Consider the following 72,089-nt stretch of genomic DNA (forward strand, 5'->3'; position numbering starts at 1 on the left):
TCACCTACAGATCTGGTTCTGCTGTGGAGCCGCTAGAGGGCAGTAAAATGTTACCGACCGCCGGTTTGGGTGAATTTCTCATCTACAAACAACCGTTTTAGCACCATAGATATCTCTGCTGAGGACTGAGGAGGAGCAGGCCGACCAAAATGAAAATAAATAACATTAAAAATACATGACTTAAGATTAGATATGAATTAGAACGGCAAAGAATAATGACGATCAATCCAAATACATAAATATACATACAAATTAATACATTAATAAATAAAACCTTACATTTACTTATGTCTATTTAGTAATTTCCCCTTCTCACTATTTTTTATATATTTATTTTTTGTTATTTATATGTTTCTTTATATAACATTTTTTCTTCTTTTTTATTTCCATAAGTATTCATTTCTATATTTATTTCTGTATTTGTTTGTCCTTATGCTAATAAAGGGACTGTCAAGCAATGATGTCACACCATCTTAATATTCCCATTGTATCCTAAATATTTATATATTTCTGATCGTCTTCCAGTAAATCACTGTGCAGTTTTGCTTCCAAATTACTTGTGTGCTCACCAACTGTCTATATGCTTGACTTTTAGATTGTGTTTGTGAAGTTTGATCATATTTAGAGTTTATATTTCCATTGAAAATTATACCACTTATCAATATATTTTTCTAAATGTGCTTCTTAATCAATTAGGAACTGAGCAATTATTCCCAGATGACTTTGTGCCTGTGATCCACTGACTCTACATACAGGATCTGTTGTAAACGTGAGCCTTTGCGCCCTCTAGTGGAAGATCAGGAGAGCAGATCAGCTCCCATTTAAAAAAGGCAGATCAAATAGGCCTCATTCTCTCACTCTAGGATCACACGCACTATAACTCTGTCTGTAATAATAAGGAATAATAACCATAGTATAAAGTATAATCCCACCACCAGATGTGTAATCTCCCTCTGAAGGCATGAGGAGCTCCGCCCTGGAGGTGACGATTAGCTCAAAATTAGGTGGAGATTTAGATGCAGACCCAACAAATCACTGTGTAGCACCCAAACCTGTAACTGTAAAGTCCAGAATCTTGAATATTTCTCTTCATTTCATGAGTTATAACTTTAGAACTGTTTCCTAATTTTTCAAAACTCAACATTTGTAGTTTATTTCCAGGTTTAAATGAAAAACATCTCAGATTTTCAAACAACTGAGAAAAAAAATAATGATTTCACTAATTTACAAAGTATAACTAAAGAAAAAAGGAGGGAACAAATCAGTAAATTGGACTGTGAGTGGAAAATGAGCGATTAAAGTGGAATTTTTTCTCATACTCTGCTTAACCACCGGTGGGCCGCCCGGAAGACTCTGACCAAAACGCCAGTGGAATGCCAGCTTTGCCATCAGCGGGCCAACAGTGGCCCACTATCCGCTTGCTATCAGGAGCTTTGAGTGACTTATGGGCAGAACTTCCAGCAATGCATAAACAAACAATACGTAAAATTCTTATAACATCCCAACATGATAGAAATGTGGGAATAAATAAAAATATATAAATAGTCTTTCTAGTTGGGATGCTGTTCAGATACATGTGTGCTGTCAGTAGAAACCTGAACCTGCATGAGAGCAGTGGGTTAGTCAGAGGATCCTATTTGTATTCTACACAAATTACTCACACTAATAAAGCCATTTTATTATAGTTCACACTGAAAGTCAGGCAGAAAGATCGTAAAGCAGTGACATATCAGTGTCTTAGGTAGATTTCTGTTTTTTTTAAACAAGCCTTTGATAATGCTCCTTGTATGTTTGCCATGGTATTGTTAGCATCAAGCTAGCAGGGCTAGCTCGGCACTGTATTGGGTTTTAATATCAGCTCTAGTTTAAATACAGACATTTTTATCTTAAACAGACATGTAAGCTACATTCTGTACTCTGCATGTCTCAGTTTTTGAGTATCTCCTCCTTTAAAGGCTTGAACTTGAAGTCTGTCCTTTATTAGTGTTAGCCTGTTAGCCAGTTAGCTTTCTGTTGACCTGCTGTAGTGAGGGCCGAACATATCCGGTCATAAAGTGAATATACGTGTAAACCAGTCAAAGTGAGTCTGTTACCAGCAAACAGTGATGTTACACTGGCAGTTTGTCGTCTGGTTGGATTTGATGGGCACAAATTTCAACGCTGGGCCTTTTCCAAGAGTCAGTATGAAGCCACATCCACAAAGCTGCTGAAACTCTGTGCTATTTATGTTTGTAGCGCTGCTGTTCTTGCTGTACTTTCTTCTTTATTACGCAAAATGCATGTTCTGCCAGAACGTCTTAGAGACATTTAATGGGTCAAATGCAAAACTTTGAAAGTTTGTAATTTTGTACAGTTTTTTTTTTTTCTTTTTTACTTTTTTTCTGCTGTAAAGTTTCGTGTTTGGTCATGATTGAGATGATATTATGCAAGTGAAATCTGAAAATATTACTTTGAAATACTTGTTATCGTGTCTTTACCTGCAGGTGTGTGAGGTTGTGAGAAAAGCGGACTATAAGTTTGACAGTCTGGTGCTGGCTGTGTCTCTTCCTGCTCAGCTGTCTGTCAGAGAAGTAAGTCACCCTTCAGTGAAAATTCCACCAAACTATACTCTGCAGCCTTTCAGTCCTCCCTCTGGACTTCCCCTGTGCTGTACAGTTATACACACACACACACACACACATGTGTATATATATATATATATATATATATATATATATATATATATATATATATATATACGCCGATCATTATGACCACCTCCTTGTTTCTACGCTCATTGTCCATTTTATCAGCTCCACTTACTATATACATACCCAGCTGTCACTGTGTCTTAAGATGTCTTGACAGTATTTATAAGATGTCTTGAGACATTTTCTTATGCCAAGACATCTCAAGAACGTCTTAAGACGTATGAGTGAAGACACTGTCTTTGTCTTGAGACATGAAAGGTAACGTCTTAAGACAAAGAAGCAATTATTTTGTGTGTCTTGAAGATGGGGCATGACTTAAGACATCACTTTGTCTTAAGACACAGAGATGTTGTGTCTTAAGACAGTTCAGTTGAGTCCAAAGAGTGGTCCATTACAAAAAGTCCTGTGGTATGAGTGTGGTATTCCTGTGGTACTGCCAAACTTACAATACAAAATTACAATTAAGGATTACCAGGATTTCCACAGCACTGCCTAATGTAAGAAGTATGTCCTCAAGAAACAGCCTGCTGTAATCTTATGGTTTTTGTGTGATATTACTAAAAGAACATTCACTAAGGTTTTACTTGCTGTACTTTCGTTATTCTTCTTTTTGTATGTTTTGTTTTTTGATTACTGCAGAAATGTGTTTACAGTAGCAAAACAGCAAAAGAAAAATTCAATTCTTAAACCATTTACTTTACCTTAAAATATTTAAACTCGTTTCCTTATATAATAGAAGTTCATGGTAGAATAACTTTTAATTTATCTCCACTGGTAAATGTTACAATCACAGTCAGTCACAGCCTTTTTCTCATTTGCAGAAAACATGCTATGATTAAAACAACATTGATCTATTTTCAAATGTACAGTTGTAACCAGAGACAACAAGCTAGGAACCAAGATAAAACAACTTTGAACTAATAGGAAGTAAATGTACTTAACAGCTAACCTGAGTACTTTAGAGATCACATACCACCAAAACTTAATGCAGAAAAAGCACCTGGTTCACTCTCTTCATCATCTACACTTCTGTTTAATTCTTAAGCAGATCAGGGCTGCCCAAAGTTAGACCATTAGGACTTTTAATTTGGCCCAACAGAAAAAGAGAACAAACTTTTTATATACCATGTATAACTTTCAAAATTATTATCTCCAGGTATTTGGAAAACACAAACAATAATAAACAAATGTATTTGAGTAGTAATATATAAAGACCTTTATTGTTTCACCACGTAAAATTACATAATAAACAGACTTTTGTTTAAATGTCCAACTTCATACTTTGACTTTAATATATTAAGACATGGCCTCCAGTGATGCTGTATGATAATCCTGTACTGCTGTCTCATGTATTTCAAGGGTTTGCAGTTTTCTATTCTGTGTCTAGATTAAAACAAACAAACAAACAAAAACAAAACAGCACAGTTCATTCAGTACAGCAGAGGCGCGAACCAGAAAAACGAAAGCTCTATGGGAGGACAAACAAAAGTTCTGAAGCGCGAGCGCTGTCCGCCGTTCCTCCGTTTAAAGCCGAGCGCGACCGTTACAGCCGTTACAGTGAGCGGGTCTCTCAGGTCGCTAACGCGGTCAGTTTTATCGAGTTTGTTTAGCGAGTGTTAAACCTGATAAGACTCTCTTACACTCCTTACTAAGACAGCGCCGCCTGCCGGGTGACGCTTTCAGCTCCCAGAGACGAGGATTTTCAGCTGCGTAGTTAGCTAAGCTAACGAGCTGACCGGACCGAGTGGAGCGGCGACTGGAGTTACGACTGCAACGGTCAGACGCTGCTTTTAAAAGGTGAGTAGTGACAAATGAGATGAGCAGCCTCACTAACAGTCAGCTGGAGTAAACATTTTATTTCTGTATTTCTGGTCGATCTGCCGAGTGAAGACACCAGCGGTAGGGTAGCGTATGTAGTTAGCTAACTAGCGGCTAAGCGGCGTGTCTGTTTACGCCTCGCGGCTGCGTCAGGTGTCGCTTAGCACGCGCTCCAAATGAAAGACTGCCTCAGAGTGAAACCTAAGACTGAACACAGCGCAGCAGGGTCAGCGCACTGATCAACACAACAGTGAGACTGAACACCGTCCGTCAGTCTGTGTAGCTCAGAGAGGGTAGTTACATTTGCATGCTCAGTTACATTTACTCTAGTAACTTCTGGGTGGATTTGTACTTTCTAGAGTATTTTAAATTTTACTCGGCTACATTTATTAGTAATATATAATGACCAGTTTGTTTTGTGTTTTTCATTGTTATGCTTTGCTGTTATTATTGTTTTGCTGCCTTTACCTCATGTGTCTGTTTTGTTTTAGATGTTTCTCATCAGAAATCATCTGAAGCTGAGCAACTGGTGAAACTCAAGTTTTAATTTTTTTAAATAAAACTATATGAATGTCAGATGGATGTTTAGATTTGGTGTTTCAAACAAATATATTTCATGAAGTATTTATGGTAATACAGAAGAGCAGAATGTTTAGGTAAAGCTGGATTAGAGTACTCAAATATCTGCGCTTTATTCATTCAATTATTAATATGTTATTTGCCATTACAGCTGTGTTCAAAATATCAATATGGCAATATCACCAACACTGTATCAATATGTATGATTTTACTTCTTCACAGTGCTTTGATGTGTAATACTGCAAGTCTCAGAGCCCTACAATTTATAGCATAAAGCATGTGGTAAACATGATCTAATAGAGTTCAGCTCTTATTAATAATCATTTCATGTCATAATTCTCTGTGAGAGATTAGAGGCATTGAACTCTTCAAACGTCTGGTTCTTGTCACTGCCACTATGAACAACTCTGACTCTGTAAGTTTTTCCACAGTGGAACATTTTGTATCAAACTATTTTTTTGCATCTTAATGATGAAATTGTGCTTAAAAATCGTGTAATTCTCCTTTAACACAGCTTTTAACAGATACAGATATCAGTACTAAGCTCACACCTGCCTCAACTGCAAATGATCATTTCTGTCACGTGTTGACTTTGGCATGTTAGAGGATGAAAACAATAGAATTGTGAATTATCTAATCAACTTTGTTGTTTTCAATCCTTCCAAAGGAACATCCTCTCTTTGGGCCTCATCCAGTATGGTGCCCAAGTGGCCTCATCCTGATGCTTCTTTCATTACACTGAACATCATTGTCTGAACATCAGCTATGCGTGTGAGCTGGGTGCCACGCTGGAGTTCATGCATAGGTATTATTTAAAGCCTTGTCACATTTCTTTGTGTACTAAATGCCTGAGTTGATTTTAGATGAGTAAACGTATGTATACTGTACATTATGTTCTACTTATAAAGGGAATATATAATGCTTTCCCTTTTAATTACTGTGTTATGTAACTTTTGTGTGTGTAAGATACAAAGCTGAAAGTATAAGAGGGAGAAACTCTTTCCCACAGAAACCACTTTTCTCAGCTGCCTGAGGGCTGGAGTTCCCCAGCCCTTTTCCTTTGTTACAAGATGATGTAATCCCATAACACAATCCTTATTGCCCACCTACCAGCGAGCTTGGCACGCCCCCACACAACGCAACGCATCTACCGGAGGCCGTGTATTGGCGGAACCACTCTGGCACTTGATCAGTCAGAGCCAAGTGAGCGAGCTAACTAATCTGAGCGTACTGGGCTCATCAGGAAGGAGGGGCTTAAAGACACAGGAGCTCTAACAGAGCGTTTCAGACAGAGGGTGGGTAAACAATTACAGTATGAGAAAAATAATGTGTTTCTGGAACACTGAAGCATGTAAATGTATTATAGTCGACCCCAAAAATAAATTTATGAACATTGGAAATTAGCATAATAGGTCCGCTTTAAATTCAGCCTGCTTGTGAACGCAGATCCAAAAGTAATTTCAAATTTATTGTCTTAAAATTGATTTTTTAACAGATGCATTTTCCTCATATCTCTGACAAAGGAGACCAACACTGAGAAAAAACAGAGGAAGAAGCGATGAGCTGTGAATCTGACAGCTCTCTCACTCATCATGGATTTAACTCTGAAAGGAGAGATCAGTAACATTAGCAGTGTGATATCAGTAATGTTAGTGTTCAGGCATTACGGCATGGACATATGCACGCTGAGTTATATGTGTCCTGTTTCCTGTGTCCACATATGTCCACATAAAATGTCCACAGCTTGGCTCTATTCCAGCTCCCAGCACATCTGAGTCTGGTATTAAGTGTTTGACAGCTGATCATTATCTGGCTCAGGTATGTTATGAATGCTGCTGGGGTTCAGACCTCTGTATTACTCTGTTGGTCAGTTTTTCTTTTTAGTCCATATGAATTTGTCTTAAAATTGTTTCCCATCATTTATAATTGTTCATAGTAATAACTTTAGCATAACTTATATACGGAATAACAGCAGACCTTAAAATCAGATTCACTGGTTTGTGGAACTGTGTATTTATTGCAGTATATTTCAAATTTCTACACAAAGTCAGTTAACATGTTTTTCTCCGTCTGTAGAACAAATCAAGTGTGATGACGCTATTGTACTGTGCATATACACAGATGTAAAAACAATAAACAATAACTGTAATTATATTTTTTGAAAGCTATGTGGCTGCTTTTTCATGGGCTGTGCTTTGGATTGCAGAGTAAATTATTTAAATATGTAGAAGTATTCTGAACTTTTAACAGATTAACACGGAAATACAAATCCGTAAAATAGTGATTTTCCATACCCCTCTAAATTACGTTACTGTAATTTATGCATACTTATTATTGTTCTCCTTCTTATTATTATTTTAAAAGTTGATAAAATGATACCTTCATTAAAAAATGAAGCAACTGTAAAATAGGAATTGTAAAAAAATGTATCTTTAACACATTTTAAAAACGTTAAGGTTTAATTACTATAAAAAAGGTATTTAAAAGAACTGAATAGTTACAAAATATTACAAAATAGTTGCATAAGAGTCTTCCCTCATACTACCACCATGTTGAAGGCATGGTCTGAACTCACAAATAGATTTTCACTGATTCCATAAGATTTTCTAATGCAACAGAAACATTTAAAGGCAAATTCCACTTTTTTGTACACTTGATTCTGTCCTTGCGTTGTAAACAAAGTCATTTAGTGGTTTCATATAAAATGGCTTATTGTAGAGAAAATTACAGACTGGGAACCATGTGCCTATTATTATTATTATTATTATTATTATTTATGATTATTATTATTATTACTTTTGTTGTTTAATTTGTTCTGAAATTTATAAATGTAGTATGTACTAATGTATGTAATGTTTGTATGTTTATAAAATAATATACAATATATATATTAAAATAAGTGATACCATTATGCATCCTACATAGAACAAAAAAATTAAATAATGAAAAAAAATTTAATCACTAGATTTTTTTTGCTATAAATAATGTTACGTTTTAAAATTCCCATAAAAATATTTAAAAGTAAAAGATTTATTTAAAAAAAAAAAAAATGTAGGTGAAATTTAAAAATACGTATTATGCATCCTACATCTTGAGACATCTTGGGATGTTATTATTGCCAAGACATCTTAAGATCCGTGTCTATAGACATGTCTTAGGTGCACTTTGTAGTTCTACAGTTACAGACTGGAGTCCATCTGGTTCTCTGCATACTTTGTTAGCCCCCTTTTACCCTGTTCTTCAGTGGTCAGGACCCCCATGGACCCTCACAGAGCAGGTACTATTTGGGTGGTGGATCATTCTCAGCACTGCAGTAACACTGATGTGGTGGTGGTGTGTTAGTGTGTGTTGTGCTGGTATGAGTGGATCAGACACAGCAGTGTTGCTGGAGTTTTTAAACACTGTGTCCACTCACTGTCCACTCTATTAGACACCCCTACCTTGTCAGTCCACCTTGTAGATGTAAAGTCAGAGACGATAGCTCATCTGCTGCTGCACAGTCTGTGTTGGTCATCCTCTAGTCCTTCATCAGTGGTCACAGGACGCTGCCCACAGGACGCTGTTGGCTGGATATTTTTGGTTGGTGGACTATTCTCAGTCCAGCAGCGACACTGAGGTGTTTAAAAAGTCCAGCAGCGTTTATTTGTATGTGTTTTTCTCTCTCCTGTTAGGACATAAACAAAGAGCTGTTAGCTTTCCTCAGTGAGGCTGACGGTGAGCCATCCCAGGATGCCTCGGAGCAAACGCAGACTGAAGATCCGCCCTGTAAGAAGCTGAAGCTGGACTCGGCGCAGGTCGGACAGGACGGCAGCTCAGAGACTTCTGCAGCGCACACTGAGCCTGAAGTCCAGTCGGAGATCTGCGTGGCCTGTTTGGGGGTCCTGCAGGACTTCTGTGATCCGAGTTACACCAAACAGGTGACTAAGAGTGGATAATATGGCAGAAACATAACATCACAATACTTACAGAGCATAATAAAACAAGACGTTTTCACAGTATGATATAAAACATGATATATAGTTTAAATATTAATTAAGGAGGAAAAATTAAACAGTCGGTAAACATAATAATGGGATGGCATACAATCAGCTACTTGTTACTGTGCAGTTTATACAGTTACTATCCATCCTATTCCTGCACCCCATGATGCCCCATATAGCGAGCATACATGGGTCCGCTGGCTTGATAAGGTCGGCACCCCACTGACTGTTTGCCACTGCTCGTCCACTCTTGGACCACCCAGATTACCGTCCTGCATACAAGCTCTGACTAGTTTTTAATCTCCTCAAACAGATTTTAAACGCACACAGACTTTTATTTTAGAAAATAAACTTTGAACAGTAGTTGAACGACGTTTGGACTCCACTGTACATAGAAGAGAGAGAAAACAGACACTCTATCACACTAACAGCTGTTATTTCACATAGGGCACTCTTTTGTACTTCGTATATGAGCGTATTCAGCAGTTTGGTTACTCCCACTCCAGTCACAGTGAAGAGAAAAACATCCCCAGACACAAACACTGCTCATTAATTAATATGTTAATTATATTAATTAATAATATGAACCTCTACATTTGATATCTCACACATTTAGAGCATTAAAATACAACAAGGAGCCGCAGTGACTTTGAAAAACGCCACAGTTGAAGTTAATATCCAGAAATACCCAGCAAACCTTCAAGTGTCCTCTGAGTTTGTGTATGTAATGCTTATAACTGTATTTTTTGGTGGGTGAACAATTCATGTCAAACCACTCTAAATGACTGTTTACATGTTAATGATTTAATAGTGCAGGAACTTTGAAAAATAGCTGGAAATTTCCTTTTTAATGGCTGAACAAAACGATTTACAGTTAAAGTTATTTCATTTCTCCAATTTTAGGACTTCTTTCATCAAATGGAGCTCAAATTTCTGAGACTTATTTCAGAACACAGCATATTCAAAAATGCGAGAGGGAAAAAGGATCATATGTTTATGATTTTTAATGAGGAAAAGGGTGTTTTTCTGAGGACGGGATGAAGAATCAGGACACTAGAGGGGCTCCACACGCCGAGATGGGACGCATCCGAAGCAGAAGACTCTTCTCAGGAAGTTGAAGACACGAGAACGGAGCCGCCGCTTCTTCGTTTTTCTGGATGTGGTGTCGTCCTCAGTACCTACAGACAGAGACAGAAGGAGGAGGATATCAGTTCCAAGCACTGGGAGAATCTGGACCACCTTAAACACAGAACATTATGAGACCTCAACAGAGATTGAGTCACTCACCATCAGGGCAGGCAGGAGTCTCCAAGTCTTCGTTATTCTCCACCTCAGAGTCCTCAGAGACCTCAGTCACCTGGAAATCACATCACAGTTAAATGACATTAAGTGAGGAACCCAACATGAGAGACTGAGCGTTACATTAGGAGGAAACAGAGAACCAGTTCAGTCTGTTTACCTGAACAGCAGGGATGGAGCTGGACAAATCAGGGGAACCTTCCAGGGGGGACTCAGCGCACTCCACCAGGTACGTGCCGGGTCTCTTTACGTGGCCGTACCTTCGGTAGTTCTGATAGCCGGTGAAGATCTCAGAGCACTCATCGCTCAGATCACTCAGGTCAGGAGATCCACCACATTCTCGGATCAGGTCCTCGAATGATGATAGACCCGGTTCACTGAGGACGGTGCTGCAGGACCAGGCGCTCAGATTTCCTGAAGCTGCACTCTCGCTCCTTCTTCTGGACTCGTTGGTTCTTGACTGCTGATCTGAGTCCTCCTGAACTTCAGTCAACTCCAACCCCTGTGAGGCCTCCTCAGCAGCGTCAGTGTCTGGGGAAGAACTAGAGACATGAAAACATCCCAGAGCGTAGTCAACCAACACGGTCAGGATGACATTAGCGACGTAATCGATCGTCCACTGGTCGACACAAGACGCTCCCTTCATCAGGCGCTCGTTCAAAAGGCTTTTGTATGCCTCGTTGACAATCTGAGAAACGGCTCCGTTCTCATCAGGGAAGAGCCGCCCACCGAGGACCTGGTGGGTAATTCTTATCTGGGACAGGGTCTCTAGTTCCTCCACCAGACGACCCACCAGACGCTCATAGAGAGAAATCACAGGGACCCTAAAGTTAAATGAAGACTCCAGCCGCTTGACGAGCTCCTCCACTGTCTTCCTGATGACTGCGGGAGGCACAGTAAGGACCTTAGAGTCTTTAGGACCCCGACTCAGAGCGACTTCCTCGACCGCCGTCGATGACCTGGACCGACGATCCGCAGCAGACGACGCCTCCTCGACTCGGGCCTGGCCCTCCTCACGTTCGTGCTCCGGTGTGTCCAGAAACTCCTTAACTCCATTCAGTTCTGGAGTTTCGTTTCCCAGAAGACGAGCACTGAACAGGGCGTCAAGGGATTCGCTGGGAAGGTCGAACGTCAGTTCAGGGGTTCTGTGAAAGATCAAAGGCTGGCTTTAGTCTTCAGTGTAAACTAATGACTTCAATAATCTATTAAGCGAGTTAAACACACAGAAAACCTGAACAACACTCACTTTTCTGGCTGCACAGGAGGAGGTGGAGATGGATCATCATGAACATCCAGGCCAACTTTCTCTAACCAATCACCTGGAATCATTTGGGGGAGAGTCACACAAAGGAGGAGCCCAGTTAAAGGAGGGAGCACATTGTTATGATTAGAACCTAAAGCTACACAATGGTTTAACAGCTGATTCTGCCCTCCTGGAACTGAAATAAGGAGACAAACTATTCCCAAAATTATAAAACAGTTCCGGTCCTAAAATCTGCTGAACCACGTTTGAAGCCGTTGTAAAATCCATGATATACCACTCCTATGACCGCCTCACAGCAACTGAACTGTGTATTTCTACGCCACGGCACAAAAAACCTTGTCGTGTAAATGGAATAATCTTTGACTCTAATGCTGCTCACATGGACCACCGAGTGTACTGATGAAGTAAGAACCTGTTTTTTGTTTAAACTGAGGGGCTGAAAACTTATTTTCTTTACTAGAACCAGGCTGGTCAGCTAGCTAACAGGCTAAAACAGCCAACAGCTTAAACAACTCCATCATTAATATCACAGGCCTGAATTAAAGCACTTACAGTATGATTAACAGTAAAACTGCAGTATTAAAGTCTAAAAATGTCACTTGAATGTTTATCAGACTTCAAATGTTGGTGTTTCAGTCAGAAGTCACATCAAACCCAGGCTGAATCCCAAACGGCTCTGTACTCCCTAAATAGTGTTCTAGCTATGGAAGTTCAGAAATTCTGGCCTCTACAGTCAAACAGTGCATCATGTATCGAGTGTGGATGTGTCGGAGTCCCAGATGACCATTTCTTAGCTGTATTTTGCTCTGTTGGGCTGCAGGATCCAGTATTTAAACCCCTATGTAGTGCACTATGTAGGGAGCAGGGAGCCGTTTGAGATTCAGCCCCAGCGTGAGAAGAGAGGCGCCGCTGGATTGGTGCTAAATAAGACTTGTGGTGGTGATTTGGTACCAAAAAGTACTTATAAAACAAAAGTTTTGCATCACAAAAAAGTAAAAGAAATCATGAAATGACCGCAAAATACAGCGATGGGCGACCAAACGTTCTCCTCATTCAGCGTCCATGGGAGTTTGGCGATGATACGGTACTCTAAAGGAACTACCTTTCTCTAATATTGTAGATTATTATTAATAATCAATTATTTCCTGAAAAGTCGAGTATTTTATTATATTTTATGTCGGCCGCTGTTTTATAAAAGCAATAAAAGCCACTTGAGGCTGTGTGTTACTGCGATTTTATCAGGGGAAGGGAGTTTTAAGAACGGCCTCTCGTGGCTCATTGCTTTATTATGAGGAACCTGGGCGCCACGAAAACCTCTCAGTTTAAGATCTTACCTTTCATGGCCTGAACTGGTGGTGGACAGCTGCCTCTGATCGGTGGTAGGACACTGTAAGACTGAGCGTGTACAGCCACATTGAGAGCCTAAAAGGAATATAAGATATAAGGATATGAGAGAATTAAGCACTAATGCATTCCTAATCTGTACACATGTACATACAGTGTCAAGAAAAAGTCTGTGAACCCTTTGGAATTTTATGGTTTTCTGCATTAATTTGTCATAAAATGTGATCTGATCCTCATCCAAGTCAAGTGTATTGACAAATATAATGTGCCTCAAATAATAACACAAAAAAATAAGTGAACCCTTGGAATTAATAGCTGGTTGACCCCCCTTTGGCAGCAATAACCTCAACCAGGCGCTTCCTGTAGCTGCAGATCGTTCAGGAGGGATTTTAGCCCATTCTTCCTGGCAGAACTGCTTTAGCTCTGTCGTGTTCCTTGGACGCCTCATGTGTGCGGCTCTCTTCAAGTCAATCCACAGCATTTCTATAAGGCTGAGATCTGGGCTCTGACTCGGCCGCTCCAAAAGGCGGATTTTGTTTTTCATAAGCCGTTCTGTTGTGGACTCGCTCCAGTGTTTTGGGTCGTTGTCCTGTTGCACCACCCAACTTCTACAGAGTTTCAGCTGACGTACAGACACTCTCACATTATCCTGTAGAATGTTTTGATACACTTGGGAATTCATCGTCTCCTCAATGATTGTAAGCTGGCCAGGCCCTGATGCAGCACAGCAGGCCCAAATCATGATGCTCCCTCCACCACACTTTACGGATGGGATGATAGTTTCATGGTGATGTGCAGTGCCTTTTTTACGCCAGATGTAGCGCTGCGTGTTCTTTCCAAATAGTTCAATCTCAGTTTCATCTGTCCACAAAACATTTTGCCAGCACCGCTGTGGAGTGTCGGTGGATGAGGATCAGATCACATTTTAGGACAAATTGATGCAGAAAACCATAAAATTCCAAAGGGTTCACATACTTTTTCTTGCCACTGTATACAGTATATCCACATACCTGAGAGGTCTTTTCTTGCTCTTGCCTGAGAGGTGGCAGCTGGTTGAAGCCACTGTCCTCAGCAGCTTTGAGCTCCCTCTTCTTGGTGGGACCCCGGGAGCCCTCGGCACATCTGTCCTTTCGCTTTCCGCTCTAGAGGCAGATAAATCAGGAGGATAAGCACATTTTCCACAGCGTACTCATCATTCTGATTCTGGTGGTCCGACGTCGCCCACCGAAAAGTCTGTCATCGTCTTTTCTGTGGTCGTAATTCCAGCGATCACTTTGTCCTAATTTGTTTATGTCCTCGCTCTCAGTCTAGAGCTGCTAAAGGGTTTTTCACTGTTTTTGAACAATGACGATGAAGATAACAACTTTGCTGAAAACATATTTTCAAATTAAATTCCAGAAACGTCAGTGTTTGAAACAGAAATGCAGCTTTAGATTATATCCTCTACAACGATAAACCATAAGAACAAAACCTCCCCCAGAAATATCTGGAGCTTCGCAGCATATTTTGAATCCCACAAAGTCAAGAAAATCAGTATGATGTGATTTTTAAATGATTATTCAATTATTATTGATCTTATTTATTTATTTTGTTGTGTTTTGTTTTAGGTTATTTTACTTCTGTTCATTGACTTATTTAGTGTAGCAGTGATGTGTTTTATTATTGATATATATAAATAAATAAATAAATAAATAGATAGATAGATAGATAGATAGATTAATAGATTAATAGATTAATAATCTCTACCCAGAAGGTCGAGGTCGTGTTGGAAACTCTACTCTTACCTTTTTGTCTTTGTGCTCTGCTTCCATTTCCCCGTCTGTATCTCAGATCAGCTCAAACACGAATGAAGAAATTTCACTCAGTGTTCACTTTTATAGCCGGGACACGTCACTGTGCCGTCATCGCCTATGACGTCACAGCCAAGCGAACGGGTCACCATGGCGACGCTTGTAGTCGTAGGACTACATGACCCTTACAGGTCACTGTAGTCGTGTCGTCATTCTGTAGTCCTCGTTATGCCCATATTAGGAGCTCCGGGTCTGAGCTCCGTTTCTCTATGGCCAGAATGAACAGGGAAAGTCGCCTCTAGCGCCCCCTGTGTTCAATAAAAATGTTCAGAACCAGATTCGTTTTGTTCTGAGTACATTTTCTCCTGAAAACCACTGGATCCTCTGAATTACGAGGCCGATGAAGAGCTGTAATACTAATAGTGCTACATGCGAGCTGAAGCTGCTGCGCCTCAGTCTGATGTCACTGAGCTACACTAATCTAAGGCGGGCTGTGGCGGAGCTCTGACGAGCTGAGCTACCTTATCGAAATGTTCTACCGTAGCGCATTTTTACAGGGGTACCCGTAAATAAAACCTCTGGGGGGGATATTTTGATAAAGGCTAAAACTCCTTATCAGAAACTCTACCAGTGTTAAACTACGAGGCTGAATTTAGCTTCATTTTCGCAGCTTCTTGTTTGAATATTTCCGTTCCACCTTAAATGGTGCAGCAGCTGAGACTAGCTATCACAAACATTAGCAAACGAGACAAAATACTGACCTGTCGGTTCTGAGAAACTCAAATTATGCCTTTCAGCCCTCCATGAAGCTCAATCAGCTTCTTTTTCTCCGACTGCTTGTTCGAATCGTCCCGTTCCACCTTAAATGGCGCCTCAGACTGTAACTGCTGCACCGTTTAAGGTGGAACGGGACAATTAGAAGGAGAAACCGACTCCAGCTCTGCGACGGTTCAGTGTTCGTCAGTTCCTCGCTGCAGATTAAACGCATCAGGAACCAGCTGGAGTGATTATGAACCCAGATCAGTCCATTAATCTCCAGATTATCGATCTTCATCTTAAACCGCTCTGTTTGTCTTTTCGTCGCTACCAGCTGGGCGAGAGTCTTCTCTGCGTTGCTATGGTGACCAGCAGTCTGCGCTGATCTTCAGGGTTAAAGGGTGAATCAGCAGCTCTACATGAACTCCAGAGTTTAGGATCATTTACTGTTAAACTGTGTTGATCGATCAGCAGAGCTTTATTTTACTGTAGAGGAGGATTATTTTAGTTCACCTACAGATCTGGTTCTGCTGTGGAGCCGCTAGAGGGCAGTAAAATGTTACCGACCGCCGGTTTGGGTGAATTTCTCATCTACAAACAACCGTTTTAGCACCATAGATATCTCTGCTGAGGACTGAGGAGGAGCAGGCCGACCAAAATGAAAATAAATAACATTAAAAATACATGACTTAAGATTAGATATGAATTAGAACGGCAAAGAATAATGATGATCAATCCAAAAATACATGAATATACATACAAATTAATACATTAATAAATAAAACCTTACATTTACTTATGTCTATTTAGTAATTTCCCCTTCTCACTAATTTTTATATATTTATTTTTTGTTATTTATATGTTTCTTTATATAACATTTTTTCTTCTTTTTTATTTCCATAAGTATTCATTTCTATATTTATTTCTGTATTTGTTTGTCCTTATGCTAATAAAGGGGCTGTCAAGCAATGATGTCACACCATCTTAATATTCCCATTGTATCCTATATATTTATATATTTCTGGTCGTCTTCCAGTAAATCACTGTGCAGTTTTGCTTCCAAATTACTTGTGTGCTCACCAACTGTCTATATGCTTGACTTTTAGATTGTGTTTGTGAAGTTTGATCATATTTAGAGTTTATATTTCCATTGAAAATTATACCGGTTATCAGTATATTTTTCTAAATGTGCTTCTTAATCAATTAAGAACTGAGCAATTATTCCCAGATGACTTTGTGCCTGTGATCCACTGACTCTACATACAGGATCTGTTGTAAACGTGAGCCTTTGCGCCCTCTAGTGGAAGATCAGGAGAGCAGATCAGCTCCCATTTAAAAAGGCAGATCAAATAGGCCTCATTCTCTCACTCTAAGATCACACGCACTATAACTCTGTCTGTAATAATAAGGAATAATAACCATAATATCAGGAAAGGTATAATCCCACCACCAGATGTGTAATCTCCCTCTGAAGGCAGATTAGGAGGTGAAGTGTAGCTCACAATTAGTTGGAGATTTAGATGCAGACCCAACAAATCACTGTGTAGCACCTACACCTGTAACTGTAAAGTCCATTTTAAATATTCCAGAAATAATATATTGTAGCTATGATGCTGCAGTTCACAGAGGATTCAACTGAGTTTTACTGTCTAAAACCATCACTCAAAAGTACTATAAAACAGTGTCTCAGACATCAGGCAGTGAATTCATAATCATTTACTGTCATATCTTTCTGTGATGGAGCTTTTAGAGGCATTAAACACTTCAGACGTCTGGTTCCTATCACCACCACTGTGTATGATTCTGCAAGTATCTCTAGAGCAGAGTGTTCCACATCAAACCACTCTGACTGCAACCGCTCAACTTCACTCACGTATTGCTGATTTAACTATGCACATTTTTTAAAAAATTGGTGGAATTCCCCTTTAACGTCCCAAAGAAAACACAAACAAGCAGCAACTTCTCTTAAATTACTTTAATTTCTTGTGTACACTAAAAGAAAATTTACACACTTAAAGTTTCCTGTTTGTTTGTTTGTTTGTTTGTCTGTTTGTCAAAAAGAGCCCGGACATGCTCGTTTCAACCTGTCGAGGGGGCTGGGGGCTGGGGGCTGGGGGTGGGGGGGGCGGGTATCATGTTCGTCAGTAAGATATTTTTTCCATAGGAATTTTTCCCGAAACATTTGTTTTCCTGTTATTTTTACATGTTTCATAGTCTCACTGTACACAGTCAGAAGCCACAGTCAACTATGTCATTAAGTAGTACTTCCATTATATCTTTACAATGTGCAAAATTCCTCACGGAGAGACAGACAACACAGTGGTAGAACCCAAAACAAACAAAAAAAATTAAATTAAATTAAGGGGGAAAAAAAAAAAGCCAAAAGAAGGAAGCCTCCAAACGGGACTGTTTCTGGACAACAATTCCCACAATGCAATGCTCAAATGGGGAAAAAAAGTTTGCCGGAAAAGTCCATTTAGGGTCCCACAGCTAAAACAAACAGACTGACAGCAAAACAGACATTGATAAGCACTTCGATAACAGGGTGGAATAAAATAGCCACAGATATAAACGCATGTATTGGTCCCTTATTCGCTAAGCATTTCAAGTCAATCGTGTTTTCTTTTTCTTTTTTTTCCATTTCTCAACGATTCCTTCATCAAATGGATCACATTACAGTCCAGAGTCAGTGGTTTCAACTTTTTAAAAAGCATCCCTCCATGTTTAAAACAAAAAATATAACAACAACAATATATATAAACACAAAATAATCCAGCAGGAAACAGAGAAAGCAGCTGTGTGTTAAAAAAGCAGCCACCGTCTTGCTAATCGTAGATGGGCTTCACCTATGAGAGGCTTTAGCAGAGGAATAAAGCGAGCGCTGTGTACAATAAACGTTTAATAACCCGAACTAAAGAAAGCGAGACCAAAAAAAAAGACGACGTAATGCTAAAGGGCTAAGAAACCAACTAAAGAAAGACAAAAAATCTACACAATAATCATTATTGTAATTATATTAACCAATACTATTAAAAACTAAGGCCTTTTTAATCGTATAGTCGGAAAAAAAAACAAAACAAAACAAAAAACAATCACCCAGCAGAATTTTGCAGGCAGTATGGTTTCAAGTCATTATATTTATTATATAGAATCTATATATTTATATATATTTATATAAGTATATATACGTGTGACTGATTTCACTTCACTTTTTTGCCTTCGTTGAAGGACTTCTGAACCAGTGTTTCCTCAGCAAAAAGATATTTAACATACATACATACATACATACATACATACACACACACACACACACACACCACACACACACACACACACACACACATACGAATCATACTGAATCATAAAAGTCCTTTAAGGGGGGGAATCAAATGAGAAGTCTTATCCCTGATTATATACATATTGAACCTCTAATATGAACAAAACCGGTAAATCATGACTATAAATAAGGGTTTCTTTTGCCCACTTTCCTCCAAAAGACGCTTCCTCTAAACTCATTCAGAGCCAAAAGACGTTCCTTCATTCTCACGTGACTCACAGCAAAAGAAGAACAACCGGAAAACGGAAGATGACGACAAAAATCTCAGAAAAGAATCTAAGAAGCAGACAGGAAGTAACTGCAGACAGAAAAGAACGATATGGAGAGAGTGAAATGCTAAAAGAGTGGGGGGAGTGGGGGGGTAGAGGGATGGGGGAGGGAGGGATCAGTCTGGGACAGGAGAGGGCGATGAGGAAGAGGAGAGAGGGAGTGGAGTGAGCGTGGAGGGGAACATCAGCACTTTGGCCTGCATGAAGGAAAGATCGGGCAGTCCGGCGATAACACGACGAGCTTCTTCACTCAGATTCTCCTCTTTACGCACCTGCAGTCTTCTGTTAGAGAGAGAGAGAGAGCGCGAGAGAGAGAGAGAGAATTATATTTTATATATATATATATATATATATATATATATATATATATATATACATACACACACACACACACACACACACACACACACATTATATATATAAAATGTATATATATAAAATGTCTAAAATGTATATATATAAAAATGTAGCTCACCACTTAAAAAAAAAAAATATTCTGAGCTTGCTGAAAAGCAGACAATAGGGGTGCAACGATTAATCGACTTAGTCGACTAAAATCGACGACCAATTTAGTTGGCAACTAACTTAACAGTCGATTAGTTGGTGACGTCATCATGCATGTTTCTCATGCTAACTAGGAACAGCGACCCTGTTCACTTTCCAAATGTCGTTTAGTTTTAAACGCTGTCTTAACGTCGAGACCACTGGTGCAATTAAGTTCAGAGAACATAGGAGAACGTTTGCAAACAGCCAGGCACACCCAGGCACTGGGTCCAGCCAGGCACATCAACAGCGCCGCCATTCTGGAGCGGCAGTTTAAGAAAGATACTGTCCAAAATTACAGTATTTCCAGTATTGCTCTCAGAAAGCAGAATAGGGTATATAACAGAGGGAACGCAGCGATCCACTCTCATGTTTGTGTATTTAAAAGCTGATACAGTTACATAAGAGTTATTTGGTAACTGAACGAATAATTAATCTGAATAATCGATTATTCGTTTCAATATTCGAGATTATTCGAGACTATCAAAACAGTCATTCGTTGCAGCCCCAGGAGACGACGACAGTGTTTTTATCTTCTGACTACAGCTTTACTGCCATTTCCTAATCATACTGAGCTTCGGCCGTTTTCTGCCCTAAATGTGTTTCTGGAGATCCTCGCGCGTGACAGCCGCCCTGCAGTCAAATTCTAGTTCCTGTTTATAGCAGATTTTCTACAGCATGATCAGGATATGTAAAGCGCAGACATCTAGACATTTTGCCTGGAGGGAGGCTGGTGAGGAACAATGGTATGAAATACATAAAAGAACTTAATTAAGCTAGAAGGGTAACATTAGTGCTCTGACACACTCACCAAGCCTCAAAATTACACAATGAAATGCACTGCAGTGATAGCAGAGGAGCGTCAAGTTCAGCTCCTCACTGCTGGGCTTTAGTTACATTTAGGGCATCATATGCCTTCAAAGAGGGGGCAATTATTTATTATCACCCACCCCTAATTCTTCAGTGATATGAAGCTGAAGTCAGATATTCACCACATTCTCATTCAAATTTTCCTGTTGCACCTTAAATAGATCACCAGTTACATTCTGGCGCTTCAGGCATCAGAACTGCTGGACTATTTAAGGTGGAACGGGAAATTTAGCTAACTAGCTACTGAGACATTAGCATATTATTAGCAATTTTTCATGCTTGTAATGAAGAAAAGGACCATAATACACTGAAACGACATTAAACTAAGATAATACGATGGTTATGGTAATGTTTAAAGAAAATACTCACATTTGTGGGTTTCTTGTCAGTTTTTCTTTTTTTCTCGTAACACTCCGGTTGGAGTCTCTGAAAAACCTCCGTTTGGAGGGTCATGTAGCCCTAACACTTCGCCCTCCCCCTCTATCTCAACAAAAAATTGGGGCACCCTACCCCTAGACGTGAACGTGCAAAACAGAGGGCTAAGGGCTGAGCGGTAGGGGCGAGGGGTGAAATGGGATTAGACTCTCAGAGTCCTTAGCCAAGAGTCAACTCGGAATCCCAGATGCGACAGAGTCACTTCCTTTGGAGTGGACTCTCAATCTACAGGCAAAGGTATGCTCAGTTTCACACACCTTACGGGAAACGGTCTTTTTAGATGATGCTGAAGTCAATGCATCCCACATTTTTTACTTTTTTCTCATGTATAACCCTGTACTACAGTCTCCACCATCTGCGGTTTCCCTCCTTCAGTCAGGTGAAGTAAACTGGGAGTGTAAACGTCACCGAGCCAACTAATCAATAACGATTCACTGCCAACAATTCTTTATTATCGACATCAACGATAACACCGGTTAGTTGTTGCAGCCCTAGTTAAAACAGTACTGGTGTGGTGCTGCTGCCCCCTGCTGTCTGATCAGTGTTGGTGCGGCTGGGTTTCTGACCTGGTGGAGGTGTTGGTTTTCTCGACCGTGGACATGAGGCGAGCGAAAGCATCCGCAACTCTGCTGCCCCCACCGCTCACCTCCATCTTAGCCTGGGTCAGCTCGTACAGCTCCGGGTCCACTCCTACAACCACACACAGACCCAGTTATAACTCTGCTTCTTGCACTCACAGCTTAACTCGTACAGAATAAAGAAAGCATGTTCTACAGCTACCGAAGAGGACGATTTGTTAAAAGCTGCACATGCAAAAAGAACAGCGGGAGAGAGAAACACAGCTAGAGTTCACGTTCAACACAAGGCGCCCCCGTGTAGTTTAACGTTTGACCTCAGCTGACCTGGTATGGAGGTGGCGGAGCTGGAGGGCGACTCGTCCACAGGGCCGAAAAAATCCAGATTCAGCAGAGACGAGCCTCCACTCGCTTTAAAACGAGGGGGAAAAGAGAGAAAGAGAGAAAGAGAACGAGGGATGACGGAGGAGTTAGGAAAGGTAAAAGAGAGAGAGAGAGAGAGAGAGACATACACAGACAGACACAGAGAGAGAGAAAGAGAAGACGACTTTACACATGCAGGTTCTTGTTAGTAACAAACAGAAAATACATTCATTTTATCTGAGCAGATGTTTGTGGGGTTTGAAGGCTGTTACTGATGAACACTGAAACTGCAGAGAGCTTAAAGATGGTTAGAAGGTTACAAACAGTTCAGATGCCGACTGTTAATTAAACACAGGGTACATCTGTAAATTTGCTCTGAGCTCTTTAATCTGGAACTCAAATATAAAGGCAGCGAAGAGAGATCTTTGCATGATGCCACGGAAGAACCACATTTCAACAGAAGGTTCTTCAGAGAACCATTTTTGTAAATGAGATGTGAGTGTGGAGAACGTTTCCACAGTTTAAAGAACCTCCAAATAATGAAACGGCTCTAGGAAGAACCATTAAATTGGTAGTGATGGTGTCAAAGTCACTGCTTTACTAACCTAGATTCTAAATTTCTTTAATACCTTTTCTAGTTTGACTCATTGTGGAAACCATCAATAGTTCTACCCTGAAGCCCAGCTGTCCTATAGAAATGACATTATGCCCTGTTTATATGGTTCCTTAATGGCTAAAGCCTCTGTGATCTGCCTTTCTGAAACAATATACTCAGCAAAACGTAGCGATGAATATTTTGAATTGTATTTGGTTGTAGTTTGTTTTCTGTCTTCAGATCGAGCCGATAACCCCATCACAGCCGCTTTGATATTTGTGATAACGCGCTCCCTCTCATGTTCTATTGTTTAAATATGAGATATTCACTCACTGACTAGATACGATATGTGAGATACACACATGCAGCCGATGTTGCCATCACTGGACATCAGTGATGGCAACTGGAAAGTGTGGGGCAACCCAAATGTTAAGAAGAGCCATTTTGTCCTTTCAACAAAAAAATCAATCCACTTTGGGAGCCACAACATTTTATGTCCATTTTACTTTAGTAACGTTTTACCACCTTGGCTGAAAATGTGTCTTATTATGTTCTAGATAGCTAATTTCCTAGTGCAGACTAAAAAAATATGAACGAAACGCAGACTTACTTTGCTTTGCTTTAAGCTTTAGCTCAGCTATAGCCGCTTTTCTCACATCTCCGGCAGGAAACTTTTCCTCACAAGTAAAACAGTTTTTTGTAAAATGTCTCTCGGTTCGATTTTTTTCAAGGCTGAAGTCGCTTCTCATTCAGCAGCTTCTTGTTTGTATTTTCCTGTTCCACATTAAATGGTGCCAGAATGTACCTGCTGCACCATTCAAGGTGAAACGGGAGAATTTAAACGAGAAGCTGACGAATGAGAAGCGACTTCAGCCTCGCAACCTTTTAGTCTTTGACAGTTTCTCGTTTCAAATTAAAAGTATCAGGAAATAAAGCTGGAGTGATTATAAATGCAAGTAGACAGTTCTGAGAGGAATGGACTTATGTTCATCTTAAGTCTTTTCGTTGCTACTAGCTAGGCGAGACTGCGTTGCTATGGTGACCAGCAGTCTGCGCACCAACCTTCAGTGTTAAAGGGTGAATCAGCAGCTCTACATGAACTCCAGAGTTTAGGATCATTTACTGTTAAACTGTGTTGATCGATCAGCAGAGCTTTATTTTACTGTAGAGCAGGATTATTTTATTTTTTATAATTCTGCTGTGGAGCCGCAACAGGGCAGCAAAAGAGCCGCATGCAGCTCTGCAGACCTCTTCATAGGATGTTCAGGTTCATGTGAACCCCTCCTCTCATGCATCTATAAAAACTGCACTGCTGTTTTATGGAAAAATGTGTTCATCACTATCAATTACTGAAATTGCCTGACAGTCCTGTAATGGTTTGACATAAAACCATTACACTGTGTGTAACGTACACTTCACACTCACAAATCTCTTTTTTCCAAACGCGGTTCTTTAGAGAACAAACAGTGGTTCTATGGTATCACTCAAAGAATCTTTTGGTGAGGCTCTCCAAAAGCAAGTGTACAAATGCACCCACTGAGCTAAACACAAGCAGAGATTGGAAATCTGTCAGCATAAGCATCTAAAGAAAGGCGATACTGGGGAAAACGTTTCCCAAAAACTGCCCAATGTCTCTAAATAAGTGAGCATTTACAAATGTACAGGCTAGAAAAACAACCCTGTCACTTCAGCAGAGAAGAAAGTGAAAAAATGCAGCACTCCCTGGCTGAGATACAGCGCCATCTACTGGACAAACCGACAAGAAAAGTAACCCAAAGAGGCTCCTTTAAACTGGAATTCCACCAATTGTTTTTGTAAATAAGTGAACAGTCGTGCAGAGTCATGTTCTGAAGAATGGAGGTGGTCCGTTCCATTTTATCCACCGATAAACTATGCAGACATGATGAGGTTTCTTCACAGCGTTAAGAACACAAGGGGGTCATGAAACCCACAACCCAGACAGCTGTTTTTGTTTGTTTTCCAATCAGATGTATCCGAGTTAATAATACCAAAACAATCGTAAATCAGTAAAAATCAGTTTTCTTTGGATAAAATGTCTTGCACGTGCCTCCAGCCACTAGATACATAAGCATGAACTTGTCTATGAATCTGTACTCCAGAGTGGCCTCACATTTGGTCTGATTAATCAAGACAGCAAGCAGCGTCATAGGAACCGAGCACCTGCCACTTACTCAGCTCTTTACTGCCCTCATCTTGAATATGCTTCAATGTATTATCAAAAGCAGTTGAACGCTGCAGGGCAGAGTTAAAGGGGAAATCCAAAGAAAATCACTTCAGCTGAAATGCAAAGTCATTCAGAGTGGTTTAATGTGAAACGGTTAATTATAGAAACTTATTGATATTTCTCAGATTCCTTAAGAATGGTAATGATAGAAACCAGGGGTCACAATGTCTACAACATAAATATCCACATATACATGAACCCACACGTGTTCATGGTAAACGTACTCAGATAAAATAGTGGCAAATATCGAAAATATGCATTTTCTATTTTACCTTACAATGCCCTTTGCATGTACGAGGTACAGCACGTTTTAAGCCAAAACCATCTCAAAACTATCGTAAAACAATGTCTCAGAAATCAGGCAGTGTAGTATTCAAAAACACTGCATGTAATCTCTTTCTGTGTGGGAGCTTTTAAAGGCATCAAACTCAATAGACGTCTGGTTCCCATCACCACCACTGTGAGCAATTCTGACTCTGTAAGTTTCTCTAGAACAGAGCGTTTCACACCAAACCACTCTGAATGACTTTGTTTATATTTTAACCACTTAATAATGCAGAAATTTATGAAAAAATTGGAGGAATTCCCCTTTAAAACAACCAGGTTCAAACCGTCTTTTGTTCCTGCTGCTATAAAATGTTGTGCGAATATGTTTTTGCACCACTGACCAACTGAATAACACAGTTGAATTTGACCTGATTTCACCTGACATCGCTAGAATGGACCACTTTTCTTCCCAACACTCTGCATGACTTCGCTTACATCTTAACTGTCTAATTACAGATTTTTTTTAAAATCCCCCTTAAGCCTGGTGGGGAAGCTGAAGAGTTTTGGTGACTGAGCGAAGTGGAGCTGTGTGGGAGGCGTACCATCCAGAGGATTCGTAAGGCCACTGCTGCTCCAGTCAAACTGCACTGGGGGAAGGGTCTCCTGCAGGTGGTCAGGGGAGAAACATCGAATTAAAAACATTCAGTGAAGCATTTGGTACATTCATATCTACTCAAACGGCTTATGGGGTTAGTTCAGCATAAACGCCTCAAAATTAACAACTTCAGGAGAAAAAGTGAGGCATTATTATTTTTACTGTTATATTTGGTGTGTTATATATATATATATACACATATGTATTCTTTACATTGTGTGTAAATTTCAAGATGAACGGACCAAAACAGCCCAAGAAACGGCCCAAAATGACTTGGAAAAAATTCTGGTCCCATTGACTTGCATTAAAAGTAAAGTAGGTTTTTCCTTCTCCTCTAAAGTTACCATTTTGGAGATACAAGGTTTTCTTCCGACAACAGCGACATATGATACAACATGTCGGATCATATGGTCATGTATTGTATCCTAACGTACCCCCGCAATGAACATAAACAGCCAGGTGTGTCAGTACAAACCTGCAGCGAGTCAGGTGGACAGGTGCTCATCTCCGTAGAGATGGAGGGAGACTGTGCTATGGATGCGATCATCTCCGCCGCCGAGACGGGCTTCACCGGCTCCTTAGTGGGCTCCAGCATTCCCTGCAGAGACGGAGAGAGAGATTAGGAAAGAAAGAATGAGCGAAAGATCATCAGAAAGATACCGAAAGAGAGGAAAAAAGGGAAAAAGAATGAGAAAAGAAGAAATAAAGAGAGGAGAGCGACAGAAAGAGATAGAGAGATCGAGTTATGGACAGAAAAAAGAGAGGAAAGAGAATGAACGTGTAAGTGAGTAAGAAGAAAGAACAATTTAAATTTGATTTAAAAAAGGTCGTTGTAAAGGATTAAAAAGGCTGAATTCTCACCAGACTGGCAGCGTACATGGGCACGATCACCGGCTGCTTCTTCTGACCTGTGAACAACTGAGAGAAAAGAAAGAGAGAGATAGAACGAGTTAATCATATGAGAGTAATAGATACCAAAAACAGGGATGTACTGACATAAATATCAGCCAAAATCTGCAAAGAGGAAAACAAGACAAAAGACACAGAGCTATGATGAAGTGACCAAACGTAAGTCTCTACAAACCATTTTAATGGTAATGAAAATGAGATATAGTGATAAAAACGCTCTTTGTTTTGGACCAATTCACTATTTCACTATTTCTATGAGGAAAATGAGTCAAACGGTTTATAATCTCTGTTCATGATGAGCATCAAGATGAGATACGACACCCAAGAACCACTTAAAAACACAACACAGAATGGAAAGTGCCTGCAAGCATGTCAAAGCCATTTGTCACCACAACAGCCAAAGGGAGCTGAGGACGCTGGGTTTGGTGGCACCTCCTGCAGCCTACATACTGTAATCATTTATGCAGATGTACTTTTCGTAAACTCTTATGTTTTATCAGCTTTTTTCAGGTCCAGTTTCGGCCGAGCTCGTTCTGAAGTTTGGTTTTGGCTAAGAATGGTGATTTCAGAGCATCGCAACCCAAAACCTGCCTCTACCATAATGTCTGTCTTCTCAAAGGAATTCACTCAGAATAGTGAGCAGACAAAAAACAGGTCAAAACAAAACTGATATCAGCAGCTTTATTTTTTTTAGGAGTTAAAATTTGCTTTATACAGTCATATGCAAAAATTCGGGCACCCCTGATCAAATGACACACTTTTGTTGATGTTCTAAGTGAAAATAAGTTCACACGTCCTCTACAGAGAACACACCTCTGCACAAATTTAATGCACATTTATTCTTTATTTGCTGAATTTAACATATTGGGGGGGTTACAAAACATAAAATGTGGCCTGTGCAAAAGTTATTGCACATTTTAGATTTTAAGTTTATTTCCCCCCCCAATATGTTAAACTCAGCAAATAAACAGAAGATGATGTTTGTTCTCTGTAGAGGAGAAACGTGTTAACATGCTTTCACTTAGAAGAACAACATGTCATGTGATCAGGGGAGCCCAAACGTTTGCATACGACTGCATATGACTTTCTGTGCTGCGGTCTCAGGGGCAGCTTTTCATTCCTTGAATGAAAACAGTGAATTTTAACTGGGGTGAATTTTAACTGGGGTGAATTTTAACTGGGGTGAATTTTAACTGGGGTATTATTAGACGTGGTTCTTTGTGTAAGCTCATTTTAAAGCTTAGTAGTTTTTGAAGAGGGAAAATCGGATTGGAATCAAGGTTTCGATATCAGTGTCGGAAAAGAGAGAGTGGTATCGTTCCGTCTCTACCTAAAAACCAACTCACTATGTTTCTTGTGTCGATCCCCAGGGAACACAGCAGTGTTTTGTTGCTATGGGAACCGCCCCACTGATATCGGAGGCCAAAGGCGTTGTGGATGTCCTGCAGCTGCCGCCACACATCCTGCAGCGCTCTGCATGACGAGAGATAGAGAGAGAGAGAGAGAGAGAGAGAGAGAGAGAGAGAGAGAGAGAGAGAGAGAGAGATCAGCTGAGCGCATAATAAACTACTACCGACAGTAAGTTACATATCAATTCTATATGCTGCAGTTTAAAAGACCCCTATGCAGAGCTGGGCGATATGGTCAAAAAAGTGTTATCATGATCAACAAAATTCATATCGGTCGATATCGATACATACCGCGATAAATGTCAAATCGTTATTTCTTTCAAGTTTGAAGGCTGTTTTATCCTCCTGAGTGGTTTATCGCTGTTTTAAACCATCCTTTATGGTCAGAACACGACAAACACTCACCAAACGGTGGAACATTTCACACATCTGTCATGAGAAACCGGCAGAAAGTTTCTGGTGAGCTGTTTTTAGCAGCTGGAAAAGCATGGCTGCAGTTTTTGTAATAATCTTAATTTAAGAAAGATGACAGATTATTTTTAGCTAGGCTACTGTTAGGCTATCTGGTTACTAGTTAACTGAACAGTGCTAAACCGTTCAGTTTCTCAACAACGTCAGCCTGGTATGAACAGCAAACATCAGCTGGTCACAGTATTGAAACACCAGCTAGCAACGTCTGGATTTCTCTATTCTATCGTAGTAGTTTGAGGGGTGAACCGCAAAATATCTGACGCTCGCTGTGTAAAAGCCTTAACTGCAGTCTGATTTTCTCGCACCAGTCAAACAGAGTCCTCCTTTTAGGTACGTTTAAACTGAAAGCGGTGCTTTTGTGCCTTGTCTGATCTACAGTATCATCAATTCTCCGTGTTTTGGAGTGACAGAGCGCTTCAAGTTAGCCAGCTGCTAAAAACAGCTAGCCTGGAAAGATAGCGCTCTCCCGCTCTCCAATGCCTCACAGCTTCCTCAGTTTACTTTTGTTTAAATCAGGGCTGTAATTTACATGAACCCACTTCTTTCTTTCACTTTCGTTGCTTGTGTATGCACCAATACTTAAATATGACTGTCCGAGCGCTGTAACAGCACTGTAGTTGTGAGGATTGTGATTGTGATTTAACGCTGCTAAAGCTGGTTAGCTGTAGAAAATGCCACCAGGGCTGTCGCTGAACGTGGAAGTGTGAGAATGTCTTTTATATCGAACATTTATCGAACATTTCTCATAGTTCGGAAAGTTATATCGCGATAATTATTGTTATCGTTTTATCGCCCAGCCTTACTCACCTTGAAATGATAACAGGTGTTACTACACATTTCAGTCCGGACTGCATGTTCAACGAAGCACAATACAGGATTGGCCAATCAAAACGGAGATCGTTTATATATATCGGTCTCAAAGGCACAGTCTGACTAAAAGAGATCACAGCCAACTGAGGTCAAAGCTGTTATTTACATAAAATTCCCCAAAACGTGGAATAAAATAAAATACAAGAACACTGCAGAACATGTGCCCTTTAATTAGAAACGCCCTCTGCTGGTGGTGAAGAGCAGATGTTTCCCACCTTGTGAAGACCCTCATAACACAGGTAATACCAAAAACTATTTATGGCTGTGCATGTTTCTTACCGGCTGGCTGGTGCTGTGTCTCCTTCCTCCTGCTCTGGTCTGTCTGAAGGCTCGAGGAAGGCTTTGAGCGGAGACACCTCCTTCCCCACCTGAGGCACAGGAGCTTCAGGAAAACTGACCAGGAAAAGCTTCTCCAGTCGGCTGACCAGCGAGACCTGGAGAGATAATAGAGAGAGAGATTTACAAAGTGACAAAGAAAGGAAGGAAATATATCGTTGAAAACAAGCAAAGGCCTCTACAAAGCTGTAGGTGTTGGTTAGCACGCCAACAGCTCCCATTTACCGTAGTCCTGAGATCCACAGTAATGTGTTCGGCAATATCCATTTCTCAAAATCGCCAATGGGCCTTTAAAAGAAAGTCAACTGAACAGGACGGGACTGTGTTTCTCAGAAGGGTCTTGGCACAAAGCTGATTCCTAAATGGTAGAGTGAGCATCACACTGATCACTCTCTCTACCAATTAGGAGGATCTTAATACTCAATAAGGATGTTTGTACATTCTATCAGTCTCAAACTCTCACATTTCTACTCTGTGCTTTTCATAAATGCTCCACACACTTAAAAGGGAACTCCAATTATTTCTCACAAAATTCTTATGAAATTTTTAAAATGAATGGTTAAGATATAATCAAAGTGATTCAGAGTGGTTTTATGTGAAACGCTGTCTTTGTGAAATGAGATTGTTCACAGCGGTGATGATCGGATCCAGACACCTGAAGAGTTTAATGCCTCTAAAAGCTCCCTCACGGAAAGTTATTACATGAAATGGTTATGAATTCACTGCCTGATTTCTGAGGCACTGCTTGGCCTAAAACGCATGTTTTTATCCAGTAATGGTGGAGAGGCACACACTGGGCAAAAAGAGTCACCAAGGAAAACTTAATTTTTCACATTTTCCACTATTTTACCGTCATCAACATTACATATAACATCCCAATGTTTGATACGATGCACATTACGTATCATGAGAATGTCTTAAAGTATCACGATGTTACATTTTTGTCATATCGTCCATCTCTTATTTCTATACAGTATCAAAACATTAATGTATGTAAACGTAACACTGTACAGCCAATACACCCTTCGCACTCACTTCTGAGCATCTCAATTACAATCTTTCATGGAAACCACTGTCAGTGATCGAATCTACGCATCTGGGTAAAGTGGGCGGAAAGAGACGGGGATATTATATATGTTTATTTACATATTTATATTGACATATTTATAATATATGTAATATAAAAACATACACATATATATATGTATGTGTGTGTGTGTGATACTTACTATATAGCTGCACTTTGTAGTTCTACAGTTACAGACTGTAGTCCATCTGTTTCTCTGCATACTTTGTTAGCCCCCTTTTACCTTGTTCTTCAGTGGTCAGGACCCCCATGGACCCTCACGGAGCAGGTACTATTTGGGTGGTGGGTCATTCACAGCACTGCAGTAACACTGATGTGGTGGTGGTGTGTTAGTGTGTGTTGCGCTGGTCTGAGTGGATCAGACACAGCAGTGCTGCTGGAGTTTTCAAACACCTCAGTGTCACTGCTGGACTGAGAATAGCCCACCAACCAAAAACATCCAGCCAACAGCGTCCTGTGGGCAGCGTCCTGTGACCACTGATGAAGGACTAGAGGATGACCAACACAAACTGTGCAGCAGCAGATGAGCTATCGTCTCTGACTTTACATCTACAAGGTGGACCGACAAGGTAGGAGTGTCTAATAGAGTGGACAGTGAGTGGACACAGTGTTTAAAAACTCCAGCAGCACTGCTGTGCCTGATCCACTCGCACCAGCACAACACACACTAACACACCACCACCACGTCAGTGCTACTGCAGTGCTGAGAATGATCCTCCACCCAAATAGTACCTGCTCTGTGAGGGTCCATGGGGGTCCTGACCACTGAAGAACAGGGTAAAAGGGGGCTAACAAAGTATGCAGAGAAACAGATGGTCTACAGTCTGTAACTGTAGAACTACAAAGTGCACCTATATAGTAAGTGGAGCTGATAAAATGGACAATGAGCATAGAAACAAGGAGGTGGTCATCAGTGTATATACACAAACACACACAGTATAAGTGTATGATTTGAAACAATCAAAAACAGTAACTACTGGAAAAGAAGCCAGACACAGGTTATGGAAATATTAGCAAATTATTTCTCATGAACGACACAGTATTAAGGTATCAGTGACAGATCTGAGTTTGTTTCCACTTCATCAGCGTGCTGTTGTGAGTGGGTGGACAGGCCTGTCTGGCCACATTCCCGAGCTAAAATTGAGAAATACTGCCTGTATCAAATTTCCTGTGGGGTATGTCGGTTCTGAGCCACCCCATTCCTCTGAATACAGTTAAAACCTTTCAAAAACAGAAAAAGAAACAAGAAAGAGTGTAAATAGTTGGACGTATCCATACATACCGTTATGCTGTCTTTCCTGCTGTCCTCACTGCTGCCACTAGGGGGCACCTGAACAGACTGTCCTTCATGCCAATCATCGCTGCTCTTTTCTGAAAACGCCGAGCCCTGGTCTTCACCAAACGCCGCCCAGGACTCCCCCTGTTCCCGATTCGAGTCTGGCTCGTTGAACGCCTGCCATCCGCTGCTAGCGTCCGCGCTGCTTTCGACAGGAGCTGAACTGAAGTCCGCAAAACTATCGCTGCCAGGAAAATCCGCAAACTTCGTCCCATCCTCGTTTTCCTGTCCTGCACTGCTGGGATCTTTAGACGCATCAAAATCGCCAAACTCGTCCTCATCGGTGCAAGTGATTTCCAGGTTGGTCTGGGAGACCGATTCCGAAGGTATATCCCCCTGTTGGTCGAAATCAGCGAAGCCAGCCCCACCAAAAGAGCTAGCGTCTCCAAAGTCACCAAAATCTCCAAAGTCCTCATCGTCATCCTCAGCCAACTGGCTGTGGTCGGCAGGAGTGGCCGTCTCTTCCTGGAGCGGAGGAGAAGGTACGGAACCTGTCGTACTGAAATCTCCGAATTCCTCAAGTGCGTCTGTGGACAGTGGCCGACCAAAAGAGGTCTCAGTTTCGGTCTCCGTTTCCGTATCGTTCCCAGACCCTTTCTCCTCCGTTGGCTCACTACTGCTGCCTCTTTCGTCTTCCGAGACGGGCGACACCCTGTTGTCCACCTTCCCCTTACCTTCCAGGCCGTTTTGTGCTACACCGTTTTGGGCTAACGTCTGCTCCGTGCTAACAGCAATAACATGTGCATTGTCAGTTTCCAAATCCCTTTGTTCAAAACTAGCCCCTGTATGGAAACTCCAGTCTCCGTTGCTGAGGCCATCAGAAGCCTCCGCAGTAAACGCTAGCGAGGCAAACCCTGTTACGCAAGCATCTTTGTCATTGTCCTGTTTAACAGTGTCCTCAGCTAATCTGTCTTCATGATTCGAGTTTTCCCAGTTTGCACCTCCACCGGAAACGTCAGCATGTGAAAAAGCAGAAAAATCCGCAAAATCCTCATCATTGTCATTGGCGACAGCGTCAGGACAGTAATCCACTGAGGGATTCCCAGTTTCCCTGTGTTTGTGGCATGAGGGAGGAGTTCCCTCTGTGTCAAAAGTTGCAAAGCCATTCGTCAAGGTTTCAACCCCTCCCACACCACCATTGCAGTCAACAGCATCGCTAGCAGTCCAGTCGTTCGCTGAAATGTCCGAATGTTTCGTGTACGCTCCGTGCATACGCTCCGTGGCCTTTTTTAGCTCCTCCACGTTAACAGTCCTACAAGCAGGACCGCCCCCTTGGTCGCTGCTTGGAATCCCACCGTTGGACTTTACGGGTCCCGTCGGTCCATGTAGCCCCACGATTCGACCGTTGGTGATCAGCTCCGGTGGCGACGTGGCGTTCAACGCCTGCAACTGATTGAACGTTGTCGGTGTGTCAAACTCGGAGAAGCTGACGCTGTTCGGGACGCCGGTGAAATCGCTAAACTCGTCGTCCTCCTCCTCAGCGCCGTCCTCCATAGGAGGAGGGGAGGAGGAATACATGCGGATCACATCCGGCTCCATAGCGCTTCCGGCAGAATCACGCAGCCAAGACTTCACACCTGGGAAAAGACACCTCAGTTAGTAAAGACAAACTTAATAAAGCAGAGACAAACTGAATTAGTCTAGACATTCGTTGCACTACAAACAATAACAGGACAACTTGCAGGACTCCCACCTCTCTACATCAGCAGGGTCAGGTTTCTTAGACGCCGATTAAACCAAGCTTTGGACTAAAATCTTTTTAGTCCAGGTTTAAGCATAATTTGGAGCTTGGAAACTGGCCCTACATGTACAGCAGAGTATTTCACGAAGCAGGAAGCAGGATTAACTTAAGCCCAAAGTTGAGGACTGCCCAATCGGAATGTCCCTCATCTCTTTTCCTATTGGACAGGCTGCCAAGATTTTTGCCAATCTGATTGAAGACATTCCGATTATAGATGAAGACTGAGGTGTTCTGCTCACTCTACTCAACAATCTGATGGAAAATCTCTGTTTACATGCTCACTACAAGTAATCAGATCCAAAATGACACGCATGCGTGGAGAACCACTTAGTGTAGATGTTACCATGACAACCAGCATCACGTGAGTCCAGTCAGACTGAGACGAGTTTTCAGCTGGCATGCTTGTGTTTTTAATTGCTTTAAAACGTCCTTCACATGTATTAGGGAAGCGGCGAGAGGAAGACGTCGTGTTCTGAGACACGTAAGCTGGACGTCCGTCCCACCGCCGTCTTTTAAAGATCAGAGCATAAACTTCGTCTCCTCTGCAGACCAGTTTCTGCTCCGCCATGTTGAACGGTATAAACTTTCACTATGATACGACGAACATGATCAGAACGGAATTAAACTTTCTGATAGGGAATGTAAACAGATACAGCCGTTTACACAGATATTATTCTTTTGTTTTATTCTCCAGGGTATATTTTTGTCCATCTGAATTTACATGACCAAATCGTGAGGCAAATTATTCAGTAACTGCATGAAATAAATGAAAAAAAATTTGTAAAAGCTCCCCTCAGATTAACAGAACATGTATTTTATGATCACACATATTGCTGTATGCTTACAATTTACTGCTGAAAGCCAAAAATCTCAGACGCTCTTTGTATTATTTTATAAAAGTAATTTTTACAGAGCAGATCACTGAAGAGACGCCATCTGTTTATAGTTTATAGCCCAGATTCGTGGAAAAATGGGTCGACTTTCAGTAGAACAAAAAATTGTGAGTTCAGCTTCTTTTATTATAAGGGTTTAAAATTACATCACCCATCTATTTGACTGGAAAGAAGACAGTTACAGCTCTCATATGACCCCCACCTTCTGAATGTAGCTTATGAAATATGAAAGTTATGAAGAATATGACGAAGTGCGTTTTGGAACCACCAGTGGTCTCAAGGAGCTGAAGAGGTTAACGGATTATTTACAGGATTACTCACCTCGTTCAATCAGATAGAAACTGTGTTCCGAATGGTCTTAAGTCTATTCTGTTTAAGGTGTTTACATGGACGTATTCTATTCCGATTGAGCTATTAGTCGGATTATTAACGGATTATTAGGCTGCATGTAAGCGTGGCTACTGACATTTAATTTACATTTATAGCCTTACGCAAAAGTTCTGGCACCCATGTTTTGTTGGTTTTCTAACAGCAAAAAAGTTAACACGTCCTCTACAGGGAACAAACTCAAATACTGTGTTTTTCTGCAAATTTTAGGACACATTTGTTGTCTGAGTTTAACATATTGGTTAAAAAAATAAAACATACCATGCACATTTTATGATTTATTTTCATTTATATAGTAAATTTAGCTAATAAACAGTAAATCTGCTTTCAAATTTGCTTCTTCCCTGTAAAGGATGTGTACTTATTTTAACAAAACAGGTAATTTGAACAGGGAAGTCCAACATTTTGACTGTAAATGGTATATATAAACATAATATAAATATAAATATATTTATCTTTATATAAAATATAGTATATATGAATGTAAATATAAAAAAAGAAGTCAGCAATCTCTTCACCGAAGGCACAACCGCACACTGAAATGACCAAATGGTGAAAAGAAATGACCGAGACTGACGAAAGAAAAGTCCTTTGGCACAATGAAGTCATGTGGCACAACAGCGGAAGTAATATCTGTGCGCTGACTGCGAGCCAAAGGTGGTTATTCTCATAACTCACTTTGACTTTGGTTTGTACTTCCTAGTTGTACTTCTGCTCAGCCTTGTTAACACCTTACCCAGCTCTGTTTACCTGGCAATGAACTGCATCGCTCTACTTCGAGCACATTTACAAGCACCTCTCGAGCTTTTAATTGATTTGTTCAGTTGTTAACAGTGTTTGATGCGATTAAATTCACATTGACCTCACAAAACAAGCCCACTGGCTGCTCTGGAGCCTGTTTGCTAAGTGTCGCCTTCTTCTCGAGCTCAAATTGAATCACCCAAACCACTTAAGGAGGAGTAGAGGCACACAGACTGTTTCAGATGGACAGTAATTAAGTGATAACGTGTGAAGCGGCCCCCTGCTGAAGTGAGGGAGGGGGGGTAGAGAGACTAGAGTCAAGGCAAAGACTGTATTGCTTAATGCCATTTCATAACACAGCTACTCCCAAGGAGAGGCAGGTGAACAAGAAGAACCCAAGCCAAATAAAACAAGAAACTCCCAGGGACATTTGTAGCTGTGAGGGACTTTTGTTTACAGCCTCTGTTTGCTTAAAAGGAGCCTAAGTGAACAAATCACATGATCTGGAACCGGCAGCTCTATTCTTCTATTCGTTCTCCGATTAGTCACTTCAACCTCACAACCTCGACCAAGTATGTTTTCAGATGAACATGCCACGTTTCCAGTTAGAGGTGGGCGATATGGAAAAAATATAATATCGCGATACCTCAAGAAATTTTAACAACACACGATATATCACGATATTTATTTTTTCAGACATCTGATCAGTTAGAATGGTGAAAACAATCAATACAATGATTTTTATTCAATATTTGGCTCACTGTTTCGCACTAAACTCAGTTAAATGGGGCTATTTTTACTCTCTTAATAATGAAACATGCAGTGCTGACAATACACAAATTTGCCCAGAAAAGCATATTGTATTGTGAGTTTATCACGATAACGATATATACTGTCATATTTCCCAGCCCTGTTTCCAGGCGCTACTTCGAATGGGTTTAACGTTATACACCTTAACCTACTCAATGGGGTAATGGGCCCATATCATAGAGAAAATAGCTTCCCTTGCTTCTTTGAAATAAAATAGTTTGTAACAACGTAAACAAAGCTCCACAATGTACTGTCTACTTTCCAGTCCAATTAATTTACATATACCCGCCTATTCAGCCTACAGCTATTTAGCCTCATCCTCTCATAATGAAGTTATAAGGAGTGTTGCAGCCTAGAGTGAGGCACAATACAGGGCAGCCAATCAGAACAGAGCTCAGGTGAGTCTTAAAGGTAAAGGGGAATTCCATCACTTTTTAAAAAGTCTCTCTATACTTTAACGGTTGAGTTGTAAACAAAGTCATTCAGAGTGGTCGGACTATAGAGAAACTTACAGACTCAGATCTCTTTACAGTGGTGCTGATGGGAACCAGGGGTCACAATGACTACAACACAGATATAGACATTTTATTTACTATCCAGAACCACCAGTGAAGTTTTTATGTCGCTGTTGTCGGAAGAAAACCTTGTATTTCCATTTTTGATGTTTGATGACATAATCTGAAAATGCCTGTTCTCCTTTACATTGTGTGTAAATTTCATGATGAATGGAAAAAAAAACGGCCCAAAATGACTTTGAAAAAATTCTGGTTCCATTGACTTACATTGAAAGTAAAGCATGTTTTTTCCTTCTCCTGTAAAGTTACCATTTTGGAGATACAAGGTTTTCTTCCGACAACAGCAACATGTAATACTGATGATATAACAGTGGCAAATTTGCAAAAAAAATATACAAAGGTTTTCTCTATAATACACCATTTTACAGTAAACCACTCTCAATGACTTTGTTTATGTCTTAATGACTGAAATAAGCAGGAATTTTTAAAAAATTGGTGGAATACCCCTTCAACAAAAACAGCCTGTTTAACTGTAAAAGCTAAAGAGATGTCAGAAGAGGTTCACCTAAAAAGGAATTACGACCGATTTCTGGTACATAAAAACATATAAACATCATAAGTGGACATCAGGGATCAAAAAATAAGATCAATAAGAGAAATGCAGGATTATGGCCCTGTGAACTCAAAACAGAGCTGCTGAACGACAAACTCAACACAGAGCTTGGACTGTCAAAAACTGGAGACGTTCAATGTTAGCAATTAATCTAAGTTATTAGACTGACTGCAGATACACAAACACATACATCTGTGTATACCTCTACATAAAACAATACAAAGCAATAAGGCAGCACTCAGAAAGAAGGCACTAAGGGCACTACACTCACTCGGGGTGGATTCAGGTGATGAAACTAAAAGTGGTAGTGCTAAAAGTAGCCTATATATCACAGCAGAGGTGACTGAGGCCTACTTAAACCTCTTTGTTGGGTACTTCCTCAAGCGTTCACTTACAAGATGTAATAAAATACGAAAAACAGCTACGCGTCTCAGTACTGGGGCTGGGCAATTTGACCATATTTATCATTATCGAGGCAAATTACCTGACATTTTGCCAGAATATGCTGTCCTGAACACATTGTGGACATCATCCATACTCAAAAACACCTCCCAACTGCATGTCTGATTGCGAAGAGAGCATAATTAGTCCTGTTTTATTGGTTTTAGCACAGCACAGTGTTTGAATTGCTGAAGATAAATCATTGTTTTGATATTATCTTTTAAATGTGGCACTACTTCGTCAGTTCCAGCTTATAAGATGTCAGAAAAAATAAACAAATGTGACGCATCGTGCATCGTGAAAACCTCCTGAAGTATCGTGATGGTATATTTTAGCTGTATCGTCCACCTCTACTCAGCACCATATGCTGTAAGCAGCTGTCCGCGCGTACTCTGTGAGAGTATAAATGACCTGTGTCAAACAATTTGGACTTAATATCAGTGACAGCTGTCAAAACTCGACAGTCATCGTCAGCTAAGTCGACGACCAAATGAAATAAAAGATAAAACCTCCAGAAAGTTGTTGCCTGGACGTGGAAGTTGAGCAGCTGAGCTGGTAAAGCCAGCTACAGCGCTGGGAGTCCGCTGTCACATCAATACTGGAAAACACCGTCGGGAAAGCTTCGTCACACTTAAATTAAACAAGTGTCAGCACCGTTAGCCTTATATACATCTAAATAACACGGGAGAGCGGATTAATGAGAGGATAAACCGGGACAAAACCAGCTCTAAGGCCGGACTGCACCTGTGTTTGCTAAAGGGGCCCAACCCAGTTCAACTGACGAGGCTGAAACTGGCTTCTCGTTTCGAACTTCCCGTTCCACCTTAAATGCCTTAAACGCTCCGGCGCTTCCATTCTACCGCCCGCTCGGGCCAGAGCGCAACTGCTGCGCCATTTAAGGTGGAACGGGAGAATTCGGATAAGAAGTCAACTTCAGCTCCGTGTTGAACTGGATTAGCTTAGCCTGGCTGTACAACGTATTACGTACTAAAACAAACACGAACGGGTCACTAATAACCCGCATAAAACGTCTAAAAGAGTCTCTGAAACGACGAACCGTTAAAAGATAACCGACGCTCCGCGTTAGGTAACTAACACGGCAGCCCCTTCGTTAGCAAACATTAGCGGTTAGCCGTTAGCTCAGCAAAACAGACACACCGAGCAGGATGACTGACCTCGCTGAGCCGCAGAAACGCGCCCATCGCTGGCCGAAGGTGCCCAAGCGGTCCGTGTCGGATCAAATAACGAGGGGTTAACGCCGTGAACGCCGATGTTCCCGGGAAAAGGCAGTCGGGCAGCGGAGGGGATCTGAGCCCGGTTGCGGCTAAAGCTAACGCTAAACTACTACAGTCACTACACGGAGACTCCGCGCTGCGCTGCCCTCTCTCCCCAGACCCGCTCTCAGCATGCAACTAGTGACGGAGCGCAGGCGGGACTTTTATTCTACTTTATTTTTATTTCTAGTTTATTTCGTGTTGTTTTGCCTCATTAAACACTTGCTTTCATTTGCTTTTCACAGTCCAGTTTTATTTGATTGACTTTGTTTTGTTTTATGGCAAACTAAAAAATAAACAAATTAACTAAAATAAAATTTAAAATGTTTTTAACGAAAATGAAACAAAATTAAACTACTTTTTCACTTGAATTAGTTATTCGAAGCAGGCACTATTCTGTTTGATTTTATTTTATTTTACTTTGTTTCATTATATTTGAATTAATACTCGCTTTTACTTGCTTTTTAACAATCCAATCTTGTTTTATTGACTTTGCTTTGTTTTGTGGCACGGAAAAAAAATAAATATTAATTGAAATTAAATTTGAAATATATTTAATGATAACAAGGCAAAATAAGACGGCTTATTTTTAAATTTCTTCTTATTTCGTTTTATTTAAATGTACTATATTATATTTTTTGTATAATTGTTCAGTTTTTCCGATTAAAGGTAAAAACATTAACATGATTATAAATGTAAATCAAATACAAATATTATATGATTATAAATACACGTGCATGTTTACAAGGAAATGTTACATGAAAAAAAAGACAATTTATTTTTTACACTTAATTAAATCAGTGGCTTTTTCTTTTGTTTCGTTTAAATTATCTTGTCTTTCAGTCTGGTGTATTACATTTTTATTTTATTCATTTATTTTAAATGTATTCTTTTTTAATGTTGATTGGTACTATTTTGTTTTGCTTACTTTTATTATGTATTTTTATCATTATTTTAATCATTCATTCATTCATTCATTTATTTATTTATTTATTTATTTAGCGTCCAGAATCTATTATAATTTAAATGTACTTATTGGCCTCGTATGTTGAAGGAGTGTGCTTGTTTCGCGCATGCGCACCAGGAGGCGCTAGGCCATAAGGCGTAAAAGCTTCAACGCTGGAAGTGAAATTATGGAAGTCAAACTGTTCAATAACACAAACAGCGTTACAGGTCCTGTTTGGATTATCATTGACAAATGCACTTCTGTTAATGTTACACTCAATATATTGTTTATATTTAAAAAATGAACCATTTCACCATGCAAAGAACCATTTAAACATGACATATTTCTGTATAGAATTCATGGTGCCAAACAGAACAGTGTGTGTGTGGCTGAGGGGTTGGTGAGGTAAGGCAACTGTTTGGTGAGCCAAATCAAATGTTATTGCAGGCCAACTTTGGCCCACTGGCTCTACTTTGGACAGCCCGGCTCTATAGGAAAGACACTGGGAGGAAGTCAGCGGCAGAAAGATAAGGAAATTCATACGAACATAGGAAAGAGATAACAGGGCCTGCATAGGCCAAGTAAAGCCACAGTATAACTATGAACTGTATGTTTATCAGAGGAAAAAAGAAGTTAGTGGAAAATACTGGCACACAAATACAAACAAATATGACTGTTTTATTTACTATCCAAAAACACCAGTGAACCTACACGTCTTCTGTGTTATACACTGATCAGGCATAACATTATGACCACCTGCTTGTTTCTACACTCATTGTCCATTTTATCAGCTCCACTTACTATATAGGTGCACTTTGTAGTTCTACAATTACAGACTGTAATTGCTTGTTGCGCTGGTCTGAGTGGATCAGACACAGCAGTGCTGCTGGAGTTTTTAAACACCTCAGTGTCACTGCTGGACTGAGAATAGTCCACCAACCAAAAATATCCAGCCAACAGCGTCCTGTGGGCAGCGTCCTGTGACCACTGATGAAGGACTAGAGGATGACCAACACAAACTGTGCAGCAGCAGATGAGCTATCATCTCTGACTTTACATCTACAAGGTGGACCGACAAGGTAGGAGTGTCTAGTAGAGTGGACAGTGAGTGGACACAGTGTTTAAAAACTCCAGCGGCACTGCTGTGTCTGATCCACTCAGACCAGCACAACACACACTAACACACCACCACCACGTCAGTGTTACTGCAGTGCTGAGAATGATCCACCACCCAAATAGTACCTGCTCTGTGAGGGTCCATGGGGGTCCTGACCACTGAAGAACAGTCTACAGTCTAATTGTAGAACTACAAAGTGCACCTATATAGTAAGTGGAGCTGATAAAATGGACAATGAGTGTAGAAACAAGGAGGTGGTCATAGTGTTATGCCTGATCGCTGTATACTGTATGTAAAGTTGATGATGGTAAAATAGTGGAAAATCTGACAAACCAAGTTTTCTGTGGTGAATATTTTACCTTACAATGCTGTTTCTGCCACAAGTGAATTTAAAAAAACACGTTTTAGGCCAAAACCTTCTCATAACCATTTTATGTAATAACTTTCTTTAAAGCCACTAAACTCTTGAGACGTCTGGTTCCTATCACCACCACTGTGAACGATTCTGACTTGTTACGTTTCTAGAACAGAGCATTTCACACCAAACCACTCTGAATGACATGTATCCAGAAGTTAAAGAAATCAGAAGTCCCCTTTAAATTATGAGAGAAAAACGCACCGTGTTCACTGGAATTAATAAAAATTAATTAAATGGATTACAAGAGCGACCTCCAGTGTGGTTTCACCCACTGAAACAGTGACCGCCTTATTGGACCAGTGAAAAAGAGTCAGCATTAATCTAGCCAGGAATGTGCCAGAGTAAAATATTCTTGGAGGGATTAAATCTCAAACCTCGGCCACTAGAACAGGCTTACAGTCGACTACAGGCCTATTCTGAAAGCACAAGCAGGAATAGCAGTAGTGGAACTAGTTTACCCTGTAACTAAAACTGAGCTGTACTTCATGTTTCCTATTTTCTCTGTTCAGGAATTACTTGCTGGGTATCTGTGGAGCTGTTTTTTGGGATTTATCATTCAGTTAGACGTTCTGACACGCCAGCAAAGCCATGTTATTCAGAAATTAGCATAGTTAGCCATCTTCAAGACTCCTACCACCCCTGTATCAAAACAATTTACATTCACATTCGTTTTTTTTTACTTTAATTTTTTTTTTTTTTAAGTTTCAGATGGTTAAGATGCAATAAAAGTCATGCAGAGTGGTTTGGTGTGAAATGCTCTGTTCTGGAGAAACTTACTGGGTCAGAATTGTTCACAGTGGTGGTGATGGGAACCAGACGTCTTAATAGTTTAATGCCTCTAAAAGCTCCATCACAGAAAGTTATTGATTTATCAGTCTACTCAGGCTTTAACAGAGCTCAGTAACACCGAGATTAATAACTGATCACATTGATTTATCGGTCTACTCAGGCTTTAGCAGAGCTCAGTAACACTGAGATTAATAACTGATCATCACATTGATTTATCAGTCCACTCAGGCTTTAGCAGAGCTCAGTAACACTGAGATTAATAACTGATCATCACATTGATTTATCAGTCTACTCAGGTTTTAGCAGAGCTCAGTAACACTGATTAATAACTGATCATCACATTGATTTATCAGTCTACTCAGGCTTTAGCAGAGCTCAGCAACACTGAGATTAATAACTGATCATCACATTGATTTATCAGTCTACTCAGGCTTTAGCAGAGCTCAGCAACACTGAGATTAATAACTGATCATCACATTGATTTATCAGTCTACTCAGGCTTTAGCAGAGCTCAGCAACACTGAGATTAATAACTGATCATCACATTGATTTATCAATCTACTCAGGCTTTAGCAGAGCTCAGTAACACTGAGATTAATAACTGCGCCACACTTTTATTTGTCCGCTTGTGCTACATAATGCTATTTAAATTGGGATTTTTTTTTTGGTTTTCATCCACAGAATTCACCAATATGACCACAGCGTTGATTAGAAACCTTTAATTAATCTGTGATTACAGGATAATTAAACATTCAATACTGAATGGCCAGTAAACGAAAATCAGAAAAAAAAAATATCAAAATAATTCCATTGCATTCATCCACCATCCGCAGTTGCTGGTCCAACATATTGCCATAGTTAATAAAAAATAAAGAGAAAAAGCTCGTTATATTTTAACGTCCTGAATGCTTCCTTACAGTATGAAAATGCTTAATACATTCATTTAATGTTTTAAAGGCCCGTGTCCTTCCCTTGTATCTATACGTTCTTGTATCCATCACATCAAAAATATCACTATAATCCAACATCACCATTCTCCTCACACTTGTATACAGTTTTTGGAATGCCTGGCACAATTTGCACAACATATCACCATATATTACACTCATTTAGTCCCACACGTAGCTTTCTATGTACAGTAAGACATTTACAGTATGTTAGAGAAATAAATACATCTGTTTGTGTCGTGTTCCTGAGCATCTACTCCTTAACTCTTTAAATTAGTGTACTAGTCCTGACCCATATTATTGTTATCAGGCTCTGGGAAGAGTGTTAGTTCAGTTGTTCCCTGGATGAAGGTGGACCATTGGCTGAACATTCTGCCTGCGTTTCGTTTTCCCGCTGAGACTGATCTACACGGAATTGATCTATCCATGCTCCGCCCTCAAATGAGCTTTTTCGTAGCAACGGTTGCTAAGGTTGCTAAGTGGGACGAGAGAAAACACTGGCAAAAAGTCTCGTTCCACCTAATGGGAAACAGTAGTGATCTTGGTTTGGAGGGGTCTCGCGGGGCCAGGCGTGATCTCACAACGAGAGCATCTGTCTGAGGAGAACTTTTGGGGCCTCGTTTCTGCAAAATGGTAACTTTACAGGAGAAGGGAAAAACATACTCTACTGTTAATGTAAGTCAATGGAACCAGACGTTTTCCCAAGTCATTTTGGGACGTTTCTTTTGGTCCATTCATCATGAAATTTACACACAATGTAAAGGGAGGCGTTTTCAGACTAGGTTAAAAACTGAGAAACGATAAAAATGGAAATTTGAGGTTTTGTCCCGACAGCAGCGATATGCTAACTTGCGGGACATCCGTGGATCACACTGTATTGCGATAGCCTGCTACACTGTTAGAAATAAAGTTACAAACAATGTAAATGTTCCCTCAAAGGTACAACAGTGGTTTTAAGGTCTGATTGTGTTCCTTAAATAAGTTTTTCCAGGTGAAAAGTTCGTATTTGTACCTTTTCATAACCGAATGTTTTAAAACAGAGTAATAAAATAAAAGTCCTGGAGACGAGACGGGGTGTGTGGAGTCTGTACAGCTTAGAGAGTATCATTTCAGTGGATTATGGTACAGTTATGTTCCCTGACTAAAGGTACTGAGATGTACCCCTGAGGGTCCCACCCCAGAGACAAGAGGGGTCCTGCCCTAGTGACAGTTTAGTACCTTTATTTCTGAGAGTGTATAGATGATCTACAGCGGGGGTTAGTCAAAGAAAGACTGAGCATCTACCAAGCATCTACACTGGACCATCAAAATACAGCGTTACACATTCGTAGGGTAACAACAGGCCTGTGACAATGTTGACGAGCGCATCGTCGCCCATACTTTGAGCTACGCCTTCACAAGCCGAGGGACTGGTTTAGAAATTTTACACTAAATTTGTTCCCATACTAATAGTTCCTACCAACATTTAGCCTAAAATTTCTCGTGGCTGTCCCCAGACGATCTTGTTGAGATCATGTTTGGCCTCAGGAGGCAGGTTTAGAGTCGCTACATAATACTGGACCTGTTTACACCCTGCATCAACACACGTTTTTAGTGACTGGAGCATGTTCAGATTAATTTTTCCCCATTGGCAAAAATCCTGTTCAATCCTATTTTGTGTAAAGCTTTTCCAACCTAGCAATGGTTGCTATGGATTGCGTTTCTGTTTGGAGCATGGATAGAACAATTTCTGGAGGAGTCAAAACTTAGCTTCACCTTTAAGACATTTAAGCCCCACACCAGACGAGTTTCTATGGGTGTTTTGATGTATCAGAAATATTCACAGGATCCAACAAAAGTACAATTTTGGTCAATTAGCTAATTAAATTTACAAATAAACTATTTTCCAACAAGCGCAATCTGAATGTGTACCAATATCATCGCAATACTAGTATTCTGTCCATGTCCTGCAGCCCTGGTTCCAATCCTCCCACCCTCCACTCTGATTATTATTAACTTTCAACCAAACAAAATCAGGTGGGAGAAACATTTTGTCCTAAACTCAACCTGGAGATGCAGAATTCCAATTAGGAACTCTAGAGAATCTAGTACGGGCTCTCTGAAGAAATCTAGAGATTCCAGATATGGATTTCTAAAGTTCTAGACTGTCTGAGTGTTCTAGACATTCTAGAGATCTCTAGGTTCTGTCTTAAATCCAATCTAGAGATTCCAGATATGGATTTCTAAAGTTCTAGACTGTCTGAGTGTTCTAGACATTCTAGAGATCTCTAGGTTGTGTCTTAAATTCAATCTAGAGTTGTAGAATTCCAGTTCAGAGTTCTAGAATATTCAGAACTCTAGAGAATCTAGTACTGGCTATCTGAAAAATCTAGAGATTCCAGATATGGATTTCTCAAGTTCTAGACTGTCTGAGTGTTCTAGAGCTCTAGACATTCTAGAGATCTCTGGGTTCTGTCTCAACTCAATCTAGAGTTGTATAATTCCATTTCAGAGTTCTAGAACTGGTTATCGGAGAGTTCTGGAACTCTAGAGATTCTAGAACGGGCTCTAGAAAGTCTAGGGATGACCTTCTAAGAGCTCTACCACTCTAGATATTCTAGAACTAGCTTTCTGGGAATTGTGGCACTCTAGAGATTCTAGAACTAACTCTGTGACAGCTGTAGAACTCTCTATATATGCGTTCTAGAGCTGTCTTTCTGAGAGTTCTAGAACTCTAGAGATTGTAGAGCTGTTTGTGGCTGTATAACGGAGGCTGACAGTGCACAGCTTTAGACTGACAAAGGCCCAGTGTGCTCTGTACTGCACTGTTGTTCAGGCTGGTGAGCAAAATGCTGATGGGTTTTTTCTCCTCAGTTGAGTTTGGTGATGGTCAGACTGCCGCTGATCTGAATGGTGTCGATGGCCAGCAGAGAGCGGACGCGGTGATAGAAGTCAAAAAGCGGCTGACCGTCGACGAGTATACGAAACCTCTGGTGCTCACAGTGGATCTCCAACTGGACACAAAATAAGAAAGAAATTACATCACCGTAATATATCCAACTACACAAGTCACATTATTAGAGTAATGACAATAAAAATGTAAAAAAGCATTGATCGGAATGGGAAGCGCAGCTCCTTGAACTGTGGAATGTAAGAATTGATTGTTATTCAACAGTTTATGCACAATTTTTTGGCCAATATAAAATTCTCAGGTTGTATGTATGAATTAATGAATGAACAAATGAAATATATCATCAACCATCATCAAATCGAATCATTCAGTTGAATCCAATCACAGATTTGTGCTCCCAGTGATCAGAGCGATGCTGGGGGGCTGGACTGTGTAGTAGTTAGTCAAGGCGACTGCTGTGTTCCTGACGTTTCAGAACTCCCTTCATGAAGCTCCTCTGATAAGCTGTGAAATGTCTTCAAGTTTTATCCACGAATCCGGTCGCCTCGACTTACTACTACCAGAATTCAGCGACCTGTTCGACTGAAAACCTTCACAGACGTGATGTCGATGGCATATTTACCCTGAACGGCTGGTGTGGGATGAAGGGAAAGAACGGAATGGCGGTCTCCTCCTCCCCCCAGGAGCCTGAGACGTGAGCGTTTCTCAGCAGCTGCTTGTCCTCAAACCTCGCGCTGAGCTCCAGAGCCACATCACCACAGCCACACGTCAGACTGATGTCAAAACTGACCAATCAGAGGAGAGAGTGCACCAGGACCAGCCAATCAGAATCACTCGTAGTTCACAGAATTGCAATGTATATACAAGACACAGCAAATGATAAACCGTTTTCAGAAAAATGTGAAAATCTTATTGTCGTAGCTCAATGATGCCAATAAAAGAGTTACAGCTGGAATATTGGAGTTACAACCGATAACTTATGTTTCAGGAAAAAAATAGAAATACAGTTTGGAACAAATGTTCAGCAATTATACAGCTACTAATCTAATCACTCATTAACTCAATATAACCTAAAGAATATGAGTCATCACATATAAACACTCAGAAGACACGTGTTCACTGGTAGTTTTGGACAGTAAATAAAGTGGTTATATTTGTGTTGTAGACATTGTGACCCCTGGTTCCTATCAGCACCACTGTAAAGACATCTGTAAGGAGTCTCTCTACACATCTCTACATACATAAATACATACATACATACATACATACATCATCTAAACCGCTTATCCTTCTGGGTCGTGGTGGGGTGCTGAAGCCTATCCCAGCTGTCATTGGGCGGAAGGCCACATCTCTACAGTGAACCATTTTATATTAAACCTCTCTCACTGGCTGTATTTACATGTAAAGATTTATTCCAACCTGACTGAATACATTCCGATTATAGATTAAGACTGAGGTGTTTATATTCTCACTCTACTCAACAGTCTGATGGAAAACCTCCGTTTACATCCACACTACAAGTAATCAGATCCAAAATTACACGCATGAATAGGTAGAGCACCACTTAGTGTAGACGTTACCATGACAACGAGCATCACGCGAGTCCAGTCAGAGTGAGATGAGCAGCAGTGAGCAGTGCTTGTGTTTTTAATGACCTTAAAATGATGTCGGACTCAGGAAAACGTCCTTCACACGTCCTTATTAAAGAAGGCCGAGAGGAAGACTGAGTGTTCTGAGACACATAAGCTGGACGTCCGTCCCACCGCCGTCTTTTAAGGATCAGAGCATAAACTTCGTCTCCTCTGCAGACCAGTTTCTGCTCCGCCATGTTGAACGGTATAAACTTTCACTATGACGTGACGCGCATGATCAGAACGGACTTAAACTTTCCGATAGGGAATGTAATCAGATACAGGCGTTTACACGGATATTATTCTTCTATTTAACGGATTATTTACAGGATTACCCACCTCGTTCAATTGGATAGGAACTGTAATCTGAATGGCCTCAATCAGACTAGTTTATTCTGACTAAGGTGTTTACATGGACGTATTCTATTCCGCTTGAACTATTAGTCGGATTATTAATGGATTATCAGTAAGGCTAATGTTTGTTTCCATCTCAGTGGCTGATTTATGCAGATATCTTTTAAAAATGTGTGTAATTCCCCTCTCAAAGCACATGCCTAACAGCACTAATGAAACCCTGCGTTACATAATGTGTTGTTTATATCAGGTGGATCTGAGAGATCACAGACATTCCAGCGACAGCATCGTCAAACAGAAAGATCCAAATCACAAAACCACAGACGAGTAAAAATATCTGCCGTAAAAAGATAACATCAGCTGTCTGGGTGTGACATCACCGCGCCTTGTGACGAGCTCTGCGGGAGTGCGCGGGTCTCACCTGTCTGGTTCTGGACCCACAATGCCCATGATGGTGATCTTCTTCCCTGGTCGCATCCCACCCTTTATACTGCCGCAGAACGGCACTGCCTGTCCAACAACACATACACAAGTTAGTTTTCCTGTGTTTGTGGCAGAACAGGGCCTTCAGAGAAGGCCTAGATTTCTGTTAAATGAAAAAAAATACACATCTATACATTTTTGTTTATTATTATTTAGCAGAACCATCAAGATTATTGTATTTAAACTATGCACACATGACAGTGATGCTCTTAATTCATTTTTAAGTTTAGATTAGAAACAAAAGATTTACATTCTTGAACCGCCCCAAGGAAAATTGTCCAATCAGGGTTTTTTTCTCTGTGGTATCTAGGCAGATACGGACGAGCGAGCCCTCCCACTGGTTAGGACTTCAGGAGCTGAACTGAAGGCCTTACATGTTAGATTAACTACAAACGTAATGAGGAACTGACAGCAGAATCAACTAATCATGTTTCAATTTTAAGGAACAAATGTCACTCTAGACTTTCTGGAAGTTACATTACTGACTATGATTAAAAATGCTAGATTAACAAGGTTTCAGTTAGTTGTTAGGAACGGAAAGCAGCAGCCGCCAGGGCTCTTTACTGAAAGAATCGCTGTAAAAATGACAGACACACAGTAAAATATAAGTTGTTACCTGTTGCAAAACATATGGAGTGTCTTTTATAAGCTTCAAATGTCTGTGTTTGATCTAGAACAGCCAAAAAGTATTATCTGTTAGCGCTGTTAGGAGCAAATTCCTGTTACAGTTTACTGTTTTTTATGATTATTTGTATTAATTATAAAGTTATATAGTGTTTTTACAGGAGATGTTTTAGAGGCGGGGCAAAAGTCACTACATTTAGATGTAAGATTAGAAGAAAAACAAGAATTGTGTCTTTTAAATGATGAATCGAGCTCAATATGACCAGAGGACACGAACTAGTGAGGTAAAAAAGGTCATTTTTTTGTTTCAGGTTGACTTTAATATGTCAACTACAAACACATCCACACTCACACACACAAACACAGGGATTATGTATATTTACCAGCAGCTGCTGCTCATCTTTGCTGGGGGAAACAAGCATGGGGTCCCCAAACGGACTGTCCAGCCTTTTCCCGGGTGTTCCTGACCTCTGTGGACACGACAGATGAAGAGTGAGACGAAGCACAGCAAGAACATGAAGCACAAACTCTCACAGACGAAGCTTTAGTTGGCTTCTTATTAGAAATTTCCGTTCCACCTTAAATGGCGCAGCAGCTACACTCTGGTCGATGAGGCCCGAGGCGCCAGAACGTAGCTGCCGCACCATTTAAGGTGGAACGGAAAATTCGAGTGAGAAGCCAACTTCAACTTGGTGAAATAGAGATTACAGGATCTCGGAGCTAAAATAATCACCAGCCCAGCCTTTATTTCACCCCCTCCGTTTATCTCTATCATAAAAAGGCGCTGTTTTCTCTGCTGTAAGTCCTGTTTGTTCGTTTTAAAGGGAGAACCGAAGTTAAACCACTGAAGTCTTCCCGAAAAAAACGGCCCATGCTCGTTGCTCGGTATCAAAATAATACTCACAACGTCCTCTCGTACTCTAAGCTCCGCCATGTGGAAGAGAAAATGAAATTAAAGACATGGGAAGTGTGAAAAGGAGGAGATGAGGCTTTCACAGCGCCGCCGGAGCATGAGGCGGAACGTCAGGTGACGATTAGAGGATTTCACACGGAGCTTAAAGCAGGGAACGCCCTACTCTTTTTTTTTTTTCAATTCCCACCCGTTTTCAGGCAAACCCCACCTACATCCAGTTTAAAGGGCCCAGGTTCTGTATTTTCCTTGTTCTTTATTTTTTCCATATAAGTCCAATTATAACGTTATTGTGGCTTTATGAACGAAAAACAGTCCCGATTCATATTTGCATGAGCACTTTCTGACCTTCTTTATCCCTTAAAGTTAAACTACTTTGTTACCGTGCCAGAAGGGCCTGGGTTCGATTCCCAGCCGGGCGACCGGAGTCCTTTCTGTGTGGAGTTTGCCTGTTCTCCCTGTGTCTGCGTGGGTTTCCTCCGGGTTCTCCGGTTTCCTCCCACAGTCCAAAGACATGCAGTCAGGCTAACTGGACATGCTGAATTGCCCCTAGGTGTGAGTGTGTGTGTGTGTGAGTGTGTATGTCCGTTTGTCTGTCTGCCCTGCGATGGACTGTGCCTTTAAGACTGGTTATGAATGACCTCTGTTCTGATTGGCTGCCCTGTATTGCACGTCATTCTACACAAAATTTCTATATTTTTTTATTTTTCAAACAAAGTACAAACAATAATCGCAGTGCAGTGTACAATTATTTACATAACACAAAACATTAATAAAAATATAAATAAATAAAATTAAGAAATAAATAAACAAATTCTGCACAAATGTAGTCCTGCTGTAACTTCAGTGTGAGTGGGTGGGGCTAAACTGCTGTGAATATATGTAAATGTGTTGTTTTTTTGTGATGGCACAAAAACGATGACTTCAAAACAGACATTTTTGCAGTACTTAACTTTAAGTTACCCTTTATTAGTCCCACAACAGGGAAATTCACCTCCACATTTAACACATCTGTGCAGTGAAACACCACATACACACTCGTGAACGCACACACACTAAGGGGGCAGTGAGCACACTTGCCCGGAGCGGTGGGCAGCCCTATCCACAGCGCCCAGGGAACAGTTGGGGGTTAGATGCCTTGCTCAAGGGCACTTCAGTCTTGTACTGTCAGCTCTAGGGATCAAACTGGTGACCTTCCAGTCACAAGGCTGTTTCCCTAACCTCCAGCCCACAACTGCCCCCTTACTGGGCAGAAATCAGAAACATCCCTTCATTTATTTAATTTTCCGGACAAAACTGAAATGAAGTACAAGTTATTCATTTTTCAATGTCAGAAAAAAGTGGAAAACAGATATTTAATGGAAAATTACATGAAATCCTCAACAACTAGATATAATATCCGTTTTTCAGTGTTGGGTCACTCTTTACCTTTATTACAGCTTCCATTCTTATTAGGAGACTCACTTTCAGCGTTTCAGAGAAATCTGCAGGGATGTTACACCTCCAAAGTTCTGTCTTAGAAGTTGGTTTAACATTTTCTCCTTCTGACCATCCAAATAATCCCAAACCCATTCAGTGATGTTGAGGTCTGGACTCTGAGTTGGTCAGTCCATCGTTCTGAGAAACACCAGCAGCTTCTTTGTTTGCCTCACTCTCTAACCCTCAGCCCAAACCTTCTCTAAACCATCCTTAACAATGTCTCAGCCTTTCAACAGTGCATTCATACACATACATTCATAACCATTTCATGTAGTAACTTTCTGTGAGGGAGCCTTTAAAGGTGGACGTCTGGTTCCTATCACCACCACTGTAAACAGTTCTGACTCTGTATGTTTCTCTAGAACAGAGCGTTTCACCCCAAACCACTCTGAATGACTCTGTTTACATCTTAATCATTGAATTATGCCGGTTCTTTGAGAAATCAGTAGGATTCCCCCTTTAAATTACCCTTTAAGTGTACGTGTGCAGTTGGTTAAGTGTTGTTGAACAATAAACGCCACAGCTTAGGAGGAGATGATTCATGTTTACAGTACATATAATTATAAATGCACAAAACAGACAGACGCAGCCAGGAGCAGCTGCACAAACATCCCCACCGTCCACCAACATCCACAGTCCTCTCAGCTTTTTTCATCATCAGAATAAAAACATATTTATCATAAACATCCTGCTCAACACTGAACAAACATTAATGAACTTCACACTGAAGAATGTGAAATTCAGCTAAGAGGGAAAGTGAGCATGTTTTTTTTTAACCTTTTTAACCCCTCAAGACCACCAGTGGTTCTTCATAACTTTCATATTTCATAAGCTACATTCAAAAGGTGGGGGTTGTATGAGAGCTGTAACTGTCTTCTCTCCAGTCAAATAGATGGGTGATGTCATTTTAAACCCTTATAATAAAAGAAGCTGAATTTTTTTTTCTACTGAAAGTCGACCCATTTTTCCACAAATCTGGGCTATAAACTATAAACAGATGGCGTCTCTTCAGTGATCTGCTCTGTAAAAATTACTTTTATAAAATAATACAAAGAGCGTCTGAGATTTTTGGCTTTCAGCAGTAAATTGTAAGCATGTAGCAATATGTGTGATCATAAAACAGGTTCTGTTAATCTGAGGGGAGCTTTTTAAAAACAAATAAATAAATAAATAAAACAAAAATTTACATTTATTTCATGCAGTTACTGAATAATTTGCCTTACGATTTGGTCATGAAAATTCAGATGGACAAACCAAAACATACCCTGGAGAAAGAAAGTCAGAGTCAATAACGTCATTTAAAAATCTGACCAAAATCTTTCACTGAATCGCAGTATAAAGAGCTTATAGAGAGTTTAATAATATAACACCACAGTCAGTTCAGTCATTCCAATCTGTCCAGATCTTTCCAAGTCTCCTGAAGGGGAATCCCACCATTTTTTTCAAATTTTTTCAAAATTTCTGAATAATTTAGTCCTTAAGGAAACAGATTCATTCAGAGTGGTTTGGTGTGAAACAGTTCACTGTAGAGAAACTTATAGACTCAGACTTCTTTACAGTGGTGCTGATAGGAACCAGGGGTCACAGTGTCTACAACACAGATATAGACATTTTATTTACTGTCCAGAACCACCTGTGAACCCAGTACAGTGATTTAGATCTTTCTGTTTGACGATGCTGTCGCTGGAATGTCTGTGATCTCTCAGATCCTCCTGATACAAACAACAAATTATGTAACACCGGGTTTCATTATTGGTTTTAGGTGTGTGCTTTAAATATGGAATCACACAGATTTTAGCAGATATCTGCATAAACCAGCCACTGAAATGTAAACAGAGTCATTCAGAGTGGTTTGGTGTGAGGTTCAGATTTCTTTACAGTGGTGGTGATGGGAACCAGGAGTCGCCATGGCTACAACACAGATATAGCCACTTTATTTACTGTCTAAATCCACACGAGTCTTCTGAGTGTTTATATGTAATGTTGATGACGGTAAAATAGTGATAAATCTGAAAATAAAAGGTTTTCTTTGGGGACTATTTTGCCTCACAACACCCTGCATGTATCCCTCCCCCACGAATGGATTAAAGAACCTTTTTTGGTGCGATATAGAACCCTTTTCAAAAAGGTTCTATGTAGAACCATACACAGAACCTTCTCCATCGATCTGAAGAACACTTTCATGATGCGAACAATGCTTTAATCATGCAAATGGTTCTTTGAGTGTTCATGGTTCTATACATTCCCTACTAAAGAACCCTTGAAGAACCTTCTTTTTTTAAGAGCGTGTATCTAACCACTTCCTGTAGTAACTTTCTGTGAGGGAGCTTTTAGAGGTGGACGTCTGGTTCCTATCACCACCACTGTGAACAGTTCTGACTCAGTAAGTTTCTCTACTACAGAGTGTTTCACACCAAAACCGCTCTGAATGCCTTTATTTACATCTTAATCACTTAATAATACACAAATTCTGAAAAATCGGTGGAGTTTCCCTTTAATTACACCTAATTAAGATATCAGAAATCTTTTCAGATCATCATTTAGCATCGAACATATTATGTTATCGTTTTTAGCTTCATTAAATCATCCTTTTGGATTAAAAACACACAATGAGTGATGAAGCCTGTGGAATAATGAGAATGTACGGTGCACTTCTAGCCAATCACAGCGCAGGAGGGCGGGCGTGTCTGAATACGGGTGGGAAAGGAAAGCAGCGCGGTGTAGGAACAGAGCGGGTGACGCAGTGAGGAGGGGTTAATCCAGAGACCCAGTCTTAAACATAATCAGCCGCCTGAGCTCCTGTTTTACCCCTTACTCACCCAGAGGTTCACAGCGGGCTCCTCTCAGCACACACGACCAGCGGGACCACTAGAACAGTCCAGCAGGCGGAGAACGAGCGCCTGACACACTCGCTCAAAATAAGGCGCAGAGTTTACAGGTAAACAGGACTGAATCACTGCCAGACTGGATAAACTAGTTTCTCGGCGCGATCTCAGCTCATTTATAAACCTGCTGTCCACTCCCCACTACACACAGTCCATATATGGACATATAAGCAGCAGAAACAGCCTTCTCCTCCTTGTTTCTACGCTCATTGTCCATTTTATCAGCTCCACTTACTATATAGGTGCACTTTGTAGTTCTACAGTTACAGACTGTTGTCCATCTGTTTCTCTGACACTTTGTTAGCCCCCTTTCACCCTGTTCGTCAGTGGTCAGGACCCCCATGGACCCTCACAGAGCAGGTACTATTTGGGTGGTGGATCATTCTCAGCACTGCAGTAACACTGACATGGTGGTGGTGTGTTAGTGTGTGTTGCGCTGGTGCGAGTGGATCAGGCACAGCAGTGCTGCTGGAGTTTTTAAACACTGTGTCCACTCACTGTCCACTCTATTAGACACTCCTACCTTGTCGGTCCACCTTGTAGATGTAAAGTCAGAGACGATAGCTCATCTGCTGCTGCACAGTTTGTGTTGGTCATCCTCTAGTCCTTCATCAGTGGTCACAGGAGGCTGTTGGCTGGATGTTTTTGGTTGGTGGACTATTCTCAGTCCAGCAGTGACACTGAGGTGTTTAAAAACTCCAGCAGCACTGCTGATCCACTCAGACCAGCGCAACACACACTAACACACCACCACCACATCAGTGTTACTGCAGTGCTGAGAATGATCCACCACCCAAATAGTACCTACTCTGTGAGGGTCCATGGGGGTTCTGACCACTGAAGAACAGGGTAAAAGGGGGCTGACAAAGTATGCAGAGAAACAGATGGACTACAGTCTGTAACTGTAGAACCACAAAGTGCTCCTGTATAGTAAGTGGAGCTGATAAAAAAGGTGGAGCTCATCGTTCTGTATTTATGACTGTGATATTTACTAAGAAGACACAAAGGTTTTACTGCATGATTCGTTATGGCTGGAGTGGCACCTGTTTTATGTAATATATGAACATTGTCATTGCATTTTGATACGATGGCCAGCAGAGGGCGATGAGCTCACCACCAATCATCTCTTGCAACTAGAGAGTCTCTCTCTCTCTCTCTCTCTCTCTCTCTCTCTCTCTCTCTCTCTCTCTCTCTCTCTCTCTCTCTCTCTCTCTCTCCTTGACCTCACCAAGTAGCTGCCCAGTGTTTTTTTTCCCCCCACTTTCCATTTAGTAAATAGCCGTTTAGAGTCATTTGTCCTCATCTGTATTGAGGAGTCCATAACAGAGTTGACCTTTCAGTAATTTCCCATCTACAAAACCTCCTTTTTCCACCGTGGTTTCCACTGCAGTGTCTCCAGCCGTTCCAGCAGCCAGACTGTGGACACGCTGCTCGGCAGACGGCTGCTCCTCTGACGCTGAGCTGAGTCTATTTTACCTGACATTACCTCATTACCTTTGATTGTCACGAGTCTAGAGCAGCTCCAGATACATTCCAATGACTCACTGATTCGAGTCTTTATGATGTCCGAATAAAATCCTGATAAGCTTTTGTTCCTGTTACTACACGTCTTACAGCAGCTGCTCCTGTGCAGTAAAGTGAGTGACAGTAACAGTGTGAACTGGAGGCAGCTATGAGTGACAGTAACAGTGAACTGGAGGCAGATATGAGTGACAGTAACAGTGAACTGGAGGCAGATATGAGTGACAGTAACAGTGTGAACTGGAGGCAGATATGAGTGACAGTAACAGTGAACTGGAGGCAGATATGAGTGACAGTAACAGTGTGAACTGGAGGCAGATATGAGTGATAGTAACAGTGAACTGGAGGCAGATATGAGTGACAGTAACAGTGTGAACTGGAGGCAGATATGAGTGATAGTAACAGTGAACTGGAGGCAGATATGAGTGACAGTAACAGTGAACTGGAGGCAGACTTTTTTACTTCAGAGCAATGCTGTTGTAATACGTGCAGAATGTGGTTTGACGTTGTCTTGCTGAAATAATCAAGGCTTTCCCTGAAAAAGACGTTGTCTGGATGGCAGCAAATGTGTCCAAAACATGTATATATCGTTCAGCATTAATGGTGCCTTCACAGATGTGCACGTCACCCATGCCGTGTGCACTAATGCCCCCCTACACCATCATGAATACTGGCTTTTGAACTGTGCACTGATAACAAGCTGCGTGGTCTTTAGCCCGGAGGACACAGTGTCCATGATTCCCAAAAAGAATTTGAAATTTTGATAAGTCAAACCACAGGACACTTTTCCACTTCCCCTCAATCCATTTTAAATGAGCTTGGGCCCAGAAAAGGTGGCAGCGTTTCTGGATCCTGTTTATGTACAGTTTCTTCTTTGCATTTTAGAGTTTTAGCTTGCATTTGTGGATGCAGTGATGAACTGTTTTCACAGACAGTGGTTTTCAGAAGTGTTTCTGAGCCCATGCAGTGATTTCCACTACAAAATCATGTCTGTTTTTAATGCAGTGCTGCCTGAGGGCCCAAAGACCACGGCCAGCAAATACTGGTTTTTGGCCGTGTCCCTTACATACAGAGATTTCTCCAGATTCTCTGAATCTTTTAATGTTATTATGTACCGTAGATGATGAAAAGCAAAAGATCTTTGCTGTTTTACATTGGGAAACGTTTTTCTTGAGTTGTTGCACTATTTGCTCGTACAGTTTTTCACAGAGTGGTGAACCCCTCCTCATCTTTAGTTCTGAAACACTCAGCCGGTCTGAGATGCTCTTTTATACCCAATCATGTTACTGACCTGCCAATTGCCAATTAACCACCAGGTGTTTTTTTAGCATTACACAACTTTCTTTCACAATAAGGCAATTTTTTTGATCTAACATAGTTTAGTAAAACTGGCTAAGCTTACGCTGTTATCATATTTCAATCTCAACTCGTTGTAGTTTTTTGAACTTGATTTATTAAAAGTGCTTCAACTCATCTAACTTTAAAAATGGTCACTGTAGTGCCCAGTCAGTCTAGAACCTCATTTAATAATAGAATAAATGACAATGTGCCAACAATAACAAGGCTAGGTCATTAATCAAAAGGCAGATGACACCCACAGGAAGATAGCCTAGGGAGGAAGACACGCTCAATATGCAAATAGCTGGAGCCAGCAGCCAATAAAGTCTTGTCTGCTGTGCCAGCTGCTAATGGCAACAGACTAAACTAAATGTCTATATGTTGATTCAGCTCAGAGATCCCATCTGAATACATGACATCATCAAAAAAAGTTCCCCCATCTCAAAATAGTTGAGTAAGCTTTGGTATTTGGTGTATAATCCTATTTTAATCCTAATTTAAGAACAACATATTTAACTTTTTTTATGTATTGAGTGTTTCAGACTGAATGCAGTGGAAACAGAGGTGGGAAACTACAGTAAGTGTTTAAAGCTGAAAGGCTGCTCTTGTTTGGTGACTTCATTGGAAGCTCTCTGGCGTTTCCAGCCCGTCTCACTGTGCACATTTTCTTTTACGCTCTGTAAAAACTAATCTCCAGTCTCGTTTCCTTCTGAGGGCTTTTGGGAAACAACTGCCACTAGCATGAGTCAAAGGAAATGGAGGGTGTTTTTTTGTTTTGTTTGTTTTTTTGCTTTCGGAAACCATCAAAGTAAACTCAAATAGCTACAGGACACATTAGCCTTATTAACCGAGAATGACGCTGGTCAGAACCGCAGTAAAACGGGATGGTCATGTTTATTGTTTTATGTTTCCTTTAACTGTAATAAATGGGCTTTTTGGAAATTTGTCTAAAACATCCAGCAAAAATGATCCATAAACAGCTGACTTGTTTGTTTGTTTGTGAAGACGCAGAATATACTCTACTGTTCAAATGGTTGAAATCTCTGTTTATAATAATATGAACCTATTTTTGTTACCGAAATGTGTATGAAGTGATCATATTTTGACCCCTTTTTTTCTTCAATTCCACAGGTTACAAATAATCAGTAGAAAGCTGGAAAGAAATGTTAGATGTGTCCAGAATGATGAACAGATCTATAGATGATATGTAGATTGTATAATCACTGAGAAAGCTGTACAAGCTTGACTTGACTTAATGCCTTGACTTAATGCTGCTCACTGGAGCGGTTACCAGCTGAGCGTGAAGCGGTTGGTATGCGGATCAGCACCTCCAAGTCTGAGTCCGTGGTCCTGGCCCGGAAAAGGATGGCATGCCCCCTCCAGGTAAGGGGAGAGGACCTGCCCCAGGTGGAGGAGTTTGAGACTGGCCGCAGGCTGGGACGTCCGGCAGCAGTAATGCGGTCACTGTACTGGACTGTAGTGGTGAAGAGGGTGCTGAGCCATAAGGCAAAGTTCTCTGTTTACTGGTCGGTCTACCCTCACCTGTGGTCATGAGCTGTGGGTAATGACCGAAAGAATGAAATCACGAATACAAGCGGCGGAAATGAGCTTTCTTCACAGGGTGGCGGGCTACACTCTACTTGGCAGGGTGAGGAGCTCGGTCATCCGGGAGTAGAGTAGCTACTCCTCCGCATTGAGAGGAGCCAGTTGAGGTGGTTCAGGCATCTGATCCGAAAGCCCCCTGGGGCTTTACCAGGCACGGCCTACTGGGACGAGACCCCATGGTCGTCCTCGGACCTGCTGGAGGGATTATATCTCAAGGTTGGCCTGGAAGCGGCTCAGGGTCCCTCGGAATGAGCTGGAGGAAGTTGCAGGGGGGGCAGGGTCGTCTGGGATTCTCTGCTCTCCCAACAAATTAAGTTCTGCTAAAATTAATATCTAGCATTCATCATATTTCAGAAGTGGTGGTCAAATCTCAGGGCAGAAAATCTCAGGGCAGAAAATGACTGTATTATTTATCATTTATTAACCGTACAACTTTAACCTGTACACTGTGCAGCTGTGTTGATCTTTGTGGTTGCATGACTAAAAGCTATTGTTAATTATCTGTGCATTGATAAACAGTACATGCGTAAGTATTATTGCTGCTGTGGACAAACAGCTGGTCTGTTTTCTCTATTGCCCTGTGCTCAGTGGTTGTATAGTTGTAGATATTGTATATTTAAAGAAGGAGTTGTTGTGTGGTGTTTGTATAGTTTGTCTGTATTTCATGTATTTGTTGTCTGTCTGCACTTTCTGATACTGTTGTGTGTTAAATGTAGCACCGTGAATGAAACAGAATAAAACAAAATAGTTACACTATTAGTTATACTAAAATAGTTATACTATTATATATATATAATACTAAATAAAATAGTTTGGCATGATTTAATGTTTGAGAACTTTGAAATAAAAATCATGTGGCAAAATAAGGCAACTTTAAAAGTGCTCAACTCACTGAAAAACTTTTGTCCGCAATTTCCTACTTCGTCAAATGTCGGGTGGCACAACCACAAAAAAACTTTGACATGCTTTTATGAAAGAGGGGCCAGGGTATTGCCAGAGTTGGTTTATGAGGAGCCTGGCCTCTTCCTATTTTCCCCATTATATCAAAAACAAGACTGCAAAACAGCAGAGGGTGCCTGCGAGTGAGTCCTCAATGAATGGGAGTGAATGGAGCTCAATGGCTTAAAATGAAGTTAGAATACTTTCCAATCACTCGGCCAGAACTTTCCTTTAGTTTTAGAAAGTAGAAGGATGTGTTTCACTAAAAAAGCAAAGAAAACTCACCTGTATGTTTCCTTTTTCTACAGCAAACAGCGAGCGGAGCAGCTCATTGGCTGTTCACGCTCACAGACAGTTTAATATTAAATTAGTCTGAAAAGTCAGGTGGCACAACCAGATAGGTCAAATGGTGCAAGCAGACCGGCACATTTTTAATGACTGAAATAGGCAATTACAAGTTTTGGTAACACTAACTGTATATATGATATAAAATGCATATAGATATAAATGCAAATATATAGTATGCAGATATAAAAATGCACATCACATCAACTATAGTGTGTGTGTGTGTTCATACATATATATACACTGATCAGGCATAACATTATGACCACCTCCTTGTTTCTACGCTCATTGTCCATTTTATCAGCTCCACTTACTATATAGGTGCACTTTGTAGTTCTACAGTTACAGACTGTAGTCCATCTGATTCTCTGCATACTTTGTTAGCCCCCTTTTACCCTGTTCTTCAGTGGTCAGGACCCCCATGGACCCTTACAGAGCAGGTACTATTTGGGTGGTGGATCATTCTCAGCACTGCAGTAACACTGATGGGTGGTGGTGTGTTAGTGTGTTATATATTATTATATATATATATATATATATATATATATATATATAATACAAAATCTAAAAATACACACACACACAGTACACTGTGTCCCACATTACAGACTTTCTCTCTCTCTCTCTCCCTCCCTCTCTCTCTCTCTCTCCCTCTCTCTCTCTCTCTCTCTCTCTCTCTCTCTCTCTCTCTCCCGTCCCCCCCTCCCCTCTGTCCGAGTTCAGGGCAGGGTATTTAAACACGCTGTAAACAAACCTGTGCGCATGGCAACCGTTGCCCGGCGTCGGCATAACATTGTCGTTGCGTAACCGCGAAGGCGCGCTGCCCCTCCACCAATCACCGAGGTCTAGAACGCTCGGCGCGAGCCGGTTGCTATGTTGCCGCGCGCGCCAGGCGGTTGCTATGGCGTCGCTTGTGTTGGGCTTTGCAACGGAGGCAACAAAAGCGAAGCGCTAAGCTAGCTACTTCCTTCAAGGAACATCTGGCGATAAAAAAATAATAAATGCCCCGGGAGGGGTTACAGAACACTTTTGGGGAGTGAGATAAGGACAGAAAAAGACAGAGGAAGAGGGGAAAAACAGATTTATATACGGCCACATATTAAAACAACAACAACACATCGTGGCTGTGGGACTGTGGGAAGGAAGTGAGACCAAAAAAAGCCTCTGGATTTTCTACACACTTAAAAGATGCTCTTTTTTTAGTCCCACGAGTTCCATATAGAACCATTTCTTGCTTAAATGGTTCTTTGCATGGGGAAATGGTTCTTCAGATTGAAGGAGAATGTGTTATATATGGCTCTATGTACATATAACACACATTACGTCTGAAAATGGTTCTACATAGCACCAACAAAGGGTTCTGCTAATGTTAGACGCTTGACATTGTGCACAAAAGCGGAATAGCAGAACACCTTTTGGTGCTATATGGAACCATTTTCAAAAAGGTTCTATACAGAACCATACATAACACGTTCTCCATCAATCTGAAGAACCATTGCATCAGGCAGAGAACCACTTAAGCATTACATGGTTTTATATATATATATATATATATATATTATATATATATATATATATATATATATATATATATATATATATATATATGCCATTGGAACCATTTTCAAAAAGGTTTTATACAGAACCATATATAACACATAGAACTATTGCATCAGATAGAGAACCATTTAAGCATTAAATTGTTTTATATATATATATATATATATATATATATATATATATATATATATATATAAATACATAGAACACCATTGCGTTTACTATTGAAGAGCCATCTTCTTCAGTGTGTAGGTCACTTTAAAAATGGCAATAAAAGGGGTGGAAAATGCCCCCAGAGGTTAAAGCACTTTTTTGGAGGGAAAAAACAAGACTAATAATTTGATTGGTGCTGCTCTCAGGCCGGCGGTTTGAAGTGAACAGAGAGAGATTGTGGATGTTTTGGTCTCTTGTGTTGTTGTGCCATGTCTCTGCGAGGCTGAGTCATTTAGCCGGTGTAATTTGGAGGCCTCTTATATAATTGAAGCAAGATCATAAAAATGTGTGAGTGATCCCATGACTTTCCCCCATGTTTAGGTTTGTGTACGCTACATCCATGGCTACACTTCCACACTCCGCGGTGAATAATGACATGTGAATACGCTGACATGGACGCAGCAGCTGTTCACCCAATGGCCTACAAAAGGATTTGGTCTATTTGATATACTAAACTGGTATCAATGCCTCGTGTTTACCTGTCTTTATTCTGCTCCTTACTAGGCTGCCGAAAAAGTTGGTAGGGTTGGTTCAGGTACTATGGGGCATTTTGTAACATGGGAGAGTGTGTTATTTAATATGCAACTCTGAGTTAGGTCATATGGGACAGTCTGTCAACACTTAGACGTTGTCACTTTCATTTTGCCACACTAACAACACAATGTAACACATATACCACACAATGTACAACATATTGTAACATATGGTGTTGTGCCATAACGCTTTGCATTGTATCCTATTGTATTGTACTGCATCATACCACTGTACTGTAGCTCATAACTGCTACGTTACGATACATAATCTATTGTATTGTATCGTTTTGTGCCATAACATATCATAATAACACTATATATCATAATAACAACATAACACACACACACTTATACATAACAATATGAGGCCATCTCACTCTCCACTTCTTGCGGTTCCAGATTATGTCTGTGACACTATTTACATATACATATAATTATTGCATTTCACTGGAATACTTCACTTTATATAGCTTATATACCTGAATACTTGCATACTTGCACATTTTATCCCCTTAACAATATCTGGCTTCTTGCATTTCTGCACATTTTACTTATTTAACAATATCCAAATACTGTACTCCATTGCTGTTCTGGTTGCTACCTCAGTGACTGCTGTGCTCATATATGCCAGGCTATCTGCTAATCTGCTTGTATGTCATAGTATGTTACATCATCCTTTGCACAACTCCACATACTCTCAGTTCCGTGTACTGCCTGTGCTCTGTTTTGTATTTATTGTACATTTTTCTCATATTTAGTGCACTGTGTTGTCTGAACTGTCTATATTGTATTGTTTTGCACTTGTGTTCCTGTGTTGGTCCTGGAGGTATGTTGTTTAGTTTCACTGTGTACTTGTATAGAGCTGAAATGACAATAAAGCCTCTTGAACTTGAACTCAGTATATCATAACACTGTATTGTAACTTACTGTAACGTAGCATGACATATCCTATCGTATTGCATTGCGCTGTTGTATTGTAACACTTAGTAACGTATTGGAACGAGTTGTATTGGGTCGTAATGTATTGTATTATAACACATCATTATGTATTATATTTTTGTCGTATTGTATCTTATTGTATTTTGTATTATGTATGACATAATGTTATTGTTACGTGAGAAATCACCTGATTGTTTCTGCATTTCTGCATAGTTACATGATTATGATGTAAACAATGTAATTCTGAGTGCTTTGGTGTGAAAAGCTCCATTCTAGAAAAACTTACTGAGATAGGTTGTTCGAGTGGTGGTGATAGGAACCAGACATCCACTTCTAAAAGCTCCCTCACTGAAAGTTATTATGTGATGAATGAAATGGTTATGAATGCGCTGCCTGATGGCTGAGACATTTAATGTGTTTACATGCACTTAATAATCTGATCATAATCGGTTTACAGCAGTTATCTGATTATTCAAGTGGTCACGTAAACAGCACACTCTGATTTCTAAGATTGGAGTAAGGTCTAGAAATATGATAAAGAGAGCTGGATTTTTGCTCAGTAATCAGATTTCACAGAGCATGTAAACTCTTACTCTGATTTCTTTCAGATTTGTCAGTCTGCACATGTGTAAAAACAGGCTGCGGTACTGGAAATAAGCGAGTAGCATTTAACACAGCACATGTGAGACGGCAACAAAACACTTTTAGAGCGACACTGAAACAAACTACATGCTTGATGAAATGGCCGCAGCATGAAGTTTGAGTTTTATGTCATGTTTACGTCACGTGTTCTTCTGTGAGTTTATTGGCTGGTTGCAAAGCCAACTCAGTGAGTGTGTTTACATGTACTTCATAATCCGATCTGCAAACTGCAGAAAATCAGATTTTGTCAGTAATCCGATCAACGCGTTTACAAGCTGTTGAGTAATCAGATGATGGGAAACTCCACGTCGGCATGAGTCAGACAGTAATCAGATTTCTGTTTTGCAAACAGCCAATAAACTCACAGAAGAAGGTGTGACGTAAACATAATGTAAACTCAAACTTCACGATGCAGCTTTTAAAAAAAAATGCACCACTTAACCTGAAAATATGAACATACATCATATAGAAGATGAAGAATATTTAAATCCTTCATTTCGTCGAGAATGTATTTGGTTTCAGCGTCACTCCAAAAGTGTTTTGCTGCGTCTCGCGGTAACGCTGCTCGCTTATTTCCAGACTGTTTTCGCACATGCTCAGACTGAGAAATCCGAAAGAAATCAGAGTAAGAGTTTACATGCACTGAGAAATCTAATTACTGAGCTAAACTCCAGCTCTCTTTATCAGATTTCTTAATCAGATTTCTAGATCAGAGTGTGCTGTTTACATGACCATTTGAGTAATCAGATAACTGCAGAAATCCGATTATTGAGTGCATGTAAACACACTCATTGTTTTACAAGAGTTTGAAGATAAAATTTTCACACAAAACGTATTTTTAAATCCATCCGTGATGGAGGGATGAATGCAGGGCGCTGTGAGGCAAAATAGTCCCCAAAGAAAACTTACTGTTCCAGATTTACCACTATTTTACCATCATCAGCATTCGATAACTCAGAATAAACGTGTAGGTTCACAGGTGGTTGTGGATAATAAATGAAATGTCAATATCTGTGTTGTAGTCATCCTGACCCCTGGTTCCTATCACCTCCACTGTAAAGACATCTGAGCGGGCAAGTATTTCACATCAACACTCTCTGCCTTTCTTTACATCTCAGCCATTGAATTTGCCCTTAAGTGTTAAGAAACAGCGTGTTAGGTTGTTACATGACAGTGATTAAAGCCCTGAATGCCAAAGACTATTTTTGATTAAAGATTCTCACTAAAGATACTTTTATTATGTAGCTAGCTCTACTTCATTTCGCTCATTTCGAAGGAATATACTAGTAAACATCTGCTGAGAGTATAAACAGTTGTTGGCTCCATTCCCCTTGTGAGCTGGCTTCGTATTAAACTGTATAGCAAAAAAACTACATCACCCACAATCCTTTGCAGGTTCGCTTATGTGACGCCCTCTGCGCTGAGCTGAGGGACACTGACAGAATCCAGCATGAGTTACTCTGTTCGACCACTGAAGGCTCTCACACACACATACACACACTCACACACACATACACACGCACGCACACACACACACACACTCACACTCAAACACACAGAGACGGTCCCGCAGAAAATCACCCACTTATTCACTTTTTTCATGCCAAACACGGACCTGCCCGGCTTATTAGGCAGAACAGCTGCATTTTATTAATATATATTTATTTCAGTCCAACTGGAGGTTTTTTTGCGCCCCAACGAAAAGTTGCTACGACAGGTAAGATTTGTTTTTCTGGCTTACAAAGGACAAAAAAACTGCATGCACTTAAAAATACCTGCTCGATTTTCCTCTTGAAGCTCTCTGGATTGGCTAGATTCGCATTAACTGTGTCATTCCGAGTCTACCAGAACTGCACTAACAGCAGAAATGCGGGAAAATGGAAACTTTCATGTTGTTCCTGCAGAAAAAAAGGAGTTCACAGTTATGATTCTGATAACAGACAGTGATAGACTTTAGCTGGTGCAGCAACAACCGGTGATCAGGAGTGTTTTAAAGTCGATTAGATCCTTTTTTATTTGCCTTTTTGCTCAGTCTGTGCTTCTTCTGCACTGTATACCGAACCCAGGAGCTAATTAATGTGTGTTGCGCGTTATTGCAGACGCAAATACGCAGTAAGTAAAAGCGAATCTGCAAAAAGGTGGAAACAGTGAAACAGCAGATGCGCCTCGTTTATTAAAGAAAACCTTTTTTTGCTGCTGATTCTGATGCTGATGTATTTATAAATAACTGTGTCTCAGCCTCAGCCCTGCTCCACTCTTTCCATTCCTCAAAAGGCCCACATCTCTCTCTCTCTCTCTCTCTCTCTCTCTCTCTCTCTCTCTCTCTCTCTCTCTCTCTCTCTCTCTCTCTCTCTCTCTCTCTCTCTCTCTCTCTCTCTCTCAGTGACTGTTTTAAAGGGCTGTAAATGCTCGCGCGGCCGCTAGGGGGCGCGAAAGTGCAGCCTTATTGAAACGGGGGGAAAAAACTACAGGTTGATTGTGTGGACGGATGGTGGACACTTGACTGAACACATTCAAGTATTGATCAGTCAAACCAGGCGCTGGATACAGCTACAGATCAATAAAGGGCCTCATCGAGGAGGAGTTTGGAAATGGTTTAGCATGTGATCATACATAAACATGAAGCTCTCATTTAAACTCAGATTAATAATGTCAGATACCTAAAACTGCCACAGTGCTGAGCGTATATACAGACAGACAGACAGATAGACAGACAGACAGACAGATAGATAGACAGACAGACAGATAGACAGACAGATAGATAGACAGACAGATAGACAGACAGAGAGATAGACAGACAGATAGACAGACAGACAGAGAGACAGACAGATAGATAGATAGATAGATAAATAAATGGACAGAGGGACAGATAGATGGATAGACAGATGGACGTACGGACAGACAGATAAATAGGCAAACAGACAGCTAGATAGATAAATAGACAAACACAGATAGATAGATAAATAGATAAATAGATAGATAGATAGGTAGATAGAATGCCAGATAGAATGATAGGACGATAGAACGACAGAACGATAAAATGATAGATAGATAGATAGATAGATAGATAGATAGATAGATAGATACATAGATAGAACAACAGATAGAATGATAGGACGCTAGAACGACAGAATTATAGAAAGATAGATAGACAGATAGATAGATAGGTAGATAGATAGATAGATAGATAGATAGATAGATAGATAGATAGAACAACAGATAGAATGATAGGATGGTAGAACGACAGAACGATAGAAAGATAGACAGACAGACAGACAGACAGACAGATAGATAGATAGATAGATAGATAGATAGGTAGATAGATAGATAGAATGATAGGACGATAGAACGACAGGACGATAGAAAGATAGATAGATAGACAGACAGAACGTTAGAAAGATAGATAGACAGACAGACAGACAGATAGATAGATAGATAGATAGATAGATAGATAGATAGAACAACAGATAGAATGATAGCACGACAGAACGATAGATAGATAGACAGACAGACAGACAGATAGATAGACAGACAGACAGACTGACAGATAGACAGATAGGTAGGTAGATAGACGGAGTCAGTCAGTGTAGCATTATACCTCAGACATAATACTGAGCAGAATCAGTATAAACTGATCGAATACTAAATGGTGTTTATGTGTGATGCTAATTCCTAATGCTGCTAATATTCATTGGTGATGCTAACTGCTGACATTGCTACTGTTTACTGATGATGCTAACTGCTGACACTGCAGATATGTATGGGTAGTGCTAATTGCTGACATTGCCAGTGTTTGTTGATAGTGCTCATTCCTCATGTTGCTAAAGATTACCCTGATCTGCAGATGTGGTTCACTTCTGGCACAGATACGGCGCTGCTGGCCCATGATCAGCACTGGCAAACAAACTGCATGTGAGCCAAAAGTGGCCGGTATTAAAAAGGGTTGTATGGCCCACATGTCTCAGAACAGATCTGGGCCACTGCTGGTGCTGACAGCTATGTGACAATCATTTATGTTATAAAACAGGGATTAACAGGATTTAAGTTCAGATCTCGGCCACACATCGCAAAGTACACTAAAAAATCCAGCCTAACATGTTTTGGTCTGTGTGACATTTTGTTTGTTATTTGCATTAATTATAATTTTAGTTAGTCTAACATGATCTGCTTCAGCACTAGGAACACTACTACATATCCCAGCTAGCAGTTTAATTCAGATTTAGTTTAAAATAATTTGTGCCGTCTCTAAAATTTTGTCATCCTAGAGCCTAAAATAGTAAGTAAGGACAACAAAATTGATCTGATGTTCAATGAACTTAGACATTTTAGTCAGACACGTTACTTACTTTAAATTAAAACAAATCTTTTATGGTTTGGGCCATATCAACACTGCTATCTGGGTCTAATTGCTGACATTGCTAATGTTTACTGGTGGAGATAAATCCTGATGTCATTACTGTTGACATTAATGTTTTTAGGGTGCTCAATGCTGACATTGCTAACGTTTATTGGCATCACTAACTGTTGCTAATGTTTTGGTGATGCATATTGCTTGTACCAGAGAACTCGTAGAGAGGAGAATTCTCACTCTATAATGTCTTCCAGATTTCGCAAACACTAGAGGGCGCTCCCGAGTGAGTCCAAAATGAATGGGTTGATATGGAGCCTTTAAGAGCTTTTAAACTCGAGTTATAGGAGTTTAAAATGGCGCCTCATGTACGTCCATGACGTCAGTGAGCGCAAACAGCCAATGAGCTGCTCCGTTCGCCAATCAATCATCACACTCTAGCAGTAAAGCCCGCCTCCTGCTGCCCAAACCCCCGTTTGCTGTAGAAAAAAGGAAACATACAGGTGAGAATTCTTTGTTTTTTTAGTGAAATCCATCCTTCTACTTTCTAGAATTAAAGGAATGTTCTGGTTCAGTGATTAGAAACTATTTTAACTTTTCGTTTTTGGCCGTTGAGCTCCATTCACTCCCATTCATTGAGGACTCGCTCACGGGTGCCCTCTGCTGTTCAGCAGTCCTGTATTTGATATAACGGGGGAAATAGGAAGCGGCCAGGCTCCTCATAAGCCGGCTCTGCTTATAACTCCGTAGTGTGTGGAACTGCTGGCCTAACATATTTTTGCTTATATATCCTTGTTGGCACTAGAAGCTACTGTCAGCTTAGCGAGAAGACCTAAACAGCTTTTCACACACACGCAGGTCCATTCTGGCTCATTGATGCCGCCCTGGGGCCGGTTTAGAGAATAAAGACACAAATCTGAAAAGGTAAACCTGTGTGTTTGTGTGTGGAGCTGTTAGGCTACTTTTAAACCATGTCCTTGTTAGTACTAGGGGCTAGTGTTAGCTTAGCGAGAAGGCTAAACCTCTGTTGATTCTGGCTCAGTGATGCTCATTTTTTGTTCTTTAAATTATGACTTTAGGGGTCTTTTGAGTTGACCGCAGCAGAAGAAAGCTCTGCGCGGGAGCTGTAGTTCACTCACACACTGAGCTGGCTCGCGTTTCTCAGGCCCTGCATGCTCAGAGAGGTGTGTAGCCTATATAACAGCCTGTATACCCCGTCGCCGAGGCAACGGTGCGGTGTGTTTTTACCCGGCCCGGCGAGTGTGAGCCAGCGTTTGGCTCGGTTACACAAGGGCGAGGAGGAGGTGCAAGCAAGGTCAGGCACTCGCACAACAGGCTGGACATTATCTACTCATCATTTGTTCTGCCTGACTGCTCTGCCTTGGCATGAGACAGTAGATAAGGCTATGTCGCCTCGGCAACAGGCAAACACAGTGTAAACCAGCTGTGTTCAGTATTTATCAGCTAATGGCCAAACTACACTTCCTCGTCTGTGAACACGTGCAGGTGTTGCGCGCAGACGTTCACAGAGGAGTCTGCCAACGTGCACTAGTGCAATATGAATGGGTCCACTAGGGGGCAGCATCCAGACCAGAACGTGCAGCGATCGAAGAGAAAAATCTGTCATTTTTCGCTGTTTTTATACTATTTTGAAGATTTGAAGGTCGTGTGAATGTTTGTAGTGTCACTCCTCTTCTGACGGCTGACTCTTAAACTACTCCACTTGATTTAGTTCTGGTACGGATCCGGTATTGTTTGGGTCTCGTCCTGCTCCAATGCGCTACCATGACGTGACACGAACATAGCCATTTTATTTACTACCCAAAATCATCAGTAAACCTACACATGTCTTCTGGGTTTTATATGTAATGTTGATGATGGTAAGATAGTGGTAAATCTAAGACGAGCTCTCTTTGAGGACTATTTGGCCTCGTATCACCCTGCATGTACTTCTCTGAGTGTTTAAAGCCAAAAACAACTCATAAAACTATCATAAAACAGTGTCTCAGACATCGGACAGTGTATTCATTATCTATTTCATGCAGTAACTTTCTGTGGGGGAGCTTTCAGAGGCGCTAAACTCTTCAGACGTCTGGTTCCTATCACCACCACTGTTAACAGTTCTGACTCTTTAGGTTTCTCTAGAACGGAGCGTTTCACACCAAACCACTCAGAATGACTCTGTTTATTTCTCAGAGATATTTTCTTTTGATGCAGGTGGTGTCAACTGATCTTAACTCACTGGGACGAGTAAAACGCCCTGTGAGAAACTTTCACTTCCCTTCAGACGCTTGTTTATGTGGGCTGATTTGAAATGGTTCACTGTACAGAAACACTGATGATGGTAAAATAGTGACAAATCAAGAAAGAAGAAGTCTTCTTTTGGGGACTGTTCTTACAGTGCCCTGCATGCACCCCTCTGTCATTTCATACCAAACCCCTCTTTCTTTACGTCTTAACAGTTTAATTACATGGAAATTTTGGCAAATCTTGGAAATTCCCATCTAATACTTAGAAGCTGCAGTTAGCAAAAGCCTGTTGTAATTTTACATTAATTATTTCTCATCTGAGGGAACGGAAACAAGCGGAGAACAAAACTTTCATTGGAATTCTTCAGATTTGTGAAAGATTTTTTGTGAAATGGTTCACTGTAGAGAAACTGAGTGTGTTTATATGCGCTTAATAATCTGAAGTAACTGCAGAAAATCAGATTTTGTCAGTAATCCAGTCAATGCGTTTAAATTCATACTTTGAGTAATCAGATAATGGGGAAACTCCAGATCTACATGAGTCAGACAGTAATCGGATTTCTGCTTCGCAATCAGCCAATAAACTCACAGAGGAAGACGTGACGTAAACATAACGTAAAACTCAAACTTCATAACGCCGCTTTTTTTAATCATTGCGTCACTTTACCTGAAACTATGAACAAACATCATCTAGAAGATGAAGAATATTTAAATCCTTCACTTTGTCAAGCATGTATTTGGTTTCACTGTCGCTCCAAAAGTGTTTTGCTGCGTCTCGCGGCAACGCTGCTCGCTTATCTCTGGTCTGTTTTCGCTCATGCTCAGACTGAGAAATCTGAAAGAAATCAGAGTAAGAGTTCACATGCACTGAGAAATC

General features: G+C 40.7%; 4 protein-coding genes across 7 annotated transcripts in view; 1 reads left to right on the forward strand and 3 right to left on the reverse strand.

Annotated features, from left to right (window-relative positions):
* Positions 1 to 9,493: 9,493 nt before the first annotated feature.
* Positions 9,494 to 15,616, reverse strand: LOC118798430. The gene is made up of 8 exons (XM_036557866.1): positions 15,526 to 15,616; positions 14,759 to 15,072; positions 13,985 to 14,116; positions 12,965 to 13,052; positions 11,613 to 11,685; positions 10,527 to 11,511; positions 10,355 to 10,424; positions 9,494 to 10,245 (listed from the first exon to the last, which is right to left on the reverse strand). The coding sequence occupies exons 2-8, from the start codon at positions 14,783 to 14,785 to the stop codon at positions 10,121 to 10,123; spliced, it is 1,500 nt and encodes a 499-aa protein (XP_036413759.1). The 5' UTR covers positions 14,786 to 15,072; positions 15,526 to 15,616; the 3' UTR covers positions 9,494 to 10,120.
* A 1,864-nt stretch (positions 15,617 to 17,480) lies between these two features.
* aftpha (aftiphilin a) lies at positions 17,481 to 39,633 on the reverse strand. 4 transcript variants are annotated; one of them, XM_036557331.1, is made up of 10 exons: positions 39,409 to 39,633; positions 32,039 to 33,669; positions 29,613 to 29,767; positions 27,930 to 28,056; positions 26,536 to 26,592; positions 26,150 to 26,272; positions 25,622 to 25,682; positions 21,877 to 21,960; positions 21,541 to 21,664; positions 17,481 to 19,408 (listed from the first exon to the last, which is right to left on the reverse strand). In XM_036557331.1, exons 2-10 carry the CDS (start codon positions 33,629 to 33,631, stop codon positions 19,243 to 19,245), a joined length of 2,490 nt encoding a protein of 829 aa, XP_036413224.1. In that variant the 5' UTR covers positions 33,632 to 33,669; positions 39,409 to 39,633; the 3' UTR covers positions 17,481 to 19,242. The 4 variants fall into 4 exon arrangements, with proteins under 4 accessions (XP_036413224.1, XP_036413222.1, XP_036413225.1 ...); XM_036557329.1 differs by lacking the exon at positions 39,409 to 39,633 and adding an exon at positions 38,277 to 38,472; XM_036557332.1 differs by lacking the exon at positions 39,409 to 39,633 and adding an exon at positions 33,786 to 33,804.
* Positions 39,634 to 44,878: 5,245 nt separating this feature from the next.
* Positions 44,879 to 50,740, reverse strand: lgalsla (lectin, galactoside-binding-like a). Its single transcript, XM_036557764.1, has 5 exons — positions 50,611 to 50,740; positions 50,090 to 50,176; positions 49,021 to 49,109; positions 47,237 to 47,399; positions 44,879 to 46,717 (listed from the first exon to the last, which is right to left on the reverse strand). The coding sequence occupies exons 1-5, from the start codon at positions 50,638 to 50,640 to the stop codon at positions 46,574 to 46,576; spliced, it is 513 nt and encodes a 170-aa protein (XP_036413657.1). The 5' UTR covers positions 50,641 to 50,740; the 3' UTR covers positions 44,879 to 46,573.
* A 15,329-nt stretch (positions 50,741 to 66,069) lies between these two features.
* The window catches only part of peli1a (pellino E3 ubiquitin protein ligase 1a), a 23,221-nt gene continuing 17,201 nt past the window's right edge, over positions 66,070 to 72,089 (forward strand). The window contains exon 1 of the mRNA XM_036557464.1: positions 66,070 to 66,332. The gene's annotated coding sequence lies outside the window, so the exon portion shown is untranslated. The remainder of the gene's footprint in view (positions 66,333 to 72,089) is intronic.

The sequence above is a fragment of the Colossoma macropomum genome, unplaced genomic scaffold (genome assembly GCF_904425465.1).
Source record: "Colossoma macropomum unplaced genomic scaffold, Colossoma_macropomum, whole genome shotgun sequence".
NCBI lineage: Eukaryota > Metazoa > Chordata > Actinopteri > Characiformes > Serrasalmidae > Colossoma > Colossoma macropomum.

What these genes read in the sequence shown, in the direction of transcription:
- LOC118798430 (XM_036557866.1), bottom strand. Translation starts at nt 14,785, where the DNA reads ATGGAAGCAGAGCACAAAGACAAAAAG. An exon ending in ACCAGTTCAGGCCATGAAAG is followed by an intron (nt 11,686 to 12,964) that starts GTAAGATCTTAA and finishes AAATGATTCCAG; the next exon opens with GTGATTGGTTAGAGAAAGTT. An exon ending in CCTCCTGTGCAGCCAGAAAA is followed by an intron (nt 11,512 to 11,612) that starts GTGAGTGTTGTT and finishes GATCTTTCACAG; the next exon opens with AACCCCTGAACTGACGTTCG.
- lgalsla (XM_036557764.1), bottom strand. Translation starts at nt 50,640, where the DNA reads ATGGCGGAGCTTAGAGTACGAGAGGACGTT. An exon ending in TTAGAGTACGAGAGGACGTT is followed by an intron (nt 50,177 to 50,610) that starts GTGAGTATTATT and finishes TCGTGTCCACAG; the next exon opens with AGGTCAGGAACACCCGGGAA. An exon ending in GTGGGTCCAGAACCAGACAG is followed by an intron (nt 47,400 to 49,020) that starts GTGAGACCCGCG and finishes CTGATTGGTCAG; the next exon opens with TTTTGACATCAGTCTGACGT.
- aftpha (XM_036557329.1), bottom strand. Translation starts at nt 38,328, where the DNA reads ATGGATGATGTCCACAATGTGTTCAGGACAGCATATTCTGGCAAAATG. An exon ending in GCAGGAAAGACAGCATAACG is followed by an intron (nt 29,768 to 32,038) that starts GTATGTATGGAT and finishes TTATCTCTCCAG; the next exon opens with GTCTCGCTGGTCAGCCGACT. An exon ending in GACACAGCACCAGCCAGCCG is followed by an intron (nt 28,057 to 29,612) that starts GTAAGAAACATG and finishes CTCGTCATGCAG; the next exon opens with AGCGCTGCAGGATGTGTGGC.